Raw genomic sequence first — 70,836 nt, 5'->3', positions numbered from 1 at the left:
CCCAGCCATGTATTGTAACTAACGACATGCTCTTCCTGCCCCTACTCATGACGGCCCCAGTGGGAGGAGGCACCTGTCACAGGCTGCCTTAGCTGCCACATCAGTCCTGAGCAATTGATTGCTGTGGGTGCCACTGATGCTGCAGGAAGGCAGCAGCCCTCACGTTCCCCACTCAGAGCTCTGCATCTACCTCTTACTCTTTCAAAGCTTGCTGTCTGTTCTATTATGTCACACGATGATATGATATGTGTCCTCAGGACGATGTGGGCGATATGTGACGATATGTGGACAACGTGCATCCTCAGCACGCAGTCCTCTCTTTAATGCCCACTCACCCCTTCACCTTGACCAGAGTAATCAGAGTAATCTGATTTCTCAAGGTGTTAGCCAGTTGCGGATCACCAGCAAGCTTCCGAGGCTTAGTCCACCCCGAGCAACTGAGTAAAATGCTAGAAGACAAACCCTGCACAGCCACATCTACTGTTTGGACGCAGTTTCTACTAAATGTGTGAATGGAAACACTTATATTTCATGATCAGATCAGGATAAAAACTAGAAACTTAAAATCAAATAGGGCCAATGAGATGGCTCAGCAGGTAAAGGGGCTTAAGGCCTAGCCTGGCAACCTGAGTTCAAACTACAGGACCTACATGGTAGAAAGAGAGAAATGATTCCTGCAAGTTGTCCTCTGACCTCTACATGTGTGTTTGCCCACAAAGAAACAAATATTTGTAAGAGAAGAATAAGGGGCTGGAGAGCAGTGGTTCTCAGTCTTCCCAACGCTGTGACCCTTTAATACAGTTCCTCATGCTGTGGTGACCCCCAGACCATAAAGTTATTTCATTGCTACTCTGTAACTGTAATTTTGCTACTGCTACGAACTGTAATGTAAGTATCTGATGTGATGACACACAGGTTGAGAGCTACTGGGCTGGAGTGACAACCCTGTGGTTATGAGCACCGGCTGCTCTTTTAGAGGACCCAGGTTCAGGTTCCAGCACCCACATAGTAGATCACAACCATCTGAAACACCAGTTCAAAGGGATCTGATACCCTTTCTGACCCCCTCTTGATACTAGGCACAGTGTGAGGGCACAGACACGTATGCAGGCAAAACACACATACACATAAACATATTTCATCATATATACAAATAATGTATATAATATGTATATATAAATATATAAAAATAATTATATGTAACTATGTGCATATATTATATACAAATGAATATATTATACAATATATATTTTAGATTTTAAAAACCTCAAGTATAGCCATATAGTTAAGAAATAGTCACTAACCAGGAATTGGCCCCTGTGGACAGTACTCCTTTTTTAGTCAACACATTAGAGAGGTTACAGCAAAGAACTCAGAATGTAAAACTTGAATAAAAATAGACCAGGCAGGGGTGTGAGGAAGGAAGGGTGGTGATAGGCTTTGGGAAGAAATGTGGCTGGAGCTTGTCTGGGCCAGATGAAGGCAGAGAAATAAAAAAAAAAAAAAAAAAAAAAAAAAAAAAAAAAAAAAAAAACAACAACAACAACAACAAAAAGAACAACAAAAAAACCATGTGTCTAGGGAGATAGAGCTGCATCCTCAACTCCTAGAAGCTTGAAGGAACCGCCAGACTCTGGCTTGCATTTCTGGTGGATGGAGGACATACAAGGGGGACGCGCAGCCAGGAAGTGAGTGAGTCCCTCTCAGGACACAGTGTGCTGCTGCTGCTCTCCCAGTCTATCTTGAAGAAAAGACAAAGAAGCCATGTTTCTGGAAAGCAAGCTCTCCAGAGTTTAACTGCTGTGGAATCTTCTTACACATAGAATTATTGGTGGTGGTGGTGATATACGTGTATGTATGTGGTATGTGTATGTGGGGTGTCTGTGTGTGTATGTGTGTGCACATGTGTGTGCATATGTGTGTGTGTGGTATGTGTATGTGTGGTGTGTGTGTGGTATGTGTATGTGGGGTGTCTGTGTGCGCGCTTGCACGTGTGTGTGTGTTATGTGTGGTGTCTGTGTGGTATGTATGTGGGGTGTGTGTGTGTGGTTTGTAGGTGAGGAAGGAAGAGGGGAGAGAGGAAAGGGAGAGACAGAGACCCTAAAGAGCTCTTTTCAACCTTTGTAACAATAAAGACTTAAAAAAAACTAATTTGATTATCTGCACAATAGCACAGGCTTGGGAATGAGATGGAAGACGTATGTTTTATGACAAAAAGAGGAGTTGGTAAACACTAAGGTAAAAAAAAAAACCTACATGCCATCAGCCACCCTAGTTATTACTTTAAAAACTATAAAGGGATCTGGAGTATTATACGCAAAATACATCTGGGATAGGATATAATTTATATCTTGTAATTACTTACAAATATACCCCATTGATCAAAGCAAGAAGAATGCATTGATTGTAAGACCTGGCCACCAGCAGTCCAGGGGGAGGCAGAGACAGACGGATTTCTGAGTTCAAGAGCAGCCTGGTCTACAATACCAGTTTTGGGCTAGCCAGGACTACACAGTGAGACCTTGTCTTTAAAAAACACTGTATGAGAACTATCTTGGGTCAGAGACTGCCACCATTTTGCTGAAAAGAGGAAAGGGAGGTTCATCTTCCATGTCTGCCTTCTTGGTGAGACTCCCTAATTACAAGGCTGATATGGCACTGCTTTTATAACATCTAAACACAGAGACCTGACAGTTCCAAGTGAACTATTACTCTGGGGTAGATTCCAGTGTTATCACTGTCGAGTCCCAGTTCCCCAAAATAAAAGTCATTCTGTTGATGCCTGCTGTACTCTATGCAGCACCTGCATGGTGCCAGTCACCCGGGGCAGTTCATTCAGAATTAAAGACACCTGTCTTTAATTCCACTCACACGACCTATAGGAAACACGAAATATCATTCCGGGACACCTTTTAGGGGAAGCAAAATGTGGGTATAAAAAATGTTAAGCTGAGGGTTTAGGAACTAAATTTGTAAACAGGATAACTACAGTTGACTTCCCACTATGACAAGTGCTCAAAATACCAAGCCTGGGCAGTGACAAGAAACACAGAGTGCGGTCGCCTAACTGGCTGCTTGTACAGTTGCACCACATGGCCATGCTCTGGGGAAGAAAACACATTTGAAAGACTAGGGGAAGCTCTGTGTCCTACCTACCCATGAGGGGACCATTTCAGAGGACAGGACCAGTTCAGTCTCTCTCCATGGGCCTCAAGCGCCTCATGTCAGTCAAGATGGTCACTCATTCTAACTACTCCTAATGCAGTCCGCACCCCTGGAAACCACAGGCCATAAGCTTCCTCAGCTTCCCAGTTATCCCCCACACCCCCATCCCTCTTTTTTCACCTCTCAGCCAAGGCCACAGATGGCCTCTGAATCCTTTCCCCTGTGACCTGCTCATCATTGGTCCACCCCTCCCATTGCCTTCCACCACTGTCTACCTGCCTTCTTAGCTTGGCCTGCCTCAGGCTAATGCCTCACTGCAGAGGGAGGGGCCTTCCATGACAGGAGCTTAGCTCCAACCTGCTTGTCCCCCATCTAGGAGGATTCTCCTCAGGCCTCATCTTCTGGAACCCTTTGGGCAAGCCCTTCTCTCAGGATCTGGTTGCTTCCTCCCTGGGGCCCTGTTCTCTGTGAGGAGGCTGCCCGCCTCATCCTTCCACACAGGAGTGTGAGCTGAGCAACTTCCCTTCTCTCTGGACTCCCCATTCTCACTCTCCCAGGCTGCTTTTCTTCTTTTCCAGCGAGGCTGTCCTCGCTCCAGAACCCAAGTCCAATTTCTCATTCCCAATCTTTTCTTCCTTGAAGTCACTCCACAAGCCAGCTGGGGAGTGCTCCTTCAAAGGCTCTGATGGCATCGGTCTCTTCTATTCAAATAGCTTAAATGGCTCCCCACTATCTCTAGTTCAAAGTTCAAACTTCTTGCTATGTGATTCAAAAGGCCTTTGATTCCCACTGTCCCTAAGTCCCCAGCATTGTTCACACCCTCTGAACTTGGCTGAGCATGCACTGATCACGTCCTGCCACACCTGAGGAAGAGCTGGCCAGCCTTTGGGACTTCGTTCGGATTCCATCCCTGTGTGAAGCTGCTCTCCCTTGTGTAAGGAAGTGCCCCGACAACTTCCTGATGGCGCCCACCCTTTAACGTCATTAACTATGACTAGCAGTGCGATGCTCAGGCGTGCCCTCGACAGTGTCCTCACGGTGGCAGGCAACTGGGACCATTCATTCAGAATTAAAGACCGTCTGTCCAGGACTCAAGTTGAAGTTTTGTGTCTGTCTTGTTTCTGATGAAAAGATCCAGGAGACCAGCTAACTAAATAAGCAATATTTTCTGTATGTGTGTGGAATAATTAAGAGAGATGATTTTTTAAAGAATTTTCATTTCTATTACTTTACAAAAATGATTATTGAGCAATCCCACTCCTACATACATACCCCAAAGAATTGAAAACATATGCTCATATGAAAATGTATACATGGGGCCAGAGAGACAGCTTTAGCCATAAAGAGTGCTTCATGCTCTCCTGAATTCCAGTGCTTACACTGTCTGTAACTCTAATGCCAGGGAATCCCATGCCTTCATTCTGCCTCCCTGTGCACAGACTCCTGTGTATAAACACACACACACACACAAACATACACATATACACACATTCATACACACATATAAACACACACCTACAAACACAGATACACACACACAAACATGTACACACATTATACACACACACACACATCCCAATGCATATGTGGATGCTCACATCAATATTATAATCACTAATGGAAACATCTCAAATGCCCATCAACTGAAGAATACACAGGAGATGATGTCACCAGCACACTAGGACACTGCTGGTCTTAAAAGGGAATGAAGTATTGACCCATGTGACACATGTTACAACATGGATGCATCTAGAAAACATGCAAAACGGAGGGCTCTCACATGCACACATAGCCACACGTGGTCCAATCCCACACATAATTGAAATGTCCAGAATCAGACAGAAAGCTAATGACTGTCCGGCGCTGGTGGCTATGAGAGGGAGTAACTTGGGCACACACCATTTTCTTCTTTGGTCTGATAAATTAAAATCCACCTGGAAGCCAAGCCTGGTGGTGGTCCATGCCTTTAAACTCCCAGAACTCAGGAGGCAGAGGCAGGTGGATCTCTGGGAGTTCAGACAGCCTGATCTACATACGGAGTTCCAGGCCAGCCTGGACTATGTACTGAGAGCTGGCAGAAAAATGCTTAGGAGGTAGAGGCAGAAGAATTAAGAGTTCAAGGCCAGCTTTGATGACACAGAGAGCTGTCAGGTGGAGCCAAATGAAATCCTGGCTCAGCAAAAAGACAGCAGAAACAGGCAGGGGAAAAGTCAAACAGGAAGTGAGCCTGACGCTGGGTCTTGAAGAAAAGGTAAAGTCTGAGGGCTAGAGACGCTTTTTGGTGAAGTAACAAGCACTAGTGTACCCGTGGTGAGCCCGGAACATATGACTGACAGCAAGGGAGCCAAAGGAACCTCCCGCCCGCCTGCCGGAGAGCAGAGGAAGTGGGGCTGGATAAACTCTCTGGGGACAGATTAGAAAGGGCGTGGAGAACCTCGGAGGCTCAGCATGCAGAGCTCAGAGCTGGAGGTGGCATTTGAAGAAGGCTGTGCACCAGGGAGTGACAGTGGATGCCTCCAACCCCAGCAGCTGGAGAGACCCAGGCAGGAAAATGGAGTGTTCAAGGCCAGCCTGGCCTACACACAGTGAAACCCTGCCTCAAATAACAACAAAAAGCAAAGGAGCAAAAAGGTTGTTGGGTATGAACTGGGAGTGGGGGGAGGTGAGAGACCAGGATGAAGAGAGACAGCTGGGGTAACCCAGGAATGAGGACACAGGGGGCTGAGTCATGACGGGACACAGGGAACAGTTTAATTTTTACAGCAGTATTGAGAAAGTTTGAGTAGGGGCTTCCAGATACAAGGCAGACACAGAGGAATCCAGAAGCAGCAGACAAGGGGGCCGTGCTACAGACAGAGCTGTAGACTTTCAAGTGTCCACAGAGGCTACATAGCCTTAACAAGGCTATACATAGTTTCTTGGTTTAGTCAATCTATTCTCAGTGTCTGCTTAGCTACCATCCCAGGAAAATCTTACCATCCAGTCTTCAACTCATCTACTCTTCTAAGTTCACTGACTCCTTAGAGGACAGCAGTGCCCAGAGATAGACAGTAAGACACCAAAACCAAAACAAAAAATACCTTCTTTATCTTCTGGGTCTGCTAAAGAAAAACCCAAGACTTATTTTTCCCCCTGCTGACCTAAAGTGCTGAAATGCAGTCTCAACCTGATGTGGCACGCGGGAGGAAACACCAGCACACACACTATATAGAGAAAATAAGTTCAAAACAAAACAAAGAAATCAAATGACCCTCTGGGCTAGAGAGCTAGCTTGGCATGTGAACTAGGGTGGGATCCCCAATACCCATGTGAAAGCTGGGTGCAGTGATCCGTAACCCCCTACTGGGAATGCAGACAGAGAAAGACACTTTCCCTTAACCTCTGCCCCAACACGTGCATGTAAGACAAGACCATCCTCATATGCATGTGCACACACTCTCACACACATGAACACATAAACAATTTGAAAATAAACCCATACTTTGTTTGCCCTGTGGCTCTCCTGAGTTGTTCTGAGTTTTACCAAATGGAGAGGAGATATTCTGAGGAAAAAATGGAGCTAACACTGAGTTTGTTGCACAGAATAATCATCTGGCTAATAATTATTAAATCTATGGCTACCTCGGCAGCCGCCAGGCCAGGGTAGCTCGGAGCTCATGAAAGCATGGATGAGACCAGCAGGTCTCGTCTCCATGTGTACATCCTTTTCCAGTCTGAGACACCCACCGAGACTTGAGGGGAAGGGACTAGCAGATGCTCCAGGTGACAGAGTGAGAGATGGCAGACACGTTCCGGTGCAAAGCCCAAGAGTAATGCAGGGAGTAATGCAGGGGGGCTGACCCAGAGCCACAGTGCAGAGGTCAGGGTGGGACAACCTCTAAGAACTAAGAACACACCGGTGACAGGGTCTCTGACTCCCTGAGCTGTTGCACAAGGTGGGTGGGACCTTGGGGGCTTATTGGCAGCATTTGGCAGGACACATACATCAAGGTCAGAGGGTACACAAGAAAAGACAGATGCTAACAGCCTGTGGAGGGCTGACGAGGGCAGGCAGATGGCACCGGCATGGTTTAGACAGTGTTTCCTGATACTGTCCAGTGACTGGACAACCTGTGGGGCAAATGCAGCTTGGCTTTGAAAGAGACTTCTCGGTGAGAAAAAAAATTTATATATATATATGTGTATATATAATATTTATATATATAATACTTATATATATATATAAATATTACACACACTCTTTTTCTGGTAAAGCTATAAATAATACCTGTTTTACCTCAAAGCAGCAAGAATGAACATGGCTACCAGTCACAGGCTCTTCCCTTGACATATGATCAACTTTGGGCTTTGCAGACATTATCTCATTTAATCTCCTCATGGATCTTGGATCCAGTTTGAGATGCATGCTTCTGGTAGGTTATCGGGTGTGTGTGTGTATATACATATGCATGTGTATATGTATTTTAGTGTATGTGCATGAATTATATATACACATATGTACATTATGTCTGTATAGATGTGTGTACATAAATACACAGACATACATTCCCAGGACTCCTCTAAAACGCACTGGCCTTTGCATTATTTAAGTACCTGGGCCCAGATGTCAGCCCCCTCCACCCCACAGGGCTTCCTTTCTAGGCCATCACCAGGGCCCAACCAGAACAACCTACAACTTCAGGCCCCATCAGAGGTTTTTTTTTTTTTTTTTTTTTTTTTTTTTTTTTTTTGGTTCTGACTTAACATTTCATGTGATGGTCCCAATGCATAGGGATGTTCTGGAAAACTAACTCTGTAATAATTTAAACCAGGAAATATAGCATCTCACTGTGAAGCTGTCCCTCCCCCCCTGCTAACATGTGGCCTTGCACACAAGGGGTCCATGTGATCTTTGCAGGCCAGAGATAAGGACTGTGACCCCGGGGAAACCAGAGAGAAGGGTCAGCACATGCCGTGTCAGCTTACTCGGGAGGGTGAGCCTTGTCATCTGGATGGGACCCACGAACTGCCACCACTGGTTAAACCAACAGGCACAGACAGATGGGATGTGCAGTGACTTCCACCTTCCCTGACTCAATTAAGATCTGCAGTAATCTGTCGGCTGAGGCCCCACCCACTTCCTCCCCCACTCCCAGCTCAGACAAGGACACTTCTGGACTGAAATCTATATTCAGCCCATTCTGAAAGCTCTCTGAGAGGCTGCAATTCGTAGTGTGTGTGTGTGTGTGTGTGTGTGTGTGTGTGTGTGTGTGTGTATGTGTGTGTCTGTCTGTCTGTCTCTGTCCCTCCTTGCTCTCCCATCCCTCCCTCCCTCACACACATACACTTTGGCATCATATTTCAAAGGTTATCTGAACATTTTAATTTCCTCTTTTCTTTAGATAGAGGCCTGAGCGGAATCGGCCGCACACATCTGAAAGATCAATGCCTCCTACACAACATGACAACAATGGATTTACACAGCAGACATGGAAGATGCTTGAGTTTGTCCAGGGCTGCGTGTCAGCCCACACAATTCCCTCAATCCTTGGTCCTATCACCTGGTAGAGTTGATAAAACGAGCTGAAAAGTCACAAAGGCAGCTTTCCCTGGGAGAATTACTTAGACTAACTTTAACATACAAAGTAACAGGCTGTCAATTAAAAGTTACCTCCTCCCCCCCCCCAACTCTTGCGGCTCTCAGAGACTGAACCATCAACCAAAATGCATACGTGGGCTGGACCTAGGCACCCCCTCCCCCCTCCCACCACATGTGTAGTGGATGTGTAACCTGGTCTTCATGTGGGTGCCAAACAACTGGGGTTGGGGGGAGGGCTATGCCAAAAGCTGTTGCCTGTCCCTGGGCTATATTCTTCTAGCTGGGCTGTCTTGTCTGTCCTCAGTGGGAGATGATGCACCCAGAGTCACAGAGAGTTGATGATGGGGGAGGAATACAGAGAGGAGCCTTCACCCTCTCAGAGGAGAAGGGGAAGGGGGAAGAATGGGGGGTGGCCAGGAGGAGGGGCAGTGAGTGGGCTGTAAAGTAAATAAAACAAGTTCCCTCCTTGCTTGAGTCATCTGACTTTATTTTATGGACTGGAGTTGTCCCGGAAATTAATGACCTCATGGCTAAGGTATCTTTTCTGCTCCTTCAGTTAGTAACTAATCCTAGTCACTAAAATGATTTCAAATAGTGAGAAAACAAAGTAAAGGTGTCTCAAACCCTTTGATCTCCGCGTCTCTGAGACTGAACTCACGGGTGAGAAGCTGCCTCTCTTTGACCCTGTTTTCCCATTCTTTGAAATAAGAAATCTAGGAAGTGAGATTGTTATGGTCTGGGCCATTTTGTATAGTTTAGCCTTGACGTGTGTTACTGCTGAGGCATCCGTGTAGGTGGCTGCATCCACCTTTAAGAAGGTGCTGGTTAGCACATTTACAACATCTTCTTCAAGGGCTCCTCTGCCAAGATTAGGACACTCTGTCGGCAGCCTGGCCTTGCCCTGACTCATCCAAAAGGAGAGGGAAAGTGAAAAACTCTAAGTTTCCAAAAACTGACCCAGAAGCTCAACTCCATCAAACCACTAATTAAACATGGCCTGTGGGTCTGACGCCTCTCAACTTCATGCCTCTTAGCTGGACGTTGAGTGAAGGCCCTGAGTGCTCACATGAAATTCAGGAAGTTTTAATGGCTCCGAGCATGAAGGGCGTGTCAGCATGAGTTGCTTTATAAGGAGACACTCAATGTAAAATTTAAAACCATATATGCTTACGTACATCAGACCTTCTAAACGCAGGCCCTTCAATGTCCAAGCCTGCATACGAGAGACTTTAAATTTAATCTCGCCCCAGTAGCCCATAAGCCTGAAAGGAGAGGTTCTTTGAAAGACTGACTCTGGCTCACAGAAAAGATAAAGCTGAGACCAGCTTCAGTGACAAGGACACCACTAGGCCATTAAGTGCCTTCATCCCGAGAAAGGAAGTTCTTAACAGAGACTCAAGTGAGACTTGAGCAGCACTTCCTGGTCAGACCGGGAGCCTCAAGAGCACTTTACAGGGCTTTGCATTTTGACATTTGGGGAAAGAATGCTCTAAAACAAGATTCCAGTACCCCCCAGTATGCCCCCAACACCTCCACTCTCAGTTCCTACCAAAGAGAACAAAGAGGAGTTAGCTAAACAAATACCATGTTAAAAAAAAAAAAAATCGATGACATTCTTGGGTCAATGTCTGCTGCTTCAGTAAACACCAGGCAGGGCCGGGCCAGGTAGGCCGGGCTACTGGCCTCCATAAAGACAGCGGCATAGTTAACATCTGCTATGTGAACGCACCCCTCATCTCTCTGCCTGTGAGCTCTGGGAGCTTTGGAGGGACACACCCTGTCAAGAGGCACTCACCTGCTTCCTTGAGTATGAAGAGCAGTCAGGTTGTCTTCACATTTTAGTTTTCAAATCTACAGCGTCTTCTGTCTGAAGCTCACGTATGGAAAGTCTGCAAGACACCCCATGAAATCCTTATGAGGAACTACAGCTGAACAAGCATGAGGAGCGTGCCCCACAGTGCTATCAGGCCCAGCAGCCTGCGGCGCTATTTCCTGTTCTGACGCCCATTGGCCCTTGCAGGTGCATGTGCCTCTGGGTGGTGCCAATCTGCTCGCTCTCTGTCTCTCTCTCTGCCCCTCTGTCTTTCTCTCTCTCTCTGTCTCTCTCTCTGTCTCTCTCTCTGTCTCTCTCTGTCTCTCTCTCTGCCCCTCTGTCTCTCTCTCTGTCTCTCTCTCTCTCTCTCTGTCTCTCTCTCTCTCTCTCTGCCTCTCTCTGTCTCTCTGTCTGTCTCAACTAGTGATCCCCTGAAGGAGATTTAAGGCTGGCACTACCAACACCAGAAACATCTAGGATCTAGGACACTACCACCATGGGCTCAAACGGAGAGCCATCCAGAAAGGTTCATTAGGCACCAGTGACTGCCCAATTCAAAGAGACAGTTTGTGTCAGGTTTTATGCTTTCTCTAAAACTTCCCGTTACTGAACCTGTCCTAGTGGGTAAGCAGGGAGGGGAGGAACGAAACAGGATGCTTCCAAGTTCAAGTCTTGCTTGGGCTAGTAGGGCCTGTCTGGGCTTCAGAGTGAGTTCAAGGACACAGTGAGAAGGTGTCTAAAAGACGAGCTGTGGAGGGAGAGGCTGGGGAGAAGGCTCCACGGTTAGGAGGGCTTGCAGCTCAGCCAGAGTCTGGGGTTTGGACCTCAGCACCCACAGCGAGTGGCTCATAGATGCCTGTACCTCTAGTTCCAAGGCACCCAAAGCCCACTTCTGGCTTTCCTGGGCACACGCCTACGCACGCACTGACATACACATAAATTAAAAAACCCAAATCTTCCACTCCGAGTAGCTTGCTCTATTTTAGTGGTTCTCAACTTGTGGCTAGTGACCCTTTGAGGGGGTCACATATCAGAAATCCTGCATACCCACATTAACATTATTAACCTTAATATAACATTATTAATTTATATTAATAATAAATATATAATTTACATTAATATTAACATTATACAAAATTATAGTTACAAAGTAGCAATTTTATGGTTGGGGGTTACCACAACATGAGGAACTGTGTTAAAGGGCATAGCACTAGGAAGGTTGAGAACCGCTCCTCCATTCAAAACGTGGTTCTTGGCACTAGAATACTGTGGTGAGCAGGAGGGAGTCTAGGATTTGGGGAGGTGGGGTTATATATAAACGGGAAAGAGAAGTTCCACATGGCAGAGACTGAAGGCTCTAGGATGGCAACTGGGCCAGCTGACAGCAGTTGATGTACAAACAGCACTGTGGTCTGGCTGCCGCTGACAACTATGAAGACTTCTCAGGCTTGGCATCTCTTGCCAGTAAGCCCTATACTGGGGAGGCTAAGTTGGGAGGATGGCAAGTTCAAGGCCAGCCTGGCTTACATGGGAGACAGTGGAAAACGAGACAGAGACCTTTTCAGAACCTGGTATGTGGAAGTGAGGGCTTGCCTGTTCTTGGTATTTCATTCAAATGCAGGCTGGAGATGGGTATGGGTGCCAGCAGGCAAAAAGATCTGGACGGTGCTCTGTTGTTTTAAATCAGGCTTAAAACCGCTTCAAAGGCAATGACTCTGGACATGCAGAGAGCTGAGAACATCCCTCACTTAACGTGAGGAGTTTGATTTGACCGGTTTGCAGCATCAATATTGTAACCAATGGAGACCTAGTGAAAAGTCCCCAAGGGGCTAATGTTCTGGAGCTGGCCTCCTGATTACTGTGACTTTAAATTGCCTAAGAAGGTGGCACAGGCATCAGAGAGGTTACCTCACAACGATCAGTTTTAAATATTTTTCTCCTGCCTAAGATGAGTTCTTCTTGGCTCCTATGGTCAAAAGAGAGAAACACAAGTCTAACCCAAAAGACAAACCTAAAATCCAGAGAGCAAAACGGACACAGCTATGCTTCCAAACTATATTTTCCTTCCTCTGGGTTTTTACTTCCTTATGCTCAAAATAACGAAACCCTTACAGCCAACCAATTGGAGAACTTGCTCAAGCCAGATTTCTATTAGTCATTCAACAAATATTCACTAACCCACTAGTTAGGTGATGCCACTGAGTCAAACAACAATCTCTCTGTGGGCCCTGAGTGCTGGTGGAGGGATTTAAGATGAACAAACAAAATGGTTTGTTTCTCTGGTAGAAGTTAGCAAGTGCTGGGGAGAAGAATTCAGTTGGAAAGGTGGGGTTGTCCCCCAAGTTGATTTGTGCTCAGCTAGCAAGTGATCATTCTTGAAAGGAAGGCCTTTGTTTTGGAAGATCGGGGTGTGAAGCTTTCCTGACTGACTCCACCACTATCTTCTGTTGCATGTAACAGAGAAGTACATGTGTGCATGTTTGCGTGTGTATTCGTGTGAGTGTGCATGTGTGCATGTATGTGTGCACGCATGCATCTGTGTGTATGTGCGTGCTTGTGTGTGTCTATGTACCTGTGGGTGAGTGTTTATACATGTGTGCATGTGCACATGTGCATGTGTGTGCCCAGGTGCACATGCATTTCTGGGTAAGCCTGTATGTGCTTGCAGGTAGAAGCCAGAGTTCTGCTGATGTCAGTATCTTTCTCACCCACTCTCTACCTTATTGTTTGGAGACAGGTAGGTGTCTCTCACTGCACCTATTGCTCCTTGATTCCACTAAATAGGCCAGGAAACCCCAATCTATCTGCCTCCACCTCCACAGTACCAGGATTACAGATGTGCCCTACCACATCTGGTTTTAAAAAAAAAATTTTTTTTGGTAGGATGCTAGAGAGATGGTTCAGAGTACTTGCTGCTATTGCAGAGGGCCAGGATATGGTTCTCGGCATCTATATGACAGCTGACAACTCCAGTTCCAGAGTATCTGATGCCCCCTTCTGGCGCCCTCAGTCACTGCAGTCATATGGTGCACATATGCAAGCAAAACATTCATGCTCATAAAAATTTTTAATTAAAATTAAAACAAGAATTTTTAAATTATATTTTTACTTACTTTGAATATATGCGGGTGGAAATGTGTGTGTGACTATGAGCATACATGTCAAACCATGAGTCTGAAGACAAACTACGAGAGTCAGCTCTCGCCTCCCACCACAGGCATCCCAAGAATTGGTGGCAGGGTTCTTTCCCTGCCAAGCTGTCTCGGCAGCTCCCACCTACTTTTATTGGGTGCTAAGGATCCAGACTCAGGTTCCCGTGAACACTTTACAGACTGAACCTCCTCTCCAACCTTAGACTCTTACTTTAGTTGTTGATAAGACCCAGAGACAGCAGAACTGAACTCCAAAGGACCCAGACAATGAAAACACTGTCCAAGGAAAGAGAACAACAGACCTCCAGCTTTAACAGTCAAAGTGAACATGGGAGGCAGAGGCAGGCAGATCTCTGAGTTTGAGGCCAGCCTGATCTATAGAGCGAGTTCCGGGTTAGCCTGGGCTATACAGAGAAACCCTGTCTCGAAAAACCAAGAGAGTCAAAGTGAAATGTTGAAAATGACCATGGGGGTGTCCAGGTCCTGGGCGCCTGATGTCAGACGTTGTGAATGTCATGCTCAGAGGTAGAGCCTCCCTTAAGAACTGCCCTTGTTAACATCGCCTGCAGTGACAGTTGCATTCTGCAACTCTCTGCATAACTAGACATAAATACTAGTTTGAATCTAAAGTATTACAATTTAATACAACTCAGTAATTAAGATATCCGCTGTAAGGTTAGAAACATAAGAGACTGTCCTTCTAAAATCAGGAAGATGAGCGGACATCTATGAAGAAGGGAAGTATAAACCTTAGAATGGACGATCAAAATAGTCTAGAACAAGGGAAGCATTCATAAGCACTTCGGGAATTTGAGAGAGAATCAACGAGGGCAGTCAGAGGTCTCACCAGTGACGGCTGCTCTGTGCAGTGGTAGAGCACTTGTCCGCGGCTCATGCATGGCCCTGGGCCCAGGCCCAGCACAACACAAAAACAAAACAGAAGGATCTGGAAGGTGAGGGGCAGAGGCATTGGAAGAGCAGAGGCAAAGATGGACCCACAGCATAGCAGGAAGCTCATGGCCAGCAGGTAGGTGAGCAGGCTCAGGGGAGAGTTAAGAATCGACTCCCTCTATTGTCCTCTGACCTCCATGGGCATGCCCTGCCACCTCCCCAATACACATGAAATAAATGTGTGAAAAAAAACAAGGTAGCCAAACCCAAGAACATGTTGCTAATCTGCCAGGAGATTGATCTGTAGCTCTGAATAGACAGGGAATTGGAGTCCTACTCTGAGGAAGTCAGACAGTATCTGTGTATATCCAATGGAAGAAAAGTTGAGACTGGGGACTGGAGAGATGGCTCAGCAGAAAGAGACCTACTTGCACACAATGGGACAGACGTGTGGAGATGGAGCATGGAGGGCTTCCGTGTAAAAAGCCAGCTCAGTGGTAGAGCTCCTGCCTTGGTCTCCAGCACAGGAAAACAAAGAAACTGATTTAGTCCATCTGGATCAAGCTAGCTATTGTCTGCATGATCTCAGGAAGTCACTGACTTTCTTTGAGCCTCGGTTTCCCTAAATGTTCTTTCTGGAGTTGGCTGTCACACAGTTGAGCAAATGATTGGTGAGAGTCCAGCAAAGCTGGCTACAGAAATGGGCCTCAAGGGGTTAAAAGAAGCAACCAGTGCGGCTGACTGAGCAGTGTTTCTGACCATGCTTGGCAATTAATGGGGTTCTTCATTCATTCAATCCAAGAGTCTGGAGAACTATATATTCCTATTGATGAAAAAAAAAAAAGTGACACTTTCAACGTCACCAACTTACTTAGGGCCAGGTAGGTGGCACAGTGATGAAGCCAAAGAAAGTGCTTGGGTCTTTCTGAATCTAAGACACTCGTCTTCCACAGTGTCAAACAACGAAATGCTGACATCTGCTCTGTTGTCCAAAGGGAATCCCATCTCTCCCCACAGCCTTTATTATATAAAGTATTTATTTTGACTAGAACACCTTTCTTTAAAAAAAGTATTGTTTTTAAGTGTGTGTGTGTGTGTGTGTGTGTGTGTGTGTGTGATTGCAGATACCCAAGAAGAACAGAGTTACTGGATGCTAGAGTTACGGGGTGTTGTGAAGCATCTGATGTGGGTACTAGGAACTGAATCTGGGTCTTCTTCAAGAACAGGGCACATTCCTAACTGCTGAGCCTTCTCTCCAGCCCACAGAATAGCCTTAATTTTCTCTCTGATGATTTCATACATGTAAACAACGTATCTTGTCATATCCAACCCCAGCTCTGCCCTAATTTCATTTCTTATTCTGTGTGTGTATGTGCATGCCTACGTATGTGAGCACGCCTGGCACACACATGTGGAGCTCAGGAGGATAGCTTTGTAGTCATTTCTCTCTTCCCATCTGTACGTGAGGTGGAAGGATCTCTGATCATAAGGGTTAGAGGCAAGTGCTTCAACAGACTCAGGCATCTTGACAGCCCCCGGCCCCTTCACATCCTTCTGATGAGCCTTAGCCCCCGAGGACTAGAAAGGAGACATAAATGTGACCTATCCATTTGAGGATCATCAATTCACTTCCTCATTCTTATGAACACGTAGTGTAGTGAGCACACTTCCTATCTCATGGTTCACACTTGCCCTGGGGTGTGCAAAGCTGAGTGAAGCCGGTCTTGTCCAGGTTGTACAAAGATGTGCCGCCTATCCATTTCCTCAGCTCACAGGCCAGGCAGTGAGAAACATGGAAACATGGAAACATGGAATTTTGCAAGCCAGGCACGGTGGCTCATGCCTGTAATTCTAGAACTTGGGAAGCTGAGAGGAGAGAGACTGTCGAGAGTTCAAGGTCAGCCTGGGCTTATAGAGTAAGACCTTGTCACAAAACCAAACCAAAACCAGAAAAATAATTTTTTTCAGAGACAATAAAAGTATAAAGTTTCACAAAGCACCTTTTAACTTTCTATCTCTACTATAAAATCTTGACCCAGATCACTTAAAAGCTATGTCAATGTAGTTTTTGAAAATATCTGTGGAGGGGCTGTAACTCCCTGACAGGCCACTCGCCTGGCATATTTGAGGCCCTGAGTTTGCGCCCCATCATCTAAATCAATATAATAATAAAATATGTGTACTTACACATTCAAAAAACAAACTCTGTGTTTATCCCCACGATTAGTGCTTCTCCCGGAAGTGGGTGGCAGTGAGCGAGCGGACTCATAACCGGACACAGTATTGTCACTAAGTGACAGGTGGGTGCTCTGCCCTAAAACAGACACGTGCGTCCCCTGCTCCTCCCAGGCCTTTGAGGCTCCAGGAACGCTGAAGAAAATGGAGCAGAAACCACGTGCGAGTTAGAGGAAGAGGCGGGGCTGTGAGGAGGAAGAGGTGGGGCTGTGATGACGAGGCAGGCCTGTAAAGATGGGGCGGGGCTGTGTAAGGGGTGTGAGGTGGGCAAGGGGTGGGGCTATGGGCAAGGGGCGGGGCTGTGAGGAGGAAGAGGTGGGGCTGTGATGATGGGGCAGGCCTGTAAAGATGGGGCGGGGCTGTGTAAGGGGTGTGAGGCGGGCAAGGGGCGGGGCTATGGGCAAGGGGTGGGGCAGTGAGGAAAGCTGGGACAGGCCTGTGAGGGGAAGGGGCCAAGTCGTGAGGGGAAAGGGGCGTAACTGTGAGGTGGAAGGGGTGTGGCTGTGAGGTGGAAGGGGTGTGGCTGTGAGGTGGAAGGGGCAGGAACGTGAGATGGTGCCTCCTGGGCTAGACGGGCCATTGTACTCTGAACTCCAGGCAGCCATGGCTACCTACACACTCAGTGGATCACATACACACGCATGCATGAGCGTGGAGGGAGGGGAGGAGGGTAGTGGAGGGGTGCACGGACATGAAGGTGGGAGGGAGCCATGTTGGAAGGTGTCTAGAGGGTGTATATGGGTTGGATATGATCATGCTATATTGTATACTCTTCTGGAGTGGTCAAAGGATAAATAAAAGATACTCGTTAAAAATTAAATTTAAAAAAAAGTTAAAAAGGCTTATAGTCTCAACAGAACAGAAAATTGGCCATGAACTATGTTGCTGTGTAGTGTGTTTACTGCCAAGATCAATTGAGTTATTTGTTTATTTAAGAAAGCTTTCTGCTTTAATTAGTGTTGTGGTGGGGGAGCAAGATGTATTTGAACCCTTGTTTGCATGGACACATGCCAGTGACAGACAGACAGAAAGTGAAACCCATGAGCATAAATCCAGGGCTGGCAGCTCTGGAGATATGGTCCAGCGGTTAAGAGCACTGGCTGCTCTTGCAGAGGACCTAGGTTCAGTTCCCACCATCTAATGGTGGCTCACGACCATCTCTAATTTGAGTTCTAGGGTATCTGATGTTCCCTGCTGTCCGTCACAGGAACGGGGCACACATGCAGTGCACAGACCTACACATTCAGGAAAAAAAACCCACCCACACATATAGAATAAAATAAATAAATAAGTCCTTGCTTATAAAAGAAATAACTAAGCATAGGGCTGGTGAGATTGTTCAGTGGTTAAAGGCTCTTGCCACCAAGCCCGATGACATGAGTTTGATCCCCAGGACCCACATGACAGAAGAAGAGATCCAACTTCTGCAAGTTGACCTCTGACCTCCACACACACATGAGCCTATACATACACACAGTAGATAAATGAATATAATAAAAAATTGAAAATGAGTATATACTATAGAGTTTCGGTTTAATCCAGGAATAAAAGGTTGGCAGCATACAGGTAGGCACGGTGCAGGAGGAACTGAAAATTCTATATCTTTATTTGAAGGCTGCTAGCAGAATGCTGGCTTCCAGGCAGCTAGGACGAGGAAGCCCACCTCCTCAGTAACACACCTCCTCCAACAAGGCCACGCCTCCTCCAGCAACGCCACGCCCACTCCCACAGGGCCACACCTCCTAATAGTGCCACTCCCTGGGCCGAGCATATACAAAGCATCATGGTCTGTGTGTGTGTGTGTGTGTGTGTGTGTGTGTGTGTGTGTGTGTGTGTGTGTGTGTGTGGGGTTTTTTTTTGGCGGGGGGAGGGAAGGAAGACATTTAAACCGGGTGAACATTCATTCTCAAGGGAAAATGTGTCTATATGTAACACACGCGTGCAAGTAAGACTTGGTGATCGTCCTGCGTCAGCTCTTCAATTCTTGCTCCACTCCCACACCCTGATCTACGGAAGACCCATGCGTTTATGAATGCTGACTAGCAATGAAGATGTCTGTTCAGGGTGGCTTGCCTGGTAAGCCACGCTAGATAGCCAGGCAGCCTCCCAGAGCACAATGGATCGACTGTAAGAGACTCAAGCAGTAAGGAAGGTATTTAATGGGTTATTAGGTTTCCTGGGCTCCAGCTAGCCTGAGACTAAGGTGAGGGACCGAGTACTCATCTGAATCTCTTGCCAAGGAAGTTTGTTTTTAAGCAGGAGACAAGCCTTCTTTTTTTGTTTGTTTGTTTGTCTTGTTTTGTTTTTGTTTTGTTTTGTTTTTCGAGACAGGGTTTCTCTGTGTAGCCCTGGCTGTCCTGGAACTCACTCTGTAGACCAGGCTGGCCTCGAACTCAGAAACCCACCTGCCTCTGCCTCCCAAGTGCTGGGATTAAAGGTGTGCGCGCACCACTGCCCTGCAGAGACAAGCCTTCTAAATGAACAAACATATCAAGATCTCACACACACATCCCTTCCCTTCCACACCCCCTTCCCAGGGAAGAACATTATGGACTCCTCTTATCACTAAGAATTTTACTCCCCTTGTCTGTCTCCTCCATCCCTGGGTCAACACCGTAGCATAAAGTGGCTGCCTTGGTTGCCTAGGTGATAACTCAGGAGAGGAGCCGGGTACTTCCTTTTCATACAAGGAAACACATTTATTGTTTTGTCTTTAGATATGACCATTCCCACCAGTCAGAACTGAGCTCACAAGATAGGAGAAAACATTTTCACGGTCAGACACTTCTAGAACGTCCTGGAAGGGCTGGTGCTGGGCTTCCCACTCAGAGCACCTCCTTCCCCTCATGCCTTACCCCCAGGATGAATAGACACAGGAGTTAACTGGCTTAATCCCCACCCCACACCTCCCGCCCCACTCTCTACTCCACCCCAATTAACTTTAGTTCTTCATTGAATTCTGAAAAAAAAAATATCTGTGCTTGCTTCGGCCGGTTCTGTTCTCAGTATTAACTGAGTTTCACAGGGGTGGAGCTCTAGCAGGTGGATTCCTAGTGGGGGGGGGGGGGATTCGTTGAGGGTGGGATTTCCAGCATCACCAGAGCTGCCTTGACAGAGCTAGCCTTTTGTTTACTGCTGCCCTGCTGAAAACCATTTCAGATCTTGGACGGAAATGACATCGAGGCTGGCAGTGTGGCTCAGTGGGAAGGTCACTTGCCTTGGCATTGGTGGGCTTTGATATTCTCTCTCTCTCTCTCTCTCTCTCTCTCTCTCTCTCTCTCTCTCTCTGCATCTAAACAAATCAATAGCAGATCTAGGCAAGCCTTTTCTTTTGCTGTTGTTCTGGGGACCAAGTCCAGGGCTTTAGGCTTGATAGCCCAACCCTATATTGTGTCTACTAGGACAGTATACAGTATAGTTTTAGCCCAGCTGTCTAGTGCTAAACACAGGCAAAATATTTCTTCAATATTTTGAAACAGAGTCTCAGACCCAAGCTAACTTGGTACAATGTAGCCCAGGCTAGCCTCTAACTCAAAATGATCCTGTCTCAGCATCCTGAGTCCTGCTGTCATGCCCAGGCAAAGGGTTTCAAACACCACATACTCTAAACCTGACCCAGAGGAGCCGTCTAAACAACAGAAACAGAATATTAGTTACATCTCCGTTATTTTCCTGAAATGTTCACGTCTTAAGTTTCTAAAATGAATAAAACAGCAAAAAAGAAAAAAAACAACATTAGAAATAGAGAAAAGGATTTTAAAAATACAAGCCATATTATCAAAGTGTCGTGATGAGAGCTCACTGCTTTGTAAATCCTACCCTCTCCCCAAAATAACTGAAGGAAAAAAAAAAAAAAAACCCACCATGATTCCTTAAAAATCTTCAAATATAAAGTTGATGACCAAGCAAAGTGCATGGGGAGTCTCCCTCCAGAGGGGGTTGGGGCCACATCAATATATACCAGCACGGGGGCATGGAATTTTCACATGCATCAGAGTAGAAGCCTACCCTGCCCCCTCAGCGTCCCCACCCCCACCCCACCACCACCATTCTATTGCCTCAGCTCTTTGTCCTGGCCTTGAGATAGACCTACAGTGTCTGCTCTGGCTCCTCAACTTGCCTAGAAAGTGGCCCCAGCAACTGTTTTGAAAAATTGAGTATGACCTTCCAACTGTGTCTGACACATCAAAGTTAAACAGCCCTAACTACAAACCTGCCCTGGTTCTCCTAAGTGTGCACTGTAAACACTGATAGGGACAGGCTGCCAAATGGGAAGAAAGTTTCTTAACTCCTTGTGGAGTGGAAAGGAAAATCCAGAACTGAAACAAAACAAAACAAAACAAAACAAAACAAAACAAAACAAAACAAAAAGCCTGGTGCTTTAAGAGCATTAAATTTAACATCCTAATTAATCTTCTAAAAGATCCCTCCCTCCAACTACTTGGGATGGGGTGAATGGAAGTAAGCCCCTCTGGTCCCCCCCCCCCCCCATATCCATCATCAAGGAACCCCCAGGTCAAACTTTAGGGAAGAGATGGGAAGCCAGCCTTCCGTTTAGAATAGGTGAGGCGCTGGTCTAATCTCTACAAATCGTCTGGCTAGCTCTTGGCCAGCCCTTGGGATTCATGTCTTTCACTCCCGGGCCCATCACATGACCCCCTCCCAGCGTCCAGGAGCTCAACCCTCAGGGAGACCTCCGGTTCTTAGAAGTGGAACATCAGTGTTGTCCAGGTGTCAGCACTGCTGCTGTCCCCACTCAATGCCACTCGGGCCCAGACTGCCCGTGCTTTTCCCCAGGTGGCTGGTTGCGGGATCAGAAACCCAAGCTCTTCTCTGGTACCTCACTCACCCGGCTCTGCTTGGACTCTCGGTGCTGTCCCTGCTCTGGCTCCCTCAGTCCACACCCGTCTGTCTTGGCCCCTTTTGGGGACCCCTCCCTTCACTCAGCTGCCCTAAGCCCTCCTGAGGTCCTCTTCACACCCATTTCGAGGGCACAGTTTCAGAACCACTACCCTCACCTCCCTTGAAGTCTCCTTTGCTTATTTTTTGTCTCGGTCCCTCTAGAGTCCCCTTCCTTCACCCCGCTGCCTGGGTTCTCTCAAGTCACCCTGCTCAGTCTGCAGTCCCAGTCCCTCTGAGTGTCCCTCTCTGGGTCCCGTCTGCTTTTCCCACCGGTCCATCTGGGGCGGATCTCCTCGCTCACCCTACCGTCGCAGTCCCTCTGGGGTTCTCTCGCTTATCCCATAGCCCAGAGTCCTTCTTCAAGTCGCCTCGTTAATCCCATTGCTCCGTCCTGTCTTGTCCTCTTGCTCTCCCGCGGTATTTCTCGGTCCCCTCCTCATCTTGCTTTCCCCATTTCTCTTTGGGTCCCCTCGCTCACCCGCAGTCTCCCTCGGAGTTCACTCCTTCACCTCACCGTCCCTGTCCCCATCCTGGTCCTCTCACTCTCCGCGATCCCTCTTAGGGTCCCCAACTCACTCCCCGTCCCCGTCCTTCCCGGTCCTTCCCCGTCCCCGGGCGCACTGGCAGAACCGCTAGCAACTCCGCTCCCGGGATGCTCGCGGCCGCTGCGCGGGGACTCGGGCTGTCACTCTGGCGCCCGCGCTCTCACCTCAGCGCTGTCACCCGCAGCCCCGGCGCCGACGCCTCCTCTCACTCGTGCCCGGAGCCGCTCTCGTGCTGGGTCTTCGCGTGCTGAGTCCCCACGCGCAGCCTCCGCCCGCGAGTCCCCGTCGCGCCCCACTCTCCACGCAGGACTCTAGGCTGCCGCCGCTGCTGCTGTCCGAGGTGCGGCTCCGCCAGGGGTGACCAATCGCACCCGACTGTGCGGAGCGCGCCCCGCCTCCACTCGACCCCGCCCACATCCATGCTCTGATAGGCTCTCTACTGACCTTCCCTGATCGCCGGTCTCAGGGTCCAGGCCGCATATAGGCGTTCGCTTGCCTTTGCCTGGGAAACCCGAGCGGTCGATGGATCCAGAGGATTGGCGGAGCTAGTGGTGGGCGGGGTCAGATGGGCGTGGCTCCCTCAAACGCGGAAGCTCTCTCTACTTGGGTTACCGGTGGCCCGCTTCGGGCGCGGTCAGCCTTGTTTGTGCATCGCAGGGGTCAAAGTTCGTGGCTCTCTTCCCCACGCCTTGGCCTGTCTTGGGAGATCACCGTAGAGAGCTCGTGGGGCTGAACGGGTCTTCCTCTGGACCTTTCACAGCTCCTAGTCATCCTTAAGGAACGCTTTCCGCCTGGGGCTTGTAAATATTTTCTACCTCTCAGGGGTATTGCATTTCCTTGTTCAGCGGGACCTCAGTTTACTACACGGGAGGAAAAAAAAAAATCTGTGGACTCAGCTAAGTGCTTAACAAGGTCTGGGCACATTTAAAAATGGATGCGATGTGAATACCAATACTCTGTAGGCAGAAGCAGGAAGATCGCCTCAGGTTTGAACCCAGCCTGGGGTATCTAGCTAGACCTTCTCTCAGAAGCCAAGAAAAAAAAGAAAGAGAGAAAGAAAGAAAGGTGAAAAGAAATGCTCATTTGTGAGTTTTGATTACCACGGTTACAGGAGTTGGGGTTAGGGGGAACCCCGCTGACTTTGGCAAAATTCCAGCAAGCATATCCAACTGAATCTTTCAGGGCCACAGGCTTTAATGAACCAAAGGCGGAAAAGACGGAAGGCCGGTGAGCTTTGACCCCAAGTGCAACCTGCAATAACCTGGCTCCATTCTAATAAGCCACGCTGAAGCATAGTGCTTACCAGAGATTAAAGTTCACCAGTACCTGTCTCATATTTGTGTGGAAATGGCTGTGTTGTTTCGGTTGACGGTGGAAGCTCAAAGCAGTTTTCTGCGGGAACTCGTTTTCACCCTAAGTCTCGTCAATGTGGACACTCAAATCCTGGTCAACGCTCTACTACAAAAATATTAATTTGTATTTATTTATCTGAGATTGGGTCTCACTATGTAGCCCAGGCTGGCCTACTGGCCTAGAACTCTGTATGTGGACAGGTTGGCTTTGGGCTAGGGATCTGCCTGCCCCTGCCTCTGGCTGCAATTAAAGGCTCACACCAACACGCTGACTTTATTTATTTATTTATTTATTTATTTATTTATTTAATGTATATGAGTACATTATAGCTGTCTTCAGACACACCAGAAGAGGGCATCAGATCCCATTACAGATGGTCGTGAGCCAACATGTGGTTGCTGGGAATTGAACTCAAGAACTCTGGAAGAGCAGTTACTGCTCTTAAAGGCTGAGCCATCTCTCCAGTCCCCTCCCCCCCCACCCCTCTTTTAAGTATTGGAGATTGAACCTAGAGACTCAAACATGTCAAAATAATGCCTGCTCCCACCACCCCCGTTGTATTCCCCCAGCAAAATTTGCATCCTAAACATTGTTTGCGTATCAGATTTCATCTGGGTGTCTGACTGAATATCCTATTTGGGAGAAGTGGTAGAGGACTTTAAGGGACAAAGCTTGATTTTGAAGGACATTTAGGTTTTACAGACAATGACAAAATTTGATGAAGCCTAAAGTCGTGAGGGATTTCTAAAAAGTCGATTTCCCTCTTCACTAAAGAGCACTTAGTAAACTGCTTCTTGGGCCAGCTGTGCCATCTTCATGGAAGATAAGGGGCAAATTGTCATCATCCAACTGTGTGTCTCTGTAATCCATGAAAAACAGAAACGCACACTGGCTGGCTGTAATCAGGGAGTCAGAAATACAAGTTGCACACTGGCTGGCTGTAATCAGGGAGTCAGAAATACAAGTTGAACACAAATAAGATTGGACAAAAAAGAGCCCCAAGCTTTTTGTAACGAACGATTTAGTAACAAACCCAACTGTCTTTTGTTTCATTGTATCAACGAATTTGGACTTCAAAAAATAATACCCATTATTTTTGCTGCTTCTGGAATAGTATTACCGATTGGGAGCTTCGATCCCACAGTGTGGTGGATTACAAATAGTTTACATGTGATCCAACACACACACACACACACACACATGCACGCATGCATGCACAAGCACACACAGGAAGGTGACCTCATCCTTTGGAGAAGAGACAGCTTTGAGAACCTCTGCTGAGGCCCGGCTTGAAGAAAGACTCTTGTTGAGAAGGGGTTTCAAATCCCTGAACTGCTGGAAAAGCTGTCCCAGCATTGCATTCTGGACATTCTTGCATTTCTGCACAGAGGAACTCTCCCTTACAAAGAGAGCCAAGATTTAATTAAAACAAGGTAGCAAATAGGAAATGTCAAAATAAATGGGACCCAGAACAAATGTTCTCATTTTTAGAAGACTCTCCGGGGGCCAATTTGGAAATAACATTTGATCACAGAGGCTGTGAAAAGGCAGAATACTGACTGTCCTGGGCTCCACCCCGACTTCCCCGTGTTCTCATCTGTTTTCAGAGCAGATTTAACTGAATGGGGTTCCTTTGGACACATCTTCCCTGCCTCTCCAATTAGGGAGGGAAGCTAAGGTCTCCAGTATGACGGGCAAGTGCCCTACCAACCCCCATGCATCCACAGCCCTCCTTGTTTTATTTGGTTTTTGCTTTTTTTGTTTGTTTTTGTTTTGTTTTGTTTTTTCTAACACAGTCTCACTAAACTGGCTGGCCTTGAACTCACTCTGAAACCCAGGCAAGCCTTGATTTTGCTCTGACCTCCTGCATTTAGCTCCCTGGGCACCTAGGATTAAAGTCATGAGCTTCTAGGCTGAACCCATAGGTCTCTCTTCTTCCTCCTCTTCTCCCCCCCCCCCCCAAACAAAACAAAACAAAACCTGTAACCCTGTGTTCCTCTTCTCCCGGAATATAGGGCTATGCAAATTAACACACAGAGAAACTCAGCTTCATGTCTTTTTTGTTTGTTTTCAAGAAAGGGTTTCTCTGTGTATCCCTGGCTGTCCTGGACCAGGCTGGCCTTGAACTCAGCCTGCCTCTGCCTCCCTAGTCCTAAGACTAAAGGCTACTTTGCCCAGCGTTGGTTTCTGAATTTAAGCCAATGTAGTTCCTGGAGAGAAATGCTCTGTTTACTCACGTGAAAATGATCAGGTTAGCAAGTTACTGCTTTAGGCCAAAATACTTTAAAGATTATGTTCCAGGAAACACAAGGCAGCTCTCCCGTGGTCAGCCTGGATCTGGGATTCTAAACTAATGCCACCGTTTTCTTTTTTCTTTTTGAAAAGAGAGTGATAACTCTTTTGATCATTTGTAAAATTGGGAGAACAGCTTACCCAGTAAATCTATTCAAAAGAAAGCACTGGCGAGGCCTAGAACATAATATTCACCTGACCCGCCCCGCGGATGAAATGGCAGCAACTTGCCTTTATTGTAATTTTTAATAAAGCCCGCATTAAGGCAGGAGCGCAACCATACACCCCATTTTTTGTATCACACACACTCTGGCTGCCCAGGATTCCAAGCCCACCACGGGAACGGGTTAAGTCATTCATCTGCTTGAGTCAGAGACCATGCCTGCTACCTATCCAGGGCTCTGCAAAGCCTCCGCCCATCAGGTCGCTTCCATCCACACTTTAGTTTTGACTCCAGGCGCCGCCTGGTGGCCGTTTGCGGAAGTGTCCTCCCAACTTCGGGATCCTGACTGCGGCATGGCTGCCCACAAATGTGCCTGACTCCAGAGACACCTGCCTCCGCCCCGTCCCCTTGGCCGATCGAGGATTCTTAAGACAGAGATGACGACGCTGCTGTGTCAGAGAACGTGGAGCCCGGCGTTTCGCCCACTCTCTCGAGGACGGCTGGATCAGGCTGTCACCGGGCAGCCCACGACCCGGAAGTAGCCCCGTGCGCGAGGCCCCCGTTGCCCAGCGCGGGCGCCGGGGGCGGAGCTCGGCGCCGAGGGAGACCGGGAGTCCGCGGCTCCGGCTGCGCGAGGTAGGGGCCGTCCGGGGCGCAGCCAGGCGGCCGCGATCTCCGCGGGACACGCTCCGCCGGGGCCCGAGGCGGCGACATGAGCGCCGCGGGGCTGCTGGCTCCGGCGCCCGCTCCGGCTGCAGCGCCGCCCGCCCCGGAGTACTACCCCGAGGACGACGAGGAGCTGGAGAGCGCCGAGGACGACGAGCGCAGCTGTCGGGGCCGAGAGTCGGACGAAGGTGCGGCGGGGATCGGGGCCCAGTGGCTGTGAGTCGGGGGGCTTGGGTGGGGGGTGAGAGTCGCCAGAGCTCTTCAGAGCCGGGGGTCCCTTTAAGACTGTCCCCAGCCCAGTGTCTCATTTCCGCACTTGGGTCGGAGTGATGCCCGCCTTGCCTTCCTCGCTCCCCAGCGTCTCAAAGTGTTTAAAGCCCTTAGCCCCACTTGGGGACCTGGGATCGGGCAGGTGTTAAGTATTCATTTGGCCGGCACCTCCTCCAGCTTTGTGACCTTAAAGCTGTCTTGTTTACCCACCTCCTGCGGAGTAGCTTGGAGTTCTCACTTCCTAGGTGTGAGGGTCAAATGGAATCCGTCCTGCCACTGTGAAGTGGGCCAAAGGCGAGGTCGGGATTTGTTTTCCGGACCGAGTAGTTTTGCATTTGCATTATCGCTCCTGAAGCCTCAGATCTCAATCTGGACCTGTTTACCCTTTGGCGAGTGTGAGGGACACCCAGAGGGATTGAGGAAGGAACTAAGTGGAGGAGAAGCTAGAAGCATAAGGGCAAGGGGCAAGGGGAGGCCTTTGTATGGGTGGAGTGGACAGTATTCTGGCACAAAGTCGGGCTGTAAAAAGCAAAAAGCTACCTCGACTGTTGAGGAGGTTCTTAGTCTCTCAAGTGCCTATTAACAGCTGACTGGCTCTAGACGGGACCTCCGTGAAAGTTTCTTCCACTGAAGGAAAGGGGGTGACTTCGTGGAGACTTGGGTCTGCCACAGCCTCTCAGACGTAGCAGCGTATGCAGAGCAGAAAGTTGAAGGAACCGAGTGCATTTATTTGGTTTAACTATGGTAAAAAAAAAAAAAGCAAGGTTTAGACTAGGAATTTTTCAACATAAAAGATGCACTTCTTGTAATGAACACCAGGGGGTGCAGTGAAGACAAAATTGATCCCCATCCAGGCCATTGGACTCAGATATTTGCTTAGATTTAGCAGTTTAGAACACTTACTGATTTTTCTGAGGGTCCAGGTTTGAATGATTTACAACTGTCTATATGTTGCAGGATATTTGATCACACTGTGAATCCAGAGATTGTGTATTTATTAAAAAAAAAAAAAAAGGACTGGCTTGGCTCATTCTTAGCACACACCCTCTGATTTGAATACAGACACGCCCTTAGTGCATATCTTTAATCCCAAACAATGAAGGGAAAGTTAGTTTGTAGAAGGAAGCACTCCAGTTTGAAAGTGATGTCCAGCTGGGCAGTGGTGGCGCACGCCTTTAATCCCCAGCACTTGGGAGGCAGAGGCAGGTGGATTTCTGAGTTGACGCCAACCTGGTCTACAGAGTGAGTTCCAGGACAGCCAGGGCTACACAGAGAAACCCTGCCTTGAAAAACCAAAAAAAAAAAAAAAAAAGGAAAAGAAAAGAAAGAAAGAAAGTGATGTCTAATTGAGTGTCAGACAAGGTGATGGATCAGAGAAAGATTTGACAGAATGGGATATAATCAACTCTCAGGAGATGGGAGGGAAAAAGGTACTTAAGAGAACAGCCCAGAGAAGAAAAGAAGGAAGCAGTTTTACTGGGACAGTGTGAGAGAGAACAAGCAAGCTAGACACAGAACGAGCCACAGAATGAGGAGGAGCCGAAGATAACGCCAAAGTTAGAATGAAGCCAGGCAGAGCCATCCACTAAGAAACTGAAGTCAGATGGAAACAAGACAGCCTGCAGAGGAGTTTGGGTCTGGACAGCAGCACTGAACCATCCAGTCAGAAAGAATAAGAAAGGGCGAGTTTATTCAGCAGTAGGTCTCAGAGGCTGAAGAACATTCTGGGCCTAGACTAGATGTACAGATGCTAGAGGCTTCCAGGACTAGGCCGGGGTTAGCATCAGAGGCAGTAAGCCTCAGAGATGACAAAAGCCGTCAGGTGAATAAAAGTTACATTTGCATCTTTAACGACAGCTCCAGCCATCATCTGACCTCCGTGGGTACCAGGCATGCAGGGGTGCGCCTACAGAACGTTCATACACATAACACAGATACAACTGAAAGTGTTCTAACTCACTGCTTTCTATATGTGTCTTCCTATATGAATTCATGTGTACCACATGTACAGGTGCCCTTTGAAACCAGAAGAGGGCGCCAGATCCCCTGGAACTGCAGTTCCAGGCCATTGTAAGCCATCTGATATGGGTGTTGGGGAGGCAATCCCATGTCCTCTGCAAAGAACAGTGAGCTCTCTTACACACTGGGCCATGCCTCCAGCCTTTTTGTTAAAATTTATTTAAGTACAAGGTTTTGAAACATTTAACAAAGTACCTTGCCCCGGCTCCTGTTTCGTTTGTTTGTTTGTTTCTTTAAGTACATTCTCAGCATAAACCCAAGTTGGAGTGGCATTTCTCTTTTTTGTTTTAAACACACAAACACGCATACACACACTTTTTTAATTAGTAGGCTTATGCAGACCCACATTGGATAGAAACTCATTCTTCTCCCAGAAGCCTGTTAATTGCACTGCTATGATTGTAACCGCCCGCTTCTCCCCTCGTTTCACCCAGACACGGAGGATGCCAGCGAGACCGACCTGGCGAAGCATGATGAGGAAGACTATGTGGAGATGAAGGAACAGTGAGTAGCCCCTGTGCCCTTTTCCCTGGAATACAGAGGCGGTTCAGTCTTCACAGAGACTCCTTTTGACCTCAGTGCTTGCACAGCAGGAATGTTTCTGTAATTTCCCTCTCAGGTCACATCGAAGAGCCTTCCGGTTAGGAACCTCTTCTGAGGCCAGGTTAGCAGGAGCCCTGATGGACATGGTGGGGCAGTAAGGCCTTTAGAATTACTGTGAAAACTGGTACCCAGGAAAATGGGTAGTAGGCCCCCAGCCCCTGTCCTACATTGTAGGCCATATGCTGGGTGTCCCGAGTGTCCTGGAGATCGAGGGAGCAGGCTACCACCACTTTCCCCCCACACCGTCTGTTTGCTCTCACACATGCTCATGAAAGCCCTTCCACCGTCTTCAGTCATAGTTAGCTAAAGCCCTGACTGTTTTCTGAGGAGATTCAGGTAGTTGTTTTGAGACTGGACTAGTCTCCAGTTCACAGAGTGCAGGGACTGACAGTGTGCACCCCCACAGTCTCCAGTTCACAGAGTGCAGGGACTGACAGTGTGCACCCCCACAGTCTCCAGTTCACAGAGTGCAGGGACTGACAGTGTGCACCCCCACAGTCTCCAGTTCACAGAGTGCAGGGACTGACAGTGTGCACCCCCACAGTCTCCAGTTCACAGAGTGCAGGGACTGACAGTGTGCACCCCCACAGTCTCCAGTTCACAGAGTGCAGGGACTGACAGTGTGCACCCCCACAGTCTCCAGTTCACAGAGTGCAGCGACTGACAGTGTGCACCCCCATAGTCTCCAGTTCACAGAGTGCAGGGACTGACAGTGTGCACCCCCACAGTCTCCAGTTCACAGAGTGCAGGGACTGACAGTGTGCACCCCCACAGTCTCCAGTTCACAGAGTGCAGGGACTGACAGTGTGCACCCCCACAGTCTCCAGTTCACAGAGTGCAGGGATTGACAGTGTGCACCCCCACGCCTGGCCTTTTTATTTTTTATTTACTCATTTTTTTTTTGAGACAGGGTTTCTTTGCATAGTCCTGGCTGTCACAGAACTTGCTCCTCAGACCAGGTTAGCCTTGGACTTAGAGACGCGCTAGTATTAAACACGCACACCACCACCACCCAGCTGTTGTTAGCTTTTAAAGAGAAACACAGCATCACCCATGAACATGAAGCAAATCTCGAGCCAGGCCATGTTGCCAGACCGGTGTCCTCCTACATCAGCCTTCCGAGTAGCTGAACCTCAGGTGGGTGCCGCTGTCCCACCCGCTACCTGATCTGTGCCCAGATGAATGGTTGTGTAGGCCGTGCTTGAGATAGGGTCACATGACGTTCAGGCTCATCTGGAAATCATTTGTCACCTAAGGCTGCCTGAACTCACATTCCCCCAGTGCTGGGTTATAGGTTTTGTACCACACCTAGTTTTTAGGAAGTGGTGACTGGGTCTATTTTGAGGCTCTTGGTTTTGAATCCTTAAGCTCCTGTAGGCTGGGTGGTCCCCGTATCATCCCTCTGGCTTCTCCTTTCAAATGTGCATGGTCATCTCTCTAGCATCATCTGTCATTTTCACCCCAGAGGAGCAACTCATCCAGGTGTGACCGCTGCTGGCCAAGGTCACATTAACCATTCACGTGTGTGCACTCAGCTGCACCTGACACTCTGCCTGGCCTCTGCTCTGCCAGCTTTTTACTGGGTGAGTCTGGCCTGCTTGAAACTTGTTCTCACAGACTCTTCTCCGTGGATGTGATGTTGGTGGATCTGGTCCCCACCCCCATCTCTTTCTCATTCCCCAAGCAGTCCCTTTCCAGGAGAGACTCAGAATTGCCTACTCCCTCTGTGTGTGTGCCGGGGACTTGGTCCCCTGGGTTCCGCAGACTTCTCCAATACCGTCCTCACCTGTCTTTGCCATGTTTCAGAATTGCTTTTTTTTTTACAAGATGTGTTTATTTTTCTTCTATGTTCATGGGTGTTTTGCCTATGTGTTGTGTGTCGTGTGTGCAGTACCTGGAGGGCAGAAGAGGGCCTTACAGAACTGGACTTACAGACTGTTGTCAGCTGCCACATGGGAGCTGGAACCAAACCCAGGTCCTCTGGAAGAACAGCCAGTGCCCTTAATTCCCTGAGCCATCTCTAGAGCCAGGCCCGCTCAGCAACAGTTTTAGACAGAAGCTTTTGATGACCATGCCTCCTTCATACTTACTGAGCTAGACAGCCACTGGGGCGAAACCTGCTTCCATCGTGCTGAACCTGAGTTGTGCATTAGGGCTCGCCCTCCCTCTGAGAGCAGCCATGGGCCTCTCACTGTTGTGAGGAGAGGGGTCTGTGTGTCTGTTGGCCTTTTTGAGAGTGAAAGGGTCTTGTTGAATCATGTTCTCCAAGGCCTTTGTTGTTGCCACTGAGAAGCTAGGGGTTGTTCATGTACAAGCAGAAGTATTGCCCCAGATGTGATATGCCCAGGCTCAGAGCTCAGACGGACTTGCTGGTGTGTGGTCCTCAGGTGGACGTCAGTGTGAGAGGTGCAAACCGGCCACATTGCTTTGTGTGCTCTGCCCTCACCCAGCCGGTTAAGGGTGAGGCTTAACTTTTGAGCCTGGATTAGCATTATTTTTCAGATCCTGGAAAGGTAGTGGCTTTCATGTGACAGAGCGAGTTGTGGACCTGGCCCTTACACAGCTGCACTGTCTGTAAACAGGTTTGCTAAGGGTGCCTTATTCCAACCTTTGCAGTCCCTTGGAATACACCTGTCTATGAATTCTTGTGCACTTGAGGGTTAAACCGTGCTGCACTGTGGCTGGCAGACAACAGCTTGCAGGGATTGGCTCTCCTTCCACTGTGCTACTGGTCCCATGTGGGGAACCGACAGAAGGCGCTATCATCCTAGCAGCCATCTTGAGCCATATACCCTGACAAGAGACTTGTTTACAACAGCCTACAACAGCTGAGCACACTCCGATAACATCTTGTTTTAGATACCCAGGATCTTCCCTTGGGTGTGTGAGATTTAAAGGTGTGAGACTTAAGGTCGTGGCTTAGAAGTGAGACATATAAAAGGCAAAAGGCAGACAGAAAAAATTATTAGACACTTGTACTTGGAAGAGTGCTTGAGACTTGAGGCAGGTAACTTGGAACTGGGAAAGAGACTAGCAACTTAGAACTAGGACTAGGACTTGAGACTTGGTGCCGAAGCCCAGGACCTGAGACTTGGTACTAGGAACTAGGGACTTGGAGAGAAGAAGAGAGACTGAAGAATAAACGGGATTGAATCACACTCTGTCTGGTCTCCATTCTTTGCGTCCGTCCTTATTCTCTCTCACTTGCTGAACCCTGACCTGAGGACCGGAGCAGCTTGGGACAGTACGAGCCAGAACAATTTAGCCCCCAAGGCTTTCGGCAGTGTGGGTTCCAACATTGATAGAGTGGTCCCCGACATTTTGGCCCCCAAGCGTGGGGCAGAGCGGTCTGCAACAGTCCCAGGGGTGGAACTCGGGTCGTTAGGTAGAGCTGGTGGCGAGCGTTCTTGCCCTGTCTCCTCAGCCCCCTTTTGTCATTCTTGCTCTGCTCTTGCTTATGTTGCACTGTAGGTATTCGCTAGTGCCTGCGGCTCTCTGTGCAGTTCACACTTGAGAGGTGCAGGAGGTGTCTCTTTGTGATCTCTTTACCTCAAACCTCTTCAGCCTGATTCCCTTCTCTGCCCTGAAGACCACCGAATGCATCTCCAGGACTGCCTGCTCCTTCCTGTGAGCTGAGTCCTTCCTCTCTTGCAGGATGTATCAGGACAAACTGGCATCTTTGAAGAGGCAGCTGCAGCAGCTGCAGGAAGGTAGGTGTGCTATTGCCCCGAGCTCCACAGTGGCCCCTGCTGCAAGAGCAGCCTCTGCTGCAAGCCCTTGAAGTCCGAGAGTTTCACTTCTGTCTGGGAGTGCGGGTGAGGGTTGAGTCTGGTCTGTTTCAGTTATCTGTACATGTTCTGTTGTCTCTTACCAACTAGTGAGTTCCTGGCTTTTGTATTTCACTCTTTTCAGTATGGAAGGCTCTCTTGAAGTTTCCCTTGGGGCCTTGGGACATAGATTGAGAACCACCATACCTAAGATAGACTTTGTCTTTTAAGAGGCTCTGGTGGGTCAGCAAGCTGGCTCTGTGAGGAAAGGAGCTTGCCGCCAAGCCTCATGACGTGATTATGATCCCCACAGTTCACTGACGCCAAACAATGTCCTCTGACCTCCAGGCACACACACAGGCATGTGCACATGCAAATGGAGAAAAACATCTCTAAGATAGGGGGCATTGTTACCAAAGGAATTAAGTTTTCTCTTCTTCCTGAGCCCAGCCCATGCTTCACCACAGTGCTCTCTCTTCATGTGAAATTGAAGACATGGCAGTGCCTTCCAAGTATGGTGGCCACTAAAATCTTGGCAGCCTGAGACTGAGGGCCAGTTCTCCAAGATCTGGCAATACAGTGTCACAGTTCTCTAAGGAATGTGACTCTGGGGCATGACCCACCTCCTGCCTCAAGGAAGAAGGGACTGTGGCCGAGCATTGGCCGCAGCCTGAGCAGAGCAGCTGCTGGCTCTGCAGCACCTTGAAGGTCTTAGGGTCCCTGTCAGTGTCACTGCTTCCCATCGGTGCCTCCTTGCCGGGAGATGCGCTCCTGAGCCCTGGACTTCTGCCAGCTACCGTGACAGCAGGCGCCTACTACAGATGGGGGCTCATCCCAGCTGCCTTGGTGGGGGGTTGAACAAGCAGGGGTTTCAGGGTCTGTACCTGCACCATCTGACTGCCGTGAGCCTCTCGACTGAGTCATGTTGAATTGACTAAGTGATCTGGTTCCTCAGTTTTATTATCAGTGCTAACGTAACCCCCACTTGGGTGCCGGCCACTGTGTTACTGCTGCAGAGGCAGAGTTCCTACCACCCCACAAAGCTTTCCTGGATAGTTACGACCTAGATCTCACTGCAAGTGAAAGAGCCTTCCCAGGAGAGTGAGGCCCATGGTCTTAGACCACAGGGCCTGGTGCTCGGTGTCACCTGGTGTCCTTGCCCATTTACTTGTTCTCATACCCTGGGGGACGTCCGGGGAGGGGAGCTCTGCGTCCCTAGAGTGTGTCCGCTGTGTGCCTCCTCCCTGGTACAGGCCTCTCTAGGTGGCTCCTTGCTAGAAAGGGACTTAGGAGAGGCAAGTGTGCAGGGATGACTCCAAGTCTCTACCCTGTGACTGCCCCATCAGGTACGCTACAGGAATATCAGAAGAGGATGAAGAAGCTGGACCAGCAGTACAGAGAGAGGATCCGGAACGCAGGTCAGTGCTCCAGCTCAGGCCCAGAGAGTGCAAACCCATCACACCCGAACCTTCCACTGGGAGAAAGGTGAGCCCAGGCTGCCCTTACATAAGGCTGCTCTCCGTCCTCCAGGAGGCAGGGCTTCTGGGCGACTCCTCGCTCTGGTCCACTCGGTGGAGGAGGCTGGCCTCCATCACTCCTTGATTAGCTTGTCTGTACCTGAGATGAGGGGCGTGGCCTTGTGTTGGCCTCCGTGTATTTCAGGCTCTCAGCTGCATGGAATGCCACTGGTCTAATGGACAGTGTGTGTTCAGGGCGCTCAAGCATTGTGCACATTGGTACTTTGAGCAACCAGCACATCGTCTGTGCCTTTAGGAAACTCACCATTTCATTGGCCAAAGGTACCGAGCTACATACAATTAAGGAGTGGCAGGAGTTAAGGGCCCATGCAGAAGGTTTCCGGGCTCACGGTTCCCCAGACTGGAGTGACCCTGGCTTCTGCTCTGAATGCTTTCCATCAGACATAGTGTCTGGGCTCTTAGTCTGAACTCTGCAAGTCTGAAAGCTCCTTGGGGTATGTGTAGATGTGTTTGCACAGGTAAATGGGCCGTTAGATTTGAGGTTTGCAAAAGAGACCACAGACCAGAAGTTTCTGGTCTGCTCATGCTATTTGTGAACCAAATGTAGTAGGCTCACACTAACCTGGAGACAGAAAGCCCCAGATACATTTTGCAGTAATTGCCATCTTTTTCAGAGCCGACAGCATCCTTGTGGGGGATGCTGGTCTGTATTCGGGTCTCTAGAGGAAGAGAACAGATAGAATGAGCCTGTGTACACACAGAGGGTTGTTAGAGCGTCCTAGGGGCTGTGGTCCAGCTCGTCCAATGATGGCTGTGTGCACCAGGAAATCTGAGAATCCAGTAGTTGTTCCAGGCTGGGTGTCTCAGCTGGTCTTCTGTGTACACTGGAATCTGGAAGAAGTAGGCTCTAATGCCAGTGAAGGAATGGACTAGTCAGTGAGAGCGAGGGCAAGCAGGCAAAGAGAGCAAGCATCTTTTCATGTCCTTTATAGAGGCTGCCACCAAGAGTTATGGTCTGGATTAAAGGTGGATCTTCCTGTGGTGGCTGTTCCTAGTTGTCAACTTGACTGTATCTGGAATGAACTACAATCCAGAATTGGAAGGCTCACCTGTGATCCTGATCGTGAGGCACAGTGGCTATGAAAAGCTTAGGCCCAGGCAAGGTAGTACATGCTTTTAATCCCAGGAGACTAAGGCAAGTCCCAGATCTAGACGTGCGGCACACACCTTTAATCTGGGCCACACCTTCTGCTGGATACATAAGGACATTGGAAGAAGGAAGGCTCACTCTTCTTCACCTGCTTGCCTTGTGAGACTGAGCAACTGCTAGGTCCTTGGACTTCCATTCACAGCTGCTGCTGACCATTGTTGGGGAGTTGGACTACAGTCTGTAAGTCATCAACACAGTCCCTTACTGTATAGAGAATATCCATAAGTTCTGTGACTCTAGAGAACCCTGACTAATGCACTTCCTAACTCAGAGGATCCAGATTAAAGGTGGGTCTTCCCATTTCAAATACTTTCAAAGAAAAATTTCTTACAACACACCCAGCCACTTGGGTTTTAGTTAATTCCAGATGTAGCCAAAATGACCACCAAGACTAGCCATCACATAGGCATTTACTAGTTGTTGGCACACAGTAGGCCCTGAGGAAGCCTAGAGTAGAGCTTGATGAATTTGCTTCTGTTGAGGAAGGCCTCAGGAAGCAGGGTGCCTTGGAGCTGGAATTTGAGAGAATGACCAGAGTTAAATTCCAGCCAAGCCCTCTGGGGGATTCTTGAGAGGGGCCTGCCTTGTCATGTATAGACCTCCCTTGGAAAGCTTCCATGTGGAGTCTGCCTCTAAGGTGACTGTATTGTGTCTCACTGTGCTGTCTGTCCTCTGGGTGGGCCTGAGTGAGAGCATTTTGTCAGTGAGGTAGAACTGCCCAAGCCTCTCAGTGAATCCCAACACTCGTATCTAGAAAGATGGCGGCTGGCGAATCTTAACTGTGTTTTCCTCTCTTTCAGAGCTCTTCCTCCAGCTGGAAGTAAGTACCCGGGATCCTTTGCGTTTGTAGGCTCCTTGGAGAGTCTGACTCTTGGCTTGCTGGCCTTGCTGTCTGTCAGCAATTGGACAGTTTGGGAAGTCACCACAGCTCACTTGGCTGCAGATGCTAATGCCTGCTCAGACCCCCATTCACTCGGGAGTATGTGTGGTCCCTCCCAAGCACACTGGGTTAAGATGCTGCCCCTTGGCGGTCCTTTCTTGTTTTTTTTTTTTTTGTTTTTGTTTTTTTTTTTGTTTTTTGAATTTAAAATGTAATTTATGTATGTATGTGCCTCTGGAGGCCAGAAGAGGGTGCTGGACCCCCCCCCCCAAGCTGGAATTACAGGCAGTAGAGAGCCACCAATGTGGGCACTGGGACCAGACTCAGGTCCTTTGGAGGGGCAGCGAGCTCCCTGGTAACCCATCTGTCTAGCCCACAGTCTGTCCACTGACCTTTACCTCATATTATGACCTGGAATAAGCCTGGTGCTTTGCAAGTTCCCCATAGCTCCATCTCCGAGTTGGCTCCACAGCCCTGTCTTGTGTTCGTGGGTCGTAAGGCGAGGTGGAGTCAGCGTCTCCTTTCAAGTCACAGACAGTTTCGTGCTGTGGTGCTGGGACAAGGGCCTGGCTCTTGGATGATAGGCTGCCCTTGGGGCCAGTGGGACATGCAAGGTGCTTTTTGGTTTGTCACATTCAAGTTACTGGAAGGTGTTTTCACTAAAATGAGTTTGGCGCGTGCAGCCGTGGCCTGGCAGAGTATATATGTTCCAGTGACAGCCCACAGCCATCACCCAGGACAGTGGTGAGGTTTTACCAGCGGGCTTTTAGGCAGTTCTTTCTTTTATTGATAGCTTAATTTTGATGCTTGAGTACTCAAGGGTTCAGGCGCCTAATTAATGGTGCATTGCTTTTGTTCTTATGGAGCAGTGGTAATAGCACGCTGGCTGGCTTTAGTGTCACGCAATTGATTTTGAATGCAGAAACTTCCCCTGCAATGGGTTGTTTTCACTTGAAATTGTGTTCTTCCAAAAGGAGCAACCCCAGCTCTCGGAGAGGAGAGACTCTAAAGCCTCGGTGGACTCATGGTGGGGGAGGGGTGGGCCAGGTGGCAGGCAGCACAGTGCTTTGGAAGCCAGTGCTGTTCCACGGCCAGGTTTGGGGGCCAGGTTTGGGGACCGGTTGGCATTGTCCCCAAGACCTCTGGTCCCATGGGTCTGTGGGTGAAATTAAGTCTCAGGCTTTCTCTGCTCCTGAGGTCAGAGCTGGCCTGGGGCTGGTGCCCACCCCACCTCAGCTGCATGTCTTTCGGTCAGACGGAACAGGTGGAGAGGAATTATATTAAAGAGAAGAAGGCGGCGGTGAAGGAATTTGAAGACAAGAAGGTGGAGCTGAAGGAGAACCTGATCGCCGAGCTGGAGGAGAAAAAGAAGATGATTGAGAATGAGAAGCTCACGATGGAGCTGACGGGAGGTACAGAAGCCGGCCCGGGCTGCCTGGGGGTCACGTGACAGGCGGGACACATGCAGGCTGTTAGAAGCAATTGCACACTCAGGCTCGTGCCTTACCTGGCTCCTTGTCTGCTGCGTTGTGTCTTACATTTGAGTTTCTTAGGGGGCCACCTGGAGATTGCTGTCCTTACAATTAGAAAAGAGTGTTGTCCTCTGACGTCATGAGGAAGGTAGATGGGGCCTCTCTTCCCCCAGGCTGTGCTATGAGGCTCAGAGCCAGAGAGTCTTTCAGGGTGATGAAGCTTAGAAGTCTCTGGGGCAGCTGTATTTTGAGAGTCTGGTTCCTTCCTACTAGCTGGGATCTGATGTCCCTTGAGCTCAGTAGGTTACAGACAGGTGGGGGAGGGGCAGGCAGCAGGGCCGACCCTCCCTCTGCTGTCTGCAGGCTGCCGAATCACAGGATAGAAAGCATTGGCAGGAACCGCCATTTCAGAACTTGGCAGGGTCTTCATTGCAAGTCAGCACTGAATTTGCCACATGGCCATACAGGTGCTGTGTTCTTCTGTACACCCTGAAACGTAGTCTTTGTCATCTGTCCAGAAGGTTCTGGGGCTCTGGGATAGCTGATTTTAACAGCGCTCTGTAGAACATCTGGGTTTTCAGGAATCAGAAAGTGGACAGCTACAGCCATGGGTCCCTCTGTGCCCGCACTGTGGACCAGCTTGGCCATCCCATCCACTCGGACGGACTCCCCTCCACAGGTCCCCATGACAGTGAGGCAGGCTCTGGTGGGGGAGGTAGGGGAGTGAGAGTTTTGAAAACCTGCTCAGAGCTTGTGAGAAGGCACGAGTGCAGCTCAGAAACATGAGGTGGGTGTCGGTAGCGCCGTCAGGCCGCCTGCTTACCTGTCAGTGCTGTTTCTGTCAGGCGGCACCATGGCTGCAGTCAGGCACCAGTCCCCCCACCTGTTTTGAGCCTCGTGCTGTTTTCTTGATGGTGGTTGTGACTGGCATTGAGGCCTCATCACTTCCGCAGAGCCTCCAGCTGTTCAGGAGCTGCCATTAGGCTGGTGGGAAACCCGCCCCATCTGCAGGGAAGGACATGCTCACCTTATGTGTGCTTGGTGTCCTAGTTACTGACAAGCATCAGGCCCTGGCCAGGTGGTTTTATAGCCAGCTTCTGAACTGAGACGGGAGGCAGGAAAGACACAGACGGGGAAATCATTTGTATTACAGGAAAGCAGATAGCAGAGCATTTAAAACCGCCTCGCCTGTGGGTAGAAAGGTACCAGTGTCCTTCCTCACGCCATTTGGTACCTTGGCATGGAGAGCGCTGGCGGTGGAGCGTGGGAGGGAGGCACTGAAGCTGGAAGGATAATGGCTTCCACAGATGGTGCTGCCATGGTGTTGGGTGGATGGAAACAAGCTGACTGCTTCCAGCTCCGTCCACATAAGTAAGCAATGTCTTAAAATGGCCTCTTCAACCTCGAGATGTCCCTTAAAAAGTCGAGGAGAGGCCAGCAAAAGAGGCCATAGGAAGCAAGTGTTTTGGGCCGTCTGCTCTGTCACTTATGAACCAGGATCCGTGGGAGTAGCAAGAGACACTCGTTCTCCTCAGCCTCCTAGGCACACCAGGGCCAGTTGTTCATGCAGTCGCTGTGTGCCGAGCTGGAAGTGGAGCTGCTGTGCCAGCTGCCTCGTGCAGACTCAGCTCACCTGGGGGCTGCTGGGGGTCTGGCTGTCTTGTCCACCCCCGGGGCCTGCCCATGGGCTGTTGGGCCACTCTCTGGTGAGCAGAGTGGACTGATGTGAACCTGTGATATTGAGGCCAGGGTTGTAAGTGACCCAGACACCCAGGCAGATCTCATGCCCTTTAAGGCATCACGAGTGTTAAACCCATTTTTTTTTTCTCAAGATTTATCTTTGTATGTGTGTGTGTGTGTGTGTGTGTGTTTACCCACTTGTGTGTGCACATGTTTATGCCACATGCTTGCAGTTGCCTTGATCCTGGAGGAGGGCAGCAGATGCTTTGGAGCTGGCATTAAGGGTGGTTCTGAGTTGCCTGAGGAGGGACTGGAAACTGAACCAGGGTCCTCTGCAGGAACGGCTGCCTTTGCAGCCCAGGCTTGATCACTTTAATCTGCCTTCCCTTTGACTAGGCAGCCATTTTGTTGCCGCTTGGCTTTTGTTGTTTCCTGACATTTGCTCACTAGGGTGTCGCTAACCCTCCAGCCCCTCCCTGTTGGAAGCTACTCACGGTCTCAGTAAAATCCATTAGAGCGCTCCTTCCACCCCTCTGAGTCAGGAAGGTCAGGTTGCTCACTGATCTGTCCTGGAGGAGGCAGTATTTGGAGAGTTCCCAGACTTCCCAGGTTTAAGGTGAGGTAAAGATGTGTCAGGCTCGTTGTAGTCTGGCTGTATGAGGCAGCGCCCGATGCGCCAGTGAAAGGGGCTTTGGAAGTCGGGAAGATGCACATGAAGAACTGCGGAGAGGGAGGGGACGAGGTGACCTGACCTGGGGTGAATGGGCTCCACCTAAATGGCAGCCCCTTGTCCTGGGCAACTTTCTTCTGGCGGCTAATTGCTTTGACACTGACAGTCTCAGCACCCAGAGACTATAGTCACTGCTATGCAGGAGGACGGTGGACTCATCCCCTCATCGGGATGGAGCTTCACAGTGACCTCCTCCCATGTCTCCCGGTCTCTGCCTCTGCTCTGGGGTTGGCTCACTCCCTTAGACTCCTCTTAGAAGAGAGATGGGTGAGCCTGCTTTATGGTTAAAATACGTTAAAGGGAAGTTTGAACGGCAGCTGGGGAGGGGCAGGAAGTGAGTGAGCAGCCTCGGGGTGCAGAGCAAAAGGCCTGTTACTGTGGGGCTCCTGTTGCCAGGCAGCGCTCCAGGGGATGCTCCAGACTGCCTAGCACCCACTGTGTCTTCAGGGTTCCCTGGCAGACAGGCCCTGCACTGCCTGGGGTCCCAGCTCTGGTGGATTTCCTGGTGAATGGATGGATAGGACCTGGACTGTTGAAGGAAGATCCAGTGGGACTCTAGGTAGTGCCTGTCTCACAGAAGCTGGGGAGGCTTCCAGTGCAAGGCAGTTGGGTTAACTGTTTGGAGGTTACATGACTGAGACATGTCCTGCTCAGGTGTCTTCTCCAGCGTTGTCACACTCCAGGGTGTGGGCTTCCAACCTGGGAGTTGGATTTTGTGCTGCCCTAGTTGAGCTCTCGGGCTCGCTGGCCAGACTCATAGAAGCTGACGTTTGAAGCTTGGAATAGCAGGTCTTGCTGGTTTTAGCAGAATCAGACCCAGGTGCCAGGCTAGCCCATCCCCCCTGGGGAGAGCAGATCTAAGTGGCTGCTGCTGGGGGAGGAGAGATTTCCCTGTGTGGAGTCCATCCACCCAAGCCTCCTAGAGAAATCCAGAATGAAAGGTGGCCCCATTTCCTGTCTTTGTATCAGTCTTGACCTCTGGTAGATACAAAAGGTTATGAAGAAGAAAGTCGAGAGTGTGTAAACAAAGACTTCATATAAAACCATGCCGAGGGTCAGTGGCTTTAAAGGGCTTCCTATGTCCACGGGCTTCAGCACCCAGCCTCTGTGGGAGGGAGCAGCAAACCTGAGGCCCTGCCTGATCTCCAGCCTCTTTATAGCCTGTGACTGTGGCTCTTCAGCCAGCGTGACTCAGGTAAGATCAGACAGGGCCTGCAGCCTGGCCTGGGCATCTGCCTGGCCTCGTACATAATAAGCATGCTTGGTCACACAGCTGTGATTGGGGTGTCCGTGGGACACGTTCTTACACTGCAGGGACTCCAGCTGGCCTCAGGGGCAGTTGGCTAGATTTACCCCTTCCATTCTTGCCACAGATTCTATGGAAGTGAAGCCCATCATGACCAGAAAATTGCGGAGGCGACCAAACGATCCTGTCCCCATTCCAGACAAGAGGAGAAAACCGGCTCCTGATATCCGTCTGTGCTGAGCTTAAATTATGAAATCCTGTTCTTACCGGCTCGGTTGTATGCAGGGTCATAATCTCACAAAACAGGGGCAATACTTGCTCTCACACCCCCTTCAAGCTCAGGGCAGCTTACAGTGAGATGTGTAAACTGAGGACAGCACTGCTTGCTGTCGTCCCAGTTACCTCCCTCTGCCTACTGGGCTACAGACTGCCCTGGCCCCAGTTATCTGACTATAGTACTGGGCTGCAGACTGCCCTGGCCCCAGTTATCTGACTATAGTACTGGGCTGCAGACTGCCCTGGCCCACCAGTTATCTGACTATAGTACTGGGCTGCAGACTGCCCTGGCCCACCAGTTATCTGACTATAGTACTGGGCTGCAGACTGCCCTGGCCCACCAGTTATCTGCATCTGCACTAGTGGGTTGTAGACTGCTCTAGTCTACCAGTTAGATGCTTCTCTCTATACTAGTGGGTTGTGTACTGCCATGGTCTACGAGTTACCTGCCTTTACACTAGTGGGTCGTGAACTGCACCACAAGTAGGTAGGGTGTTCATGGGAAGATGCTGTGTAGCCACAGACATGGCCAATGGGCCAGCATGGAGTAGCTCTCTTCGGGAGGTTAAATGTAGCAGTTTGCCAGAGTGGTCTGTACTTGGGGTGCGACCAGCAGAAGGAAGGCGTGCTCCAGGCCTTTCCCCTCACAGCATGATCTGAGCCTAGACTTCCCTTATATGTCTGGGAAGCTTGTGAGCGGCAGTGTTTTCTACCCTGAGATGAAATTGTCACCTTACTGTTTTGTGTTCCCACCACTGCCGACATCTGCTGAACAGCTTCCCTTCCCCTCAGAGCAGTTTGCACGGGGGGCATGTTGAGTTCTTCTCTATGCCTGATGACTTTCAGCATGAGAGTCAGCTTTTTAAGGAGGCAAGTTCTTACCTTGAGAACAGCCTTTATGTAGCCTGGGCAGTGCCAGTCCCAAAGTGTTGAGTGTTGTGTACCTTTGTCTCCTCGGAAGCCGTGTGTTCCACACACCTTCTTTAACTCTCCAAACCTCAGCTAAACTACTTGTTAACTGACGAGCAGATCATGGAGGACCTGAGAACGCTGAACAAGGTACAGTGGGGTGTTTGAGAGCTCACGTGTGACGTAAGTTCCTGTCACTTGTTAAAGTCACCATGACATCTCTGATGCTTTCAGTTGCTTCTAAGATGATTTTCTCTGAGACGTTTTTGTTGTTATTCTTCCTACAGCTTAAGTCACCCAAGAGACCAGGTGAGTGCCCGATGACATATTACCAGTCTTTGTACCCTGTCATTGGAAAAGCGGATGTGAGATTTCCAGGAGTGTATTATGAGAAGTCATGAAAAAGACAGGAAATCATAATGTGTCTCTCCCATGCTGTTTCTTTATAAGCCAGCTGTGCTGTTTTGTCTTTCCTTAGGATTTATTTTAAAGGAGACCTTTGGTTGGCTCTCGAAGGTTCCCTTCTGTGTGGGTGTCGGGTGGGCACTAGGTTCAGGACCATTTCCTGTTCCAATCATGAAACCATAGGGAATTTCGATGGCTTGGGCTTTCTGGAGCTCTGCCCTGGCATTGTTAGTCTAGGGATGGTCTGATCCTGGTGAAGCCCCCTGGCTGCCCCTAGTCCTCATTAGTAGACCATACACCCTTGAAACATTCAGGAATTGTTGAGTGAGCTATGCTGATTTGGTGTCCACACTAAGTGTAGAATTAGTGTGGTGACCTGTCAATGAGGGGTGACCAGATTGCAGAAATTGATGCAGTCAACACCAATGGCCCCCGTAAATAGCTAGTGACCTCTATGGATAGGCAGAGGCCCCTGTGAATAGCCAGAGCCCCCTGTGGATAGCCAGCAGTCCTGAGGATAGCCAGCAGTCCACGGATAGCCAGTGGCCCCTGTGAATAGCCAGTGGCCCCTATGAATCGCCACTGCACCCAACCCAGGCAGCACGGTGACTTTGCTTCCATATACAACTGAAGGACTTGCAGGTCGGAATTGTGGCTGCACTGGTGCATCCGTTCCTGCGTGGCATTTCTGGGCCTCTTGCTCAGGCCCAGGTTCACTTGTCTGCTTGTCATCTTGGCATCTCTAATTCCTCCAGCTTCCCCGTCCTCTCCTGAACACTTGCCTGCCACACCCGCAGAGTCTCCGGCCCAGAGATTTGAGGCTCGGATAGAAGATGGCAAACTGTACTATGATAAAAGATGGTGAGTAGTGAGGCGCGTGGGCTGCTCGCGGCGGTTTGGAGGGTTGGGGCTGGGCGAGCCATGATGTCTCAGTATTTTCTCAGCTTTGTATATTAGTGTAATCTTTGGGTGTGCCGAGGCTCAAACCCATGTGCTGAGTGAGGTTCTCCTTGAAGACTGAGGGTCTCTGTGAGGTCACTGACAGCAGTGTTTCTCCGAGTGTGAACCCTGGTGCTTTCTGCATCATGTTGCTGTCTCCACACTAGAGTTTTTGGCTGTCCCCGTCTAGCCATGACAGGGTATATGCCCCCTTCCACACCCTCTTCTATGTTAAAGGTGACAGGAGAAAAGGATTTTGTGATCTAACCAGGCTAGAGGGCTCTGCTACCTGAGCCGAGTGGGAGCTCTTCTCAGTGCTGCAGGGTTCTCATAGGGTAGACGCTCTTCTTAGACACTCTTGTCACTTTTCAAGGTGTTCCAGGAAGCGGAGTTGGGAAATTATATCCTAAAACACTTAGATGAACCGTTCCGGTTGCCTGGGACTTTCATTGAAAACAATAGAGAGGAACCTGAGAAGCTCATACATTTATTCATTCAACAAACACTGGTTAGATATCCCAGGTAGTACATCACTCCTGCCATCCTTCCAGGGCTGCTGTTCCACGTTCCTGTGCGGTCAGGCGTGTACGTGGACATGGCTGTACGGAGGAGGCCTGGCTCGCTAGAGAGCTTCTGCCGTCACTGTTTATAACAGCCTGGTGACCTCTCCTGTTTCGGTGTTTTATTTAGCTAGAAATTGACAAGTTAGTGGTGGTATGGCCTTGTGAGTTGATGGCAGTCACAGAGTCACAGGCTGGCTCGTTAGCTGCTATGTCTAGTCATCCCTCGCTGCCATGGCGGGTCCCAGGACCTCAGAAGCCCAAATCCTGATGCTCAGCTCTCTGCATCAGACTACAGTGTGTACATAAAGACCAGTCCTGGGGCTGCTGAGGGGGTGGTGCCTGAGCAAGCTGTCCCTTTGGCCTCCCATATGTGACATGGCATGTGTGTGCACATTCATATTCTCTCTCTCTCTCTCTCTCTCTCTCTCTCTCTCTCTCTCTCTCTCTCTCTCTTCTTTTTATTGAGACAGGGTTTCTCTGTGCAGCCCGGGCTGTCCTGGAACTCACTCTGTAGACCAGGCTAGCCTCAAACTCAGAGATCCACCTGCCTCTGCCTCCCAAGTGCTGGGATTAAAGGCGTGCGCCACCACTGGCCGGCAATCACACGCCATCTTTCTTATATCAACTATGGTACAGATTTGTAAATAAGCTCTGTTGTTTAATGCCCAGTATTAGTGTCACTTTGACAGTGGGGCTTACTTTCTGAGGCTCGTGTTAATACAGATAGTGTTTTCCCCGTTGGCCGAATCCGAGCTGTGGACCCTTCCATGCAGACTGTTCCGTAAGGAGCATAGAGATCAAGTTGGGCCTGAGCAGGGCCTGTTTTAGTGTTTGTCAGTCCGCTGCAGGTCGTGCGTGTTCCTGTCTTGGCCTTGTTTGTTGCTTGTTACTGCCACCACTAGGTGGCAGGCCCTAGTTGCTTAACACTAGGGGCAAAGTGAGATTTTTTTTTTAAAAAAATGTTTGTAATAATGAAAACGAAATAGCCTTTAAAGATCAGGCCTGCGTATAAGAATGGCCTTGGGGACGGTGAGATTTATGGCTAGCGGTTCTATGGATCTGAGTTTTCCAGCCGATGTGATATTTCAGACAGCATTCATTTTGTAACTGTGGCCTCCACTCTCCGTCTTTCTGGACTTTGTCCTGAGACTTTGAAATATCTTGAGGAGGAAAATATAGTAAAATCTACCTACATACCTACCTACCTACCTACCTACCTATCATCTACCTACCTACCTACCTACATACCTACCTACCTACCTACCTACCTATCATCTACCTACCTACCTACCTATCATCTACCTACCTACCTACCTACCTATCATCTACCTACCTACCTATCATCTACCTACCTACCTATCATCTACCTACCTACCTACCTACCTATCATCTACCTACCTACCTACCTATCTATCATCTCTCTCTTCTTCCTCCCTCTTTCTTTCTTTCTTTCTTTCTTTCTTTCTTTCTTTCTTTCCTTCCTTCCTTCCTTCCTTCCTTCCTTCCTTCCTTCCTTCCTTCCTTCCTTCCTTCCTTCCTTCTTTCTTTCTAAAAAGAGGAAGGCACGCCGCCGGCATCTGGTCCTCTCAGCACAGGCGTCTGGTTTGAAGTGTCAGAACTCAAGTGTTCTGCATGTGAGCAGAAAGACAATGTCACCCAAACATTCTCTTTGCTGAATTTTGAAGTTGTTTTTGTGCTGTTACACACATTTCGGGATGCCATTTTCTTTCTTGGTCTAGTGCTCTCCCCTTTGAGTCTAGAGTCAGTCCTTTGGAGACAGTGGCAGCTGGCCCTGCCCTGGCCCGTTCTTACTGCAGGGGTTTGGGAAGCCCTGCCCCAACTTGCCCAGAACTAGCCTGCCATCACACACACACACACACACACACACACACACACACACACACACACCCTGCCATCAGGCCCCGTGCTCTGCTTTTATTCCTTTGTCTATGGAAGCTTCCTCTGTGCTCCCTTCTGTAGACACAGCCCTGGCTGACAGAGCTTCTGGGTCCTGATGTCTTTCTAGAGGAGGGGTACAAAGCATGTTTCTTCGGGGCTTTAATGACGTCAGTAGGACAGTGCGGGTCAGGGCTCCATCCTGGCGTGGTCGAGCTGCGTTCCGCCTCTGCCTGGGTCCTCTGCTTTCCGTGGCATTCAGTGTGCGCTGTCAGTTTGCCTGATGTTGTGATGCAGAATAGTGACCCCTCACAGAAGACATTCTGGAGAGAGATGAGTGTGTGTGTGTGTGTGTGTGTGTGTGTGTGTACACTTTCTCTCTCCCACCCTCTACCTCTTCTCTTCTTGCCCATCTTTAAATCTGGAGCTGCCAGTGTGCCCAGAGGTGGAGTCACTCCTCACTGAGTAGATGAACCTTCTAGCTCTCACCTGAATGCAGGGCCTGTCTCCAGTGGCAGTGTGGTCCTTTGAGACTCCAGAGCTGTGGAGTGGGTCAGGTTTTGGAAAATGAAGTTAATTTTAGTATGACAATATTAGGATTTTTGGTAGTATGTAAGATTCAGTTGCTTTTTCCCTGCTCTATGTCCCCCCTTTGGACCTACCTTATGGTTCTGTGTTCCCTGTCCCTATTGTCTCCATTACCCTGCTCAGAGGGAGCTTTCCATACCTCTCTGCATAGGAAGCGTGAGCGTGAGGGCCTCTGTTTGCTTCCCGAGTACCCATGTAAAAGGCTAGGCATGGTGGCACGTGTTTGTCACTGTGTGTGGTACTGGGTGCTGGGAGGCTGCGGCAGCGCCCCTCTGGGACTCCCCTGCTGCCAGCAGGTCTAGCAGAATCAGAGTGTCCAGGTTGAGTGAGGGACCCTGTCTCAAAGAAACAGTTATTGATGACATCAGTGTCAAGGTGGAAGCCTGCCTGCCTGCCTGCTTTCCAAAGCCCGTGCTTGGTTGCTGAGACTCCTGGAGTGATGGTTTCTGTCACTGGGGTGTTTGTTTTCCTGCCCTTTCCTCTGTCCTGATATTTTTGTTTGTGTCCTGGTTTTGGCAGGTACCACAAGAGCCAGGCCATCTACCTGGAGTCTAAGGACAACCAGAAACTGAGCTGCGTGATCAGCTCGGTGGGAGCCAACGAGGTAGGTGTCCGAGAGCAGGCTGTTCTGAGAAAGGTTGAGAGTACAGCAGACTTGACAAAAAGCCCCGCCCCAGAAGTGCAGAGGAGTCCTGTCTCCTGTTGGGGGGTGGGGGCTCAGCACTGGGGGCTGAGCTAACCCTGAAACCATCAGCAGCACCCTTGAGCCTCCCTGCCTGCCTGAGCCAGGCCCTGCAGCTATGTATGCTCTGGGTCCAGAGAGCAAGAGGCGGGTGAGCACTCTGGTGCCCTCTGGTGGCTTCATACGTTCCTACACACCAACAGACTTGTCTGTGAGGACTAGTGAGTCACTGGGCATGAGGCCCTGTACCAGAGTGCTCAGTAAATGGGTGTTGGTGTCGCTGGTCGGCCACTCCTGGCTGTTCGTCCAGTCTGACATGCCCTGCTGTGCCTCTGAATGCCGAGCTGCCAGGCGATCCTCTCTGCATGCTAAGCTGCTGTGTGCTACCTGAGGACGCTTGCACTGCCCTGGGGCTCCTGCCGGCCCTTCATTAGGAAGATGTCAGCAGTGTCTCACACCATTACAAGTTTTTAAAAGTCTGAAACTTTGATGGCTGCATCGGATTGATCTTTTATCAGTCGCAAATGTCTGCAGAGAAATTGATTTTTATGTGTCTCTCCTCTGTTAGTGATTTGTGCCTGTGCACGGCAAATCTAATGAAACCGGATTATGAAATAACTTAAGCCGCTGGAATTCTCTCAGCTTCCTGAATCGAAAATGCTCTTAAATGCGGCCAGTTTGCAAAATGATAGTTTGCTTGGAAGTTGGAGACAGGCTTGGATAAAGGAGTGCCATTCTTCCCTAGGCTGCTTATGAGAGTTGCCTCTGAGCCAGAGCTGTGCCGGCGTCCACCAGACAGACACGGTGCTCTGCAGCCAAGAGGGCCTGTGATTGTATGCTGGGCTGCTCTGCAGAGCACACAGGCCTCTGTGGAGCCTAACGTGAAGACCATCACATTCTATCAGAGGCTGCCAGTGTGGTCCAGTGACCCAGTGGTGCTGAGGGGCTCCCAAAGGGACGAAGCCTCAGGGGGTCACAGCTCTGCACCTTGTGATGGAGGGGCAGCCTCAGTCCTTGGGAGTGCTCCAGCCCGGGTTCAGACCCACTGCCACATACTCTGGAGCTGCTTGGCCTTTGTGGGCACGTTTGGCTGGTGGGTCAGCGGGTGGGTGACTCAGCAGGTCAGTTTTTGGTTTAAATGGTCTAGCAGGGGCTTCAGCTTGTTCCAGTTTAAGCTACGTGTTCTACTTATATTTTCCGGTCACTCATTACTCACTATAAATGGAGGGAGACTGAGAATAAAAGGACAGCCTGCAGCCTGAGGGGAGCAGAGCCCTCTCTGCAGAGCCCTGTGAGGGGAAAGCTTGCTACAAACCTTGCTTTAGGCCATTTAGTTTCTCAAGCCATGGAAAGCCAGTGAGGAGAGGTATTGTGAGTGAAGCACCCCAAGTGTACCCCACGGGGGCCAAGGAGCTGTTGAGGCAGGGGGACTATTGGTAGGCTAAGTGAGGGGATTTTCTTGGGGCAAGGAATATATTTTTAAATTGCTTTGAAAAGTTGTTGCTCCTGAGTGCGCATCTTTCTGGTGTTGGAAAGTATCACCAAGTCCAGAGTCCTGGTGGCTGAGCCGACACGGAGCCCGCACTATCAGAGGCACAGGCACTGGCTGATTCTCCACAGTGGTCAGGCCCCAGGGGCTGCTTCTAGAGCCGGGTGCTTGGATGGCCCCTTCAGGCAGACACGGCCCACACCCAAGCTGTGCAGGAGTCGCCTCTCTCACCCTCCCTGGTCTTGTCCCCACAGATTTGGGTGAGGAAGACCAGCGACAGCACCAAGATGCGGATCTACCTGGGCCAGCTGCAGCGTGGGCTCTTCGTGATCCGCCGGCGGTCAGCGGCTTGACTTTCTACGCGCTTCCTCTTCCCCTGACCCTTTTTCTGGAGTGGTTTTTATTTTTGTTTTGTTTTCTTCTTAATAGAAAATTCTTAACTTACCGGGACTAGCTCCTTGGCCTGGGACATGGAGAGCACTGTGGAGTCTTCAGGGCGCTCACATGGCCGCCACCTCCATCTCTGTACCGCTCTTTCCTGCCTCGGCCTCTTCCAGAACTCAGTCACCAGAGACTCTTGCTTTCGGAGTACTGGGGCTCATCCACCCTCCCTGAACCCCTCTCTTGTCTTGTTTTGTTTATACTTGATCCTTTTTCAGACCTCCTTTGAGTTTGAAGGGAAACTCATTTTAACAATTATCTTTAGGTCTTTGAAGAGCAGTGGGTGTCCTTTCCCGCCTGAATCTGATTGGTGGATTGTGTGTGCCTGCTGCCCAGAAGCATGGGGCAGGATTCTCCTGACTCTGCTTTCTCAGAGAAATAAATGATATAGAACATCTCCTCTGCCTTGGGCTTCTATTCCGCTGACTGAGTGTCTTCACCTTGGACACTGCAGCCATCGGATAGGACTGGGGCATGGGCCCTAACAGAGTGGAGGAGGTAGACATTTTCAGAGGTTTCCATCTGTAATCCCTCTCTCTAACTCCCAATGGCTCCAAGTATCTGTCAGTGCCCCACTGTGGTGTGGGTTTGCTCTTCCCCAGAGCTGAGATGGCAAGGTGGGTACCACACTGACCAGTATGTGCCTCGCTCTTGTAGCTGGACCAGCTGCGGTACTGAGCTGTTCAGAACCCCCATCCTCCCCGGAGGTTTGTCCCACGTTAGTCACAAGGAGAGCTCTGTTAAGCTGCAGCCACCAAGTCTGTTGCTTGAGCCCCAGCGAAGCCACGGCCCTCTTCCTCCCTGGGCCTGCAGTTGGAGACATGGCTCGTGTGGCTGGCAGGGGTTCCTTATGCTCTAGCTGCCCCATTGCCATGGGTGAAGAAGTGGATCAGAGCGACTGTCACCATCTCTGGGCGATCAGCAGGTTGTCCACACCTTGTGTTCTTAGCCCCTTGGACTCCGTCTGTGTCGCCTCTTGGTGTGGAAAGTCTCCATGGAAGACTGTACAGCCACCGTTGATTTAGAGCCGCTCTGCCCTGAGATTTGTAAGAAACGAGGATAAACGATGATGTTTATTAACTACGTTGCCAAGTCGTCTGTTTTTTCTCTCCCTTCTGCCTTCCTCCACCCCACTCTCACCACGGGTACTGTAGGGATCCCCACATCTTTGCCGTGAACCCCACTCTTCCATGCTCACCGCAGTGAACCCCTTCTGGGAGCTCCCATGATGAAACCCATTTCCATGTACCTGATGTTTGTCACCAAGGGTGTTAGGACACTTTAGCTGTTACCGTCCTTGCCTGCCTTGGGCTCTAGCTCTGTATATGGAAGTGTGTTCTCATAGCAAGGGGCTGTACCCCACGGGGGGGGGGGTGCTCTCTCCACTCCACTGTGCCTGGCCGTCACGTTGTACTTTGGTGAACTCCAAGGACTGGGATGCAGGCCCCTCCGAATTGTGTGACTTGAGAGGTCACCCAAGGCCATGCTCACACATGGTTTTGACCTGCACTGCTTTCCCAGCGCCCTAAGAAACCTCATTCGTGGCAGTGAGACCGGACGGGGACTTGTGATGGAGCCTTGGAAACAAACATTCCGGATCCTTAGAACGCTTGAGCTTCCTAGTCCTTCTGGAGGTGGAATGCCTGCAGTTTTGTTGAGGGCTCCATTGGTGGACAGAGTCCTTCAGTGAGGGGCCGAGGCTTCCAGGGGAAGCAGATGGAGGCTGGCCTTCAGCCTGGTGGCTGCAGGTACACTCAAATCCAGCCGTCCCCAGGCAGCTCAGATGACACCCGTGCTGCGTGGATCAGGGTGTCTTATTCCGGTGTTAGCTGGCCACAAATCCATAGTGTCAAACTTCCGCTGGGCCCCACACGCCCCGTCTGTGTCTGTGTGTCTCCCCTACACTCTCCTCGAGCCGGTGCCCTCCTGACAGCTTCAGACAGGTTTCCATAGCCATAACCAGAGAATGTATGTTTTCCATTGAAAACTAATACTTATAATGGTTGTTTAACTACCTCTGTGATCGAGCTCTCTAAACTTGTAACCAGGGCCGTGGAAGACCCCAGATCCTTATCTTCTGGTTAAACTACAGGCCCCTGTGCAGGACTGCATGGCTTTTTTTTTTTTTTTTTTTTTTTTTTTTTTTTTTTTTTTTTTTTTTTTTTTGTAAAAAGGAGTTTGTAGATAAGATTTATCTCATTTCTTTCTTAAGCTAATTGGAGAGGGATGGATTCTTTTTACAGTATTTTCAGTTTCTCATGTATTCTTCAACTTTTATGGTTGGTTGGTTGGTTGGTTTTTAGCAGATAATCCCCTTAAGAATTTTGCTTCTCACCAGGCAGTGGTGTGCCACGCCTTTAATTCCAGCACTTGGAAGGCAGAGACAGGTGGATTTCTGAGTTCGAGGCCAGCCTGGTCTACAGAGTGAGTTCCAGGACAGCCAGGGCTACACAGAGAAATCCTGGATTGAAAAATAAAAAAAAAAAAAGAAAAGAAAAGAAATTTTGCTTCTCATCTGGTAATTTGGAATCTCTATCCTTACTTCTTAAGAGCCTAAACTGTTTTAAATTCAAGGTAAATCTACAGCCATTTCAAGCAGCTGGCAGGCTTTCTATAGCACCATTAGCTAATGCCACCTTCAGGGTTCTGAGACACCGGTGAGTGTGAATTGTAAAAATAGTTTTAAAAGTATAGGTTTTTCTGACTAATAAACTTTCAGAGAGAAAGCCTTGGTGAAGTCTGTTGGGTTGATTGGCTTGCTGAGTGATCAAAATTTGTTTTAGGTTTCTCTTCTATTAATCACGGGGACAGGAGTTTGTGCGGAAGCCAAGGATGTGCTGGTGTGATGTTGAAAGGCTCCCAGAATCCTCCAGTTCTTCAGTGTAAAGCACAGGATAGGAGTGCTTCCCCAAAAATTCTTTTTTTTTGTTGTTTTGTTTTTTTGTTTTTCGAGACAGGGTTTCTCTGTGTAGCCCTGGCCGTCCTGGAACTCACTCTGTAGACCAGGCTGGCCTCGAACTCAGAAATCCGCCTGCCTCTGCCTCCCAAGTGCTGGGATTAAAGGCGTGCGCCACCACCGCCCGGCCTCAAAATTCTTTTTACATTTCCCCATGACAGAATCTGGAAAGAGCCCTCAGCTAGTATCATGTGAGCATTTGGTCCCTGGAACCCACGTCAAAGAAAAGACAGGTGTAGTAGTTTGTGCTTGCAACCCCAGCACCAAGGAGGCAGAGACAGGAGGATCCCTGGGGCTTGCTGGCCAGCCAGTATAGCCTATTCAGTTCCAGATGTAGCAAGAGGCCCTGCCTCAAAAGACACGCTGGGCTGGGTACATGGCCTTAACCTCAGTACCAGGAAGCTAAAGTGGCTGGCCAGTGGGCTCCAGGGAGCTTGTCTCTCTACCCCACCCATCCCCTTTTACATAGGTTCGAGAATCATCAGTTCCTCACGCTTTGCGGGGAAACACTTTAACCTCTGAGCCATCTCTCTGGCCTGCGAGCTACTTTTTGAATCTGCGTTCACCTCTGACACACAAACACTGAGAGCAAATGCAGGAAGTGGGGACACTTGTTTGCTTGGGTCTCAGCTGAAAGATATTAAATGTAAAACCCAAATGAAAAGGACCTCACCGATCCGTGGAGAACTGCAGACGCACCCCAAATCACTCACGAGAAACACAACTTGATGCAAATCGCAAGAGGTTTACTGGCTAGCCAGGGCTGTCTTTCCTTCAAGCCCGAGCAGGGGCAGCAGGGCAGCGGAATTCAGCCAAGAACAAAAGAAGTTTACAGCTTTTAAGGGGGAATCTACAAACCAGGTGGGGGTGGAGTTAGGGAAGGGGGAAGGCTGAGAGTGGAGTTAGGGAAGGGGGAAGGAGGGGGAATAGGTCACTAGGTCATCCATACATTTGATCTCAAATTCCTAAGATGGATGGTGTGTCACTTTATAATTGGCTATTTTGAACTAGTTTCACACTATATATCATGAGCTCCAGTTCAAGGGGGTCAGGCTTATCTCAAACTTTTAGCATCCTGGCACCAACTGTCTCAGGGCTGTTAGTTCAAAGCCCGGCCAGGCTAATCTCGGGCCCATAGCATCCTGACACCATGAATCTTAAGGTTTGTTTAGTTAGGGCCATCTGTTCAAATGGTCAGCTAATTTCCTGGGACTGAGGCAACACAGTGTTTGACTTACAGGTTTTTATGTCTTTGCTTTTAAGAGTAGGGTTCAGGGGATCAACTTATGATTTTTCTATCTTTCACAGCCTTGCTGCCCAGGCCAGAGTGCCTCCCCAAGCACATGAAGCACCCTCGGGCAAATAGTCTGAAAAGGAATGGCCTGTGCAATGTTACTGTTCTCAGGACCAGCGTTTGCCTGTTTCCTGTGGCCAGTGTTTGCCTGGTCCACCTCCTTTCTGCCTCCCTTAACGTCTCCATGGGGGGATCCACCATACTGGTTTCTAAAACCGTGTGGAGCTGGGCATCCTGCACCTGGATGCTCCCTGACTTCATTACCTTCTATTGCCTCGTCGTTGTCGTCCTCTGTGGAGACACTCGGGAGAATGGAAGGATTTAGCAGTCCTTACTCCCCTGCTTCAGACTCTCTGTTCAGTTCTGTCCAGTGCCCTGCTTAGGCTGGCCGTCTCAGGGCCGTCTTCACCAAAGGAGAACCTCCCTGTCACCAGAACAGGACAGGGACTGTCACTACCCACGTCCGACCTGCGGAATAAGGCAACGGCAACCGTGTTCTTCTTCAAGTGGTTTATTCAGCTATCCCTGTAGAGCACGCTTCCTCTCTCCTCCCTTTCCCAGCTCCCACACCCCTTATATGCATTGCCTTGATCCTATCAGCAGCTGCCACGAAGTCATTAATTGGCCACTCTCAATGATGCAAGGTGGGATGATCGGGTAACCACACCTCTCAGCACATACAACTCCATATATGGAGTTGTCTTTTCTCTCAAGCAATGCCTATGCCAAGCGCCACCTTGTAATGGCGAGAGCGGAGCCGCTTCCCACAAGGGACCTCTACCCTAGTCATCTTTGGTCTTGTGAAATCATTCTGAGATAATTATTTTCTTCTATTCGAAATAAAAACTATCAGCCGGGCAGTGGTGCACACCTTTCATCCCAGCACTTGGAGGAGGCAGAAGCAGGTGGGTCTCTGTGAGTTCGAGGCCAGCCTGGTTGAAGGAGTAAGTTCCAGGACAGACAGGAAACCCTGTCCTGAAAAATCTCAAAAAATAAAAAGCAAACTATCATTATCTTTTTCAAATATTATTTTTTTATCCTTTGAAACCTCCATACATTTACACAGTGTAGTGATCATGTCCCTCCACTACCTCCCTCCATGCTTTCTGTTATTGTTTTTAAAATTGCTATGAGTGGCCTGAGCCCCATTAGCCCCTGTGTGCATAGGTGTGTGGCCATCCCAAGGCAGCCAGGTTTACCAGCAGTGGCCACATCCCCAGACGACAGTGGCTCTTTCTTCCTCAACATCTTCAAGTGACATTAGTTGCTGTGACTGGGGTGGAGCCTGGGACCCCTCCTCATTCCCTGCTGGAATTTTGCCTGGCTTTATCCCGTGAGTCAAACTGTCACCATCCCACAGACCGCATGCCTTATTGACTGAGATCTCTCAAATGGCCTCTGTTGACTTCTATCTACATGGAAGGTTGGTGTTCTCGGATCTTCTGTTGGATCAGGGGAAGGTGAGGCTTGCACGCAGAGGTGAGTGAGCATGGGCCACGTTTAAAGCCAGTGACCATGGATTTGGCAACAGGCAGCTCACCTTTGAACTTTAAAATCAGTTTGCCCAAAGGGGGCAGGCGTCTTTTTGTTTTCTGTTGGACTCTCTTGTTTGCCCCCTCCCCCAACCTCTTCCCTTTCTTCTTTTTCTCCCTGGCCCTCTGTCTCACCGCCTCCTCCCCTTTGTATCACCGGGGGCAGTGGCTCGTGGCAGTCCTGCCGTGACTTTCCAATTTCACACTTACATGCTCCTGAAAGTATTTGCAAACTAACGTGTATGTAAAACCAATAAAGGGCAACAGCACCCAGGCCTGTTAGACAGTCATCTGTCTGTCTGTTTGTCTGTCTGTCTGCCTCCCCTCACTACCCCTACTCTGACTGGCACTCTTCCCCCAGCACATGGATTTTTCTGAGAATCCATGATGTGAGATTAAATCTATGAATATAGGGGTTGTATTAGGCAAGGTTCTCTAGAGTCACAGAACTTATGCGATGTCTCTATCTGTTACAGGAGGGCTGGAGAGATGGCTCCGCGGTTAAGAGCGCTTCCAGAGGTCCTGAGTTCAATTCCCAGCAACCACATGGTGGCTCACAACCATCTGCAATGGGATCCAATGCCCTCTTCTGGTGTGTCTGAAAACAGCAACAGTGTACTCACATAAAATAAATAAATATACAAATCTTATATATTAAGGGAGAGCATTGGAATGACTTACAGTCTACAGTCTAACTAACCCATCACTGATCAGATGTGAAGGGGGAAGCCCAAGAATCTAGTAGTTGCTCAGTCCCACAAGGTTAGTTGCTTCAGCTGGTCTTCTGTAGAAGCAGATTCCAACAGATGTGCTGGCTAGTGAGTGCAAACAGGAGAAGAACAAACATTTCCTTCTTCCAGTGTCCTAATGTAGGCCTCTAGGCCTCCAGCAGAAGGTGTGGCCCAGATTAAAGGTGTTCACCACCACACCTGGATCTGTCCCAGGCTGTCCTTGAATTTAGAGATCTGCTTGCTTCAGTCTCCTGGGATTAAAGGTGTGACTACCTTGCCGGGGACCTAAGCTTTTCATGACCACTCTTCCTCAGGATCTGGGTGACAGGTGTGCCCTACGTTTCTGGATTGTAGTTCATTGCGGATGTAGTCAAGTTGACAACTAAGAACCACCATCACAGGAGAGAGCACTTCCTGAGTGTGAGTGCTTGCCCTGCTCCTGGATGTGTGTAGCATCCAGCATTATCGAATTGACTACACATGGCTGCCAGGCAATCTGTACAGAAAGGGAAACTGAGGCATGGGGGAAGAAGCCCATTTTGCCACTGCATTCATCCATTGCCTTTCCCATGTACCCTCCCTTTCCTGATACATCCTGCCAGAGCACAGAGGACCCTTCATTGTCAACTAAGCCCATGTCCCACTTCTGGTTTCAAGCCAGCATCTGGTCTGATCAGAGGAGTTGGTGGTGGGGTAGTAGCTAGGACTCAGGTCTGTCTGAGGTTCTCAGAGCAACCATTGAAAGAGAAGGAAGGGCCGATCCCAGGACTGTTTCCTTGGATGGAGCCTTAAGAGCTGGGCTTGGATTTCAGCTCTTACAAGCTGTGTGTGATTTTTCGGTAAATCGAAAAACCTCCCTGAATAACCATAGCGAACCTCGTAGATCTGGGCCACTCTCAGCCTTGGTTGGAGAAAGCTTCTTTTTGAAGTGGGCAGCAGTCAATACAGAGACTCATAATTGGGCAAAGCGTCGAGGAGAAGCAGAGAGATGCTCAGCCTTCAATGAGGCAGCCAGAGCAAGCCCTCCCAGGTCCTGTCCCACAGCTCAGGGAGCACCTATCTTGGAGGATGGGGAAGAGGGCCGTGAATCCTCTTCTCTGGCCATGACATGGCTGTTACATTTCTGAACCCACTGCAGCTGTGGTCACCTGAATGACTGCTAGGGGAGGGGAGTTGTTTTTCGTGTGTGTGTGTGTGTGTGTGTGTGTGTGTGTGTGTGTGTGGCCATTGGTGGGTTGCATATGCTCCAGGGGATGGTCCTAAACCCAGGTGCAAGTGGGCAGCACTGATTTGACTCAGTGAGTTATTTAAAAATAAGATGGCCAGGTGGTGGTGGCGCACGCCTTTAATCCCAGCACTTGGGAGGCAGAGGCAGGCAGATTTCTGAGTTCGAGGTCAGCCTGGTCTACAGAGTGAGTTCCAGGACAGCCAGGGCTACACAGAGAAACCCTGTCTCGAAAAACAAAAACAAACAAACAAACAAACAAAAAAGAAAAAAGATGAAGTTGGAAGGAAGGGTGGGTTGGGGCTGAGGGGAGTTGAAAGGGTTAGTGGGGATGGACATGATAAAAGTGTGTGTGTGTGTGTGTGTGTGTGTGTGTGTGTGTGTGTGTGTGTGTGAGATAGCTCATCAGGTGAAGTCACTCGCTGCCAAGCCTGATGACCTGAGTTCAAGATTCTGGGGCACACGTACTGGGAAGGAAAGAAGTGAGTTTCACAAGCTAATAAATTCAAACTGTGGGAGAGCCAGGCTTGGTTGTCCCCCTTGACTGGAGGAAGAGGAGATAAGGTTCGTGGAATCATTCCTGTGGAGCGCGTTTCTCCTTAGGGGGAAGGAAGCTCTAGAAGACTTAGGATGCTCTAAAAGGAGGTGGGTCAACTACCCTGCAGGGAAACTCGCTCAACTCAGGAAGTATACAACATAGAGGCTTCAGGAAGTTCCTGAAATAGATCAGATTCACTAAGTCCTTCCCTCCCCAAGCATATGTAAGCTATAAAGACTTCTGAGACGCAGTCAGGTCAGTTGACCTCCCTGGGAGATTGTGCTGTATACTCTAGGAACCTAGCTTTCATGAGCTGTCACTCATGCTGGATGAGCTTTAGGGATGCAGCTAGCCTTGAGTCATTTCTGCTCTTGTAAGCATCCCTTCTTCCATATTCCTGTAATCCAGTAAAACTCACTGGTTCACCAAAGTTGGACTTTGGTGGCATCCGCACTTTGGTTTCTCCTTTCTAGGATGAGTAGATGTTTGTTCACATCTCCACAGGAATAGAGTTGTACAGCATCCATCTCTGGGTCTGCATAGGGGTCAATTAGATGATGTTATTAGGACACAGAGAGAGTAAACAGGAAGCAGGCCCTCACTGTTGTGACTTTGGGCTCAGGTCTCACCCTGGTCCCCTCTGTGTACTCCTCTCCTTCCTGTCCACCATGAGGTAAGAAAGAATCCCCCCCCACATGACTACACCACCACAGTGGGGCCCAAGCACATGTGGCTGAGAGATGGCAGACTAACCCTTCTGAGACCGTGAGCCAAACAAACCCACCTCCCTTAAGCTGTCTCCTTCAGATATCAGAGTGTTGAAAAGCTAACAGATAGCCATGTCAGATTTCTCTCTGTGCCACAGAGCGGCATGGTGACCATTAAGCTGGAAACAACCTTAGGTCACCCAAGTGCCCACCCTGAGCAGCCCTCCCAGAGAATTTACATTACCCGCTCAAGGTCCATCATGCCTTGAAGCTAAGCCCTAGCCAATTTCCCAGGACAGGCCCATGAAAACCACTAGTCACAGCCTTGAGTCATTCAAGGGAAGATATCCTGTCCTCAGATTATCTTATTTTTAACTGCTGAACCCCTGGGTGGGTTGAGAAACCTGCTTTACCATGCTCCAGGGAGGACACAGACAGGGTTAGGGTTTCTTTTGTATCTAACACCCTGTGAAGTGAACCTTTTTCTTTCTCTAGGATGTTGTAGGTGCTTACCAGATGCTGGTAGAATGAAATGTGTTCTATTACAGTCTCGTGAATTTCCATGGTCTCTCCTCTCCTCTCCTCTCCTCTCCTCTCCTCTCCTCTCCTCTCCTCTCCTCTCCTCTCCTCTCCTCTCCTCTCCTCTCCTCTCCTCTCCTCTCCCCTCCCCTCCCCTCCCCTCCCCTCCCCTCCCCTCCCCTCCCCTCCCCTCCCCTCCCCTCTCCTCTCCTTTTTCCTGGCCTCTCCTCCTTCCCCTCTGCTCCCTTCCTCTCCTCTTCTCTGTCAATTCCTTCATCCCTCCATCCCTCCATCCCTCTGTCCATCCCTTTATCCTTCCCTTCCTTTTTATTTCTGGAAACAGGGGTCTCATGTAGCCCAGGCTAGCCTCAAACTCACTATGTAGCCAAGGATAGCCTTAAACTTCCAGTCCTCCTGCTTTCACCCCTGAGTGCTGGGGTTACAGGAGCACACCAGCACACCTGACTTTATGTTGTGCTGGGGGCTTGAACTCAGGGCTTTGTGTGTCGGGCAAGTGCTCTATCATAAGTCACATCCAAGACAAAATGAGGCAGATGTGCTCAGAAGCTGCCGGAAACTCAGCCAAATCTAGTGATCTGGTCCTTCCCTTCACCTCCCGGAGGTCAGTCACCTTCTGTCAAGCTGGTTCTTGAGATGTTTCCCATCTGCCTCTTGGTAGGCTGTTAGGAAGGCAGGTGTTTCAGGGCCCAGCATTACTTACACTGAAACCACCGCCATTCCCATGGTTATCCCATCACTCAGTGTTTACATTGCTGTGACTGTAAACTCCAGGCACAGCTCTCTGGTACCTCACGCAAGAATTGTTACTCTCTCCTGACAGCTCTTCTGCCGGAGCTGACAGTTCTCTTGTATTATTATTGTTCTCTTCCTGTCATTTGCTTGGCTGTCTACGTACATGGGGCTAATGCAACTTCAGGCTCTTCACCAACCGTCTGGATTCCTTCAAAAGATGTGCACTGCACAAGACCGGCTCTGAGCTCCGAAAGCTCCCTTCCCTGGAGACCCTGTCCCGCTGGCCTGGCCCACAGACATCACGTCACAGTCCCTTTCAGCCTTTGCATCTGGAGCTCCCATTTTTTCATGTCTGCACCCTTCCATGTGTCTAGGGCACACCTTCCGGTACCTTCCAAAGCTTAATTGCAGATGCCTCTATTCTGTTCCTACTTCGCTGAAAGTTTGGCTGGTGAGTGGCCGGTCTTAGGTTTCCAGAGCTGAAAAGACTCCTAAGAGCTTAGCACTCCAAGTGTTTCATTGAGCTCTATCCTTCTTACAGCCTGTGGCAGTTTGTATAAGCTCCTCCCAGGGAGTGGCACTATTAGAAGGTGTGGCCTTGTTGGAGTGGGCGTGGCCTTGTTGGAGTGGGCGTGGCCTTGTTGGAGTAAGTATGTCGCTGTGGTCATGGGCTTTAAGACCCTCATTCTAGCTGCCTGGAAGTGAGTCTTCCACTAGCAGCCTTCAGATGATGATGTAGAATGCTCAGCTCCTCCTGCACCATGCCTGCCTGGATGCTGCCATGCTCCTGCCTTGATGATACTGGACTGAACCTCTGAACCTGTAAGCCAGCCCCAATGAAATGTTGTCCTTGTAAGAGTTGCCTTGGTCATGGTGTCTGTTAGCAGCAGAAAAACCCTAACTAAGTCACTGCCCATTTCTAGAAGCCCTTTGTGTGCCTGGCTCATGGAGTGTGTGTGATTTGAATCTACCTTCCAGCGTTTAATATCTGGCCAATGCCTCTCCAGTTCCATCCATTCTGGCTGCTTTAATTCTAGCCTGGGAACCATTTGCCTTCAATATTTGAAGGCAATGTTTATTGCTTCCAGCATTTCCTCCAGAAAATTAGAATCCATCCCAATTGTCGATGGTTTTGGTCTGAGTTTTTCACACCTCCTGGAGCTTAAGGGACTTGGCACCTAGAATCCTCGAGATGATGGGCCTTGATGTAGGACCCCAACACACTGAACAGTTAGAAATTTCCCAGTTCTAAAACTTATGCTTTTATGTATTTCCCTTAGGTTCTGGGAATACAGTAGCCGTCTACATCCACGGAATCCACAGAGTTAGTCAACTACAAACCACAGGTGGAAAGGCAGTTAGGTCTCCAACAGGCTTTTGCTCCCCTGGTCCCGAGACATCACAACATAACAAGTATTTACCTAGCATTTTTCTTGTCTCATATTCTAAGCAGTTGAGAATTGATTTAGAACATTCTCAAGGATGTGTGATTATATGTAAATGCTATGCTAATTATAGCAGGATCTTGAGTCCCCACAGAGTCTGGCATCTAGTAGAGGTGGGGGATAGATGTCTTAGAGCCAGTTGCCTCCGTAACACCAGAAGGACAACTGGATGCATGCATGTGAAGGCCAACCTCCAAGATGGCCCCAGGATCCTTCCCTCTGGGAGCCACACCCTTCTACCATCAGATCTGTTAGCTCAGAAGTGATGGAATCGTATTTCCGAGGTTGAGGTATAAGAAGTCTCTGTCTTAGCTATGCTCATTTCCCCCCCATGGGTCAATTGCTCTGAGGGCATGTGTTCCATCTTACATATGCCACGGAGACACAGTTGCCAAGGGACCAAGGTCTCCTGGCCACTATTCATCTTGCCATGGAGGCTCCATGTCTACAGCAGTGAGACCCAGTCAGTTGCTTTGGGAATAGATCCTCTGGCCCCAGTGATCCCTTTATGTAAGACGGTAGCTGGCCTCTGCCAACTGAGTGCCCTGAGCCATCAGCCATCATCACTGAACTAGGCTGTTCTTGAGTCCACCGGACTCCTGTGGTAGAGTTACAATGGCTTTACTATCATCCCAGAGCCCAAGGCAGGAGATGTGTTCCAGATCAGCCTAGGTATCCTGGTTTCATTTCTGTTGCTATGATAAAACACTCTGACACAAAACAACTTAATCAAGAAAAGGCTTATCTTAGCTCACAATTTTAGGTTATTTGCAGTTCACTACTGTGGGGTGAAACTTGAAACATCTACTCACATGACGTCCACTGCCAAGAGCAGAGAGGTGAATGCATGCTTACTGCTCAGCTCCGTTTTTCCACTCTTATACAGTCTGGGACCCAGACCCAGGGAATGGTGCCGCCCACAGTGGCCATGTTTTCCCATGTCAATTAACTCAAGATAATGTCCAACTGACACATCCACAGGCCAACCTGATCTAGGAAATCTCTCCCTAAGATTCTCTTTTCAGGTGATGCTAGGTTGTGTCACATTGACAATTAAAAGTAACCACCACTCTGGTCTATACAACCAGACCCTGCCTGAAAAGGAACTAAGTAAACAATTGTTATTCTAACCCACTGAGCTATCATCTGACTTGTTATATAGTAATAGACAACCAATGTAAGTCATTTTTTGATCCTCCTTTTCTTTGTTCTTGCGTTCTGAACCCCCTGTTCTTTGGCATTTGAGAATCCTTTTCCATTGCTGTGATAAATGCCCAGGCGAAAGCAACTTATTAGAGAATGGATTTATTTTGGCTGACAGTTCGGAGCTACAGTCCATCGTGTCAAGGAAATCCAACAGCCAGGAGCGTAGGACATCTGGTTACGTGACATCCATAGTCAGGAAGCAGAGACTGCTGCTGCTGCTCAACTCTCTTTCATTACCACACTCTCCTGGCACCAGGGAATGGTGCCGCCCACAGTGGGCAGGTCTTCCCACCTCAATTAATGTAATTAAGATGATTCCCCCACAGTATGCCCAGAGGTTCATCTCCCAGGTTATTGTACTAGTGAACCTTATAACAAACACAAGCCATTACATTTTGACTGTAAAAGAGAGTGGAATACTTGTATCATGTCATTTAATACTTTGTATCCATATGTCTTTTTATTCTATGCTCTGGGAAATTTCTTCAAGCTTATTTTCTAACTCTTCTGAGTTTTGTTATTTCCATTTAGAGTGTCTAGAAAACAATTCTCTCTGTCGTCTATTATTTATCTTATCTATCTATCTATCTATCTAGATACCTAGATATCTAGATATCGATCTGCCTATCTATCTAGATATCTATCTAACTATATAATTTATTTGTTTGAGACAGGGTTTCTCCATGTAACAACTCTGGCTGTCCTGGAACTCACTCTGTAGACCTGGCTGATCTTGAATTCACAGAGCTCCACCTGCCTCTGCCTCCTGAGTTCTGGGACTAAAGCTTTTCACCACCATGCCCAACCCTTTCTTTTGTTTGAAGATTTATATTCTCTCTCTCTCTCTCTCTCTCTCTCTCTCTCTCTCTCTCTCTCTCCCTCTCCCTCTCCCTCTCCCTCTCCCTCTCTCTCCCTCTCCCTCTTTCCCTCCCTCCCTCCTTCTCTCCTTCTCTCCTTCTCCCTTTCTCCCTCCTCCTCTTCTTCTTCCTCCTCCTCCTCCTTCTTCTTCCTCTCTCTCGCTCTCTCTGAATGTGTTTGTGTGCACATGCCCACAGTCATTTCTCTCTCTCCCTTTTTAAATGATTATTTAATTAATGTATATGACTACACTGTCGCTGTCTTCAGACACATCAGAAGAGGGCATCAGATCCCATTACAGGTGAGCCACCATGTGGTTGCTGGAATTGAACTCAGGACCTCTGGAAGAGCAGTCAGTGCTCTTAACCGCTGAGCCATCTATCTCTCCAGCCCTCAGTTGTGCTTCTAATACTTGTTTTTAGTTTCTAGAATTTGTTTTTCCCTTCCCTTGGTCTCTCCATTCTAGTGAGTTCTCTCTTTCTTTTTAACTTTACACTTACTTTTAATGAGATTTCATGGAAAAAAAAAAAGAGAGAAAAATAGCCATGTGTATTTAACTAACACCCCACCTCAACCTTTAATTCCTTGACTATCTAGCCCTCTCCAGACCTCCTGTGACTCATTTAGCCCCTTGTTCATCACGACGGCTGAGGGGACATTGACTGTTTTCAATCACGTGGTCCTGAGGCCATGGCCTATGAATTGCGGCAGAAGAGACATCAGTAGATCACCCCCCAAGCACTCTGTACACTGACTTATTGCAAAGCCTCTGATTTGGACCTGGAAGCAGTGCTGATGGCCTTAGTCTGCTGACTTTGACCTCCGAGCTGAGAGTCAGGAGCCGAGGGAAGGAATTTACATGTGCGTAACCCGAAGGTCTGAATGTGTGTATCTAACAGCGCCCGTGGGGGTCAGGTGCATATAAATGCTCTCCACGCATTTCAAAAATGAGCTTCGTACAAACAAAACCCACCTTTGGTCTGTGGGAAAATTGAGAATCATGAAAAATGCTTAGCCTAAAGTATATTTAAATATTCATGGCATCTTCAAAGCGAAGTTGCCTGGGAAAGGCTGAGCCACCAGGAACACAGCTGGGACAGCATAGTGAAGGTGCCCTGAAGGTCAAGAGTCCCATGCAGGACCGAGAGGAATTCGGCAGTGGCCCAGTTCAAGCCCCTGTTGCCACTGTGATAAAAGCTATTTTGGATGTGTTGTGTCTTTTTATTAAAGAGTCTTAAGTTCCTATTTAGAAAACGTACCATAACCATACCATTTTGAAGACAACTGTAGTTTGTGTTACAGAACTGATTTTGGGTTAGTGAATTATATTGTTTGTTTCTGATCAAACTTCCCTCCTGTGATAAGGTTTCAGGGATGGCAGTCACAGTGCATGCTCACCCGGTTCCTCCATGCTCCACCCAGGGCAGACATGTCTAATCAATCCTGCCATTCTCTTTAAGCTCAGATGTGAGATCTCGCAGTCGTTTTTATTTTATTCTATTTTGAAAAAAGATCTCATTAACTCAGGCTGGTCTTGAATTTATTCTCTGGTCGAGGATGACCTCGAGCTTCCGATTCTCCTGCCTCCACATCCTTTGTGCTGTGATTACAGAAATGTCTCAGCTCACAGTCCTTTCCCACAGTGTTGCTGGTAGCCACTAGCAATTGACATCAATAATTTCTGGTTGGATAACTTATCTCTAACCTCAGCCATCCACATCAGAACTCACATTACAGATCAAAAGTGATCTTTCCAGAGAAGACTAAACTAGAACTTGGGTGTGACTGTTACCCGATATTTTTTTTCACGTGCACTGAAGTCTCTGATTAACCTACTCAATTACAGCTTCACCCTGCCATTTACTGCACTGTGCTCACAAAGTCTCCTGAGCCACACTCCCCACTGATGGCTGAGCCACACTCCCCACTGAGCACCGACTATGGTCCATCCATCCAATGCTGAGCCTGCTGCATGCATCAGATGAATGAAACTCCTTGAGTGGCTCGTCATAGTGCCTGGCATACGGTGAGTACTCAATTCTTACATTTAAATTTTTGCTGCTCATAAAGGCATAGGTATTACTGGACACAGAGTGAAGTAGTTACTGGGTAGCTGCCTGCTATGTGGCAGGAGCGGATTCCAGGTCACTCTGGATGGCTCCTCAAACTTGTGACTCTTTCACTCTGCCTTGCCCAGTTCCACTACTGTCTCCTGCCTTACCAGTGTGGTAATTGTCATATAATGGACATTTCATAGAGGCAAGTACAGTTGTCCCTCCACCTCTGCAGAGGGAAGTGTTCTAGGTGCCCCTCACTCCAGGGCTCCAGACTTCACAGATGCTCAGATCTCATCTCGCATGGCACAGCACCTGCACACACCTGTGTACATCTCGCTGTAGACTCTCATTCATCTCTGGTTACTTACAAGACCCAACACAAGGTAAACAGTGAGGAAAGCATTGTTATAATGTCTTGCTTAAGGGGCAGAGACAAGACATCAGTCTGCACATGCTCACTATAAACAAGACTATTGCAGGCTTAATGGCAAAACGGGTAGACTGTGGCTGCCTGATCTACAGAAATAGACACAGAGGGTTTGCTGTATGTCTTTATATTTCTTCTGTGTTGACTGATTATCTATCTATCTGGTAATATATGTTAGCTCAGTTCTCCCGAGCAAGTGTTGATATATATATATATATATATATATATATATATATATGTATATATGTTTAAACTGAGGCTGAGAATACCGTATGGCCAGCAAGCTGCTTATTAGTATATTCAAAGTTGATTTGATTACAGTCATTCTACCCCACTGCTTTGGTAACGAACCATGAAACACACGGACCAAAATCCACCCAGCAGCTGCTACCATGTACGTGTTCAGTTTAACAGTGAGATACAGTTTTAGTTTCTCTTGAGTTATTAAGATACCCTTGTAGGGTCAGCTGTCTTATTGGGCACTTGGCTGGGGACTAGGGCAGTCTCCCCTCTTGACTGAGTTTGCTGAGCTGTCCTCTCAGTCCCCAGCATAGCATCTGTGTCCCCCTCCACAGCCATGTCTGTGCTTGAACCTGCCACATTGTAACCACCCATTTTTTTCCCCACTGGTCCTTGTAGATGTCTGACTTTGAACTCTCATGCTAAAGCAGGAGAGTTCCCTGTGTGTCTGCCAATTGAGCCGTGTTGAGAAGAGACCCTTATTCCCTGGTTCTGCGTGTTTAAAATGCATCTTTAAACCAGAAGAGGGCATTTGAAAGAATAAATGAAAGGAATGTTATTTTTAACATACGCACTCGCCGGTATGTACAGTGACCACCTCCTCCCTATCCAGGGCAAAACACTAGCTCTAGGCAAACCTGCCAGACTGCCCTTGGTACCTCTGACAGCAGCATGGACTCTGATGAATTTGATCTTCTGCAGGGGACTGTCACCCATCACTTAACAAGGTGGTTTATCTGCTGTTACACACTGTGGGGGAATTCTGTGTCCTGAATGTTTATGTAACACGGGCTCTGCCATGAAACGTGGACAGTGCACTGTTACAGTGTCACTAGATGATGGGGTCCGTTTATTTTTAATTTCTGAAAATTTGTTGTTTGAATTTCACGTATGTATATGATATACTTTCGTCATATTCAATCCCCCCACCCTCCTTCCAGCTCCTCCCAGATCCCTCCGACATCCCCCTTCCGTCTTTGTGTTGTTTGTTGTTGATTATAACCCACTGGGTTTAACTAGCAATGATCGCAGGCACCTGAGCATGGCCAACTTAGCAGAGACCACACCCCTAAAGAAGACTGACTCTCTGTTCCTTAGCGACCACCAACAGCCAGGCCAATAGATGTGGGAGGGTTGTGTGCCTCTACAGGTTGGGACGTTTTCAGGTACCTTAGCATCCTAGGAGACTGCCATTCTATGTGTGGTTTATGACTGAGCCAAACATCATCATGTGACATGTAGCATCCTGTTTCAAAGCCCCACTGACTCTGGACTTTCTTTGTTTGTTTATGGACTCAGGGTCTCAGTATGCAGCCCTGGCTGACCTGGAACTCACAGAGATCTGCCTGACTCTGCCTCCTAAGTGCTGGGATTAAAGGCGGGCACCACCACACCTGCCCTCACTTTCGTTGTTAAAAGGACTCCCATTTCTAGAAAGGGAGGTAAGAAATGAAAGAGGGGCTGAAGACATGGCCCAACAGCTCCGACCACTTTGTTCTTGCAGAGAACCTGGGTGTTGACACCCATCATCCCATACAGCTGCTTACAACAGTCCATAACTCCAGTTTCAGCGGGTCTGGTGAACTCTTCTGACCTCTCTGGGTACCAGACACACATATGGTACACATACATACATGTAGGCAAAACATACAAACATATAAAATATAAATAAAACAATTAATAATTAAAAATAAATCTTAAAAATAAAAGAATGGGCCATTTCTGTTAAATATCGCTTTTTTTTTTTTTTTTTTTTTTTTTTTTTTTTTTTTTTTTAATAACGCTCACATGTATCTTTCATGTTTGCTTGTTTTCTCTGACTGCCTACCTTTAAGGACTGGTCAGTGGCAGCATTTGTGTGCTCTTCCCGAGAGCTCTTGGTCATTGGCTCCTTGCCCTTCATGTGACAGTGTCAACAGTGTTAGGGACCTACTAAGTAGTCAGCTGTGCTCCTGGGACATGTCTGTCATCCTGTTTCCACAGCCCAACTGCCCGTCACTGCCACAGCAAACATCGAGCCAGCCTGGAGTAGACAGGCAGAATGATCCTGTTGTGGGGAGTAGGCTCTGTCTGTGTTCTCTGACACAGGCTGTGTCTACTTCCTGCGGCCAACTTGGCTCACGAGGAAAATGAGTGACAGGAGAGAATTGGATCTAGCTTCTGATCACTAAGTACATGCACGCATGCACACATGCACACATGCACTCACATGCACACGTGCACTCACACGCATGCTGCTATTATGAGACTATCACAAAACAAAACACAGGGCTGACCTTTATGTCCGAGTCAGCACCAGGGTCATAGCCCTTGCTTTGGGTAAACACTTCTCACATGTGTTTTCACACACACACACACACACACACACACACACACACACATGCACATATGCACATACACACATGTGCACACACATGCACACACACCTACACAAATGCACATGCACACACACATGCAAGCACATACAAACATGCACACACCCCTACACACATGTTCACATCCAAGCAGGCACACATGCGCACACACATGCACACACACCTACACAAATGCACATGCACACAGACCCCCCCCACACGTACATGCAAACACATGTACACACATACATGCACATACATGCACACTTGCGCACGCACACACACCACACGCAGGCTCACATAAGTACGTATTCAATTTAGATTCTGCACGTGAAAGGAAACTTGATATTTGTCTTCCCTAACATGATGATGTCCAGTTTCATCCAGTTTCCTGTAAACGGAGCAGGTGCATTCTTCTTTACAGCCGAATCAAATTGGATTGTGGACACACTCCACATTTTCTTTATGCTTTCTGGATGAGATTAACTTAGTGCATTTCCTGTAACCCAAACACCTGAACTATTATCCTCCTTGTGCGGAGTCAAAGTAAAAATTATCAGTGTAAAAAAGATTCATTACCTTCATTTTCTCAAAGCAGCTGGTGTATTTTAATTTCCTGTCTCCATCTTGTAGTGTGTGTGTGTGTGTGTGTGTGTGTGTGTATATGTGTGTGTGTTTATTGACCAATTCCCACTGAAAATCGGTTGAGAGTCAGTCTTAGGAACCCACCCTTCTAGGTACTTCTGGCCCACCATGCAGTTTGAGGACACCTTCAGGTGGTGAATCCCATGAACTTGCGTCTTAGTTAGGCTTTCTGGTGCTATGATAAAACACCATGGCCAAAAGCAACCTGGAGAGGAAAGGGTTTATTTGCCTTACACACCCAGGGTCACAGTCCACTGCAGGAAGCCAAGATGAGGATCTGAGGTAGGAACTGAAGCATTGGCCACAGGAGGACTTGCTCTTCGTGGCTTACTCAGCCTGCTTTCTTATACACGGATCACCAGGACAGGGATGGCAACGCCCATAATGATCTGGGCCCTTCCCCATCAATCATTAATTAAGAAAATGCTCGCCCACAGGCTCGCCTACAGGCCAATCTGACGGAGGCGTTTTATCAATGGAGGATAACTTTAGTTTGTGTCAAGTTGATTAAAAAAAAAAAACAAAACCTAAGCAAGACAACCGGAAACCAGGTGACCCTCTAGGACACACAGCACCATCCACTTCCACTGTTACCTGAAATAATCCTCTGGTGGCTGTGTGGTTTGTGCCGTTGGAGGCCAAAATACTTTAGGTTTTGGTCTCAGAAGGATGGATTTCAGTGCACTGCTGGGCGCGCTGTGCACTGATTAACTCTAGGGGGCGCCACTCACCTAGGCTTTCTACAGAGCCCACGGGTGCACGGCAATACCCAGCACAGTGCAGTAGGCAACCTGTCCAACGCCTCATGCAAGGGCTGTCACTGTCTTACCTCCGACTGCATCCATCATTTTGGGAAAAGAAGAAGGGATTGTCAGAGAAGACATACTCACTTGGGCTGAGCTGCAATATTGTCTTTTAAGGGTCGCTAAACATTTTAAGCACCTGACAAGCGGCCCTTGCAAACCGGGAGTCCAGAGAAATCAGTGACAGTCAGCCCCTCCCCCGCCACTGCGCCCCACCCCCAAAGCCCTGAAGTTACTCCGAAGTCAGC

General features: G+C 48.9%; 2 protein-coding genes and 1 long non-coding RNA gene across 3 annotated transcripts in view; 2 read left to right on the top strand and 1 right to left on the bottom strand.

The window, feature by feature from the left end:
- Positions 1-22,655, bottom strand: part of Taok3 (TAO kinase 3) — a 155,332-nt gene extending 132,677 nt beyond the window's left edge. The window contains exons 1-2 of the mRNA XM_076922572.1: positions 22,446-22,655; positions 10,539-10,632 (exon numbers count right to left, since the gene is read on the bottom strand). The gene's annotated coding sequence lies outside the window, so the exon portion shown is untranslated. The remainder of the gene's footprint in view (positions 1-10,538; positions 10,633-22,445) is intronic.
- Positions 22,656-22,862: 207 nt separating this feature from the next.
- Positions 22,863-23,899, top strand: LOC143437652 (uncharacterized). Its single transcript, XR_013107001.1, has 2 exons — positions 22,863-23,081; positions 23,464-23,899. It is a non-coding gene; the product is annotated as an uncharacterized LOC143437652 (long non-coding RNA).
- Positions 23,900-26,661: 2,762 nt separating this feature from the next.
- Suds3 (SIN3A corepressor complex component SDS3) lies at positions 26,662-51,378 on the top strand. Its single transcript, XM_076922571.1, has 13 exons — positions 26,662-26,943; positions 29,479-29,548; positions 33,302-33,357; positions 34,761-34,832; positions 36,903-36,922; positions 38,238-38,394; positions 42,238-42,333; positions 43,384-43,445; positions 43,583-43,604; positions 44,456-44,561; positions 48,206-48,290; positions 50,112-50,197; positions 50,287-51,378. Exons 1-13 carry the CDS (start codon positions 26,802-26,804, stop codon positions 50,309-50,311), a joined length of 999 nt encoding a protein of 332 aa, XP_076778686.1. The 5' UTR covers positions 26,662-26,801; the 3' UTR covers positions 50,312-51,378.
- The last annotated feature ends 19,458 nt before the right edge of the window (positions 51,379-70,836 follow it).

The sequence above is a fragment of the Arvicanthis niloticus genome, chromosome 24, assembly GCF_011762505.2.
Source record: "Arvicanthis niloticus isolate mArvNil1 chromosome 24, mArvNil1.pat.X, whole genome shotgun sequence".
NCBI classification, from domain to species: domain Eukaryota; kingdom Metazoa; phylum Chordata; class Mammalia; order Rodentia; family Muridae; genus Arvicanthis; species Arvicanthis niloticus.
The sequence above is the reverse complement of the archived record's forward strand: the minus strand, read 5'-3'. Positions and strand labels throughout refer to the sequence as shown.

Excerpts from the sequence above, each read along its gene's own strand:
- Suds3 (XM_076922571.1), top strand. The coding sequence starts at position 26,802 with ATGAGCGCCGCGGGGCTGCTGGCTCCGGCGCCCGCTCCGGCTGCAGCG. Across the intron at positions 33,358-34,760 it reads GCTGCAGCAGCTGCAGGAAG|GTACGCTACAGGAATATCAG; the intron begins GTAGGTGTGCTA and ends CTGCCCCATCAG. Across the intron at positions 34,833-36,902 it reads AGAGAGGATCCGGAACGCAG|AGCTCTTCCTCCAGCTGGAA; the intron begins GTCAGTGCTCCA and ends CCTCTCTTTCAG.